This window comes from Papio anubis, chromosome 6, assembly GCF_008728515.1.
Source record: "Papio anubis isolate 15944 chromosome 6, Panubis1.0, whole genome shotgun sequence".
Taxonomy (NCBI): Eukaryota; Metazoa; Chordata; class Mammalia; order Primates; family Cercopithecidae; genus Papio; species Papio anubis.
In genome coordinates, this window is record NC_044981.1 from 119,735,326 (window position 1) to 119,807,414 (window position 72,089).

A 72,089-nucleotide genomic window follows, 5' to 3' on the forward strand; every position below is an offset into this window, starting at 1 on the left:
GCTCTTGAAAATCGATACTCTAAGCACTATTGGGATTTGAGTGTGTGAACTCACGTTAGCTCATTTTTTAGCTAATTTTTCTGGTTCAGGGATTATATAAAAGGATCTTCAAGAACTGAACAAAAAAGAATCGTACCAAACTGGATTAACTGGGGCTCCTCAAGTGAGGGCGAGCCCAGAACACCTGCCAACCATTAAAGACTGTGACCTACCATCATTGTAACAAATTGCATAAGACCAATTTGGCAGAATTCCAGGTAACACCTCACTTAGGACTGGGACCAGGAAATTGCTAATTACATTCCAAGAAAAAGTGGATCTGAGTTGCAAGGTATAGCTCCCTTCTTCCTGTGTCAGATCCTTATTTGTTTATTCCCACCAGTGTATGACATTTTGGATATAGAGGTTCACATTTTAATCTGTTTATTAGCATTCCTTCAGAACAAATGTGAAAATCTCTTGCCTCATAAAGTTTTAAACATATCATTTCCCAGGGTGGGGGTGGTGGGGGGTGGTGGGGTGGGAGAATGAGGAGAGCAGGCAGGGAGCAAAGTTGTAATGGGAAAATGAGTATGAAATCCCATTCTCACAGACTCTGCAGTTTTAAAACAATTGGCTTCAAGCTCTGCCTTGTTTCCTTTCCCTCAACTTCCTCTTCATATCAGTAAACCCCAATCAGGTTTCTCAAGTGATCAAAGGCCAACTTATCAGCATCTGCTCCATGTCAAAAGAATCCTTCTTTCGATTTGCTTGATGAGTGCATCATAAACCTTAATGTTTCAAAAACAAAGGAGATAAACAGCCCAGCAGACCCCCTGGGGATTTGGTGATGCGCAACTCATAGCATGAAACATCTGAAATAAATCATATTCGCTGTGTTTCCTATTTATGTAATGCAGGAAGTGCTGTTTGCAAAGGCCCCTGTGCTCTCAGAGATAAGGAAGGTTTTCTGCACTGTTCAGAGTTTTTAGATAGACCATTGGAATTTTGCACAGGGTACAGAGACTGCAGTCCTAGGCAGAACGGACAGGAAGCTGTTCTTAAGGTGTCATCACCCACTGGAATTGTTTAGCAGCACCCGGGAAACTTAGATAGTTGAGATTCCTTTGTGCACCTGATAGAGGCTGTTGTCTGTATGTATAGATAAACTTATATCTAAGTACATACCTAGCCATTGCTGTGAGATTTCACTCATGGAACAATATACATAGTAGATGAAGCAGATCAAACTGTGTTTGGTAGGTCTGCATAAGAAAGCAGGTTCAGATTTGACAGCCCAGTGTCTGGTTAGAGGATCAAATGCATCAGTAGATAAATTATTAATCATTTTTCTTTATGTGACTTGAAACGCATTCCCACCCTGAACCAAGGTAGGATGTAAGCAATAAGGTAAAGCATGATGATAAGAGTTGTAATGTCTGCATTCGGGATGCTTTTATTTCAGAGGACGGTTGTGTGGGGATGTGGGAAGGTGTGGGTGTCAGGGGGTTGCAGGTTGGGGAATGGTGTGGAGTGTAAATATCTACATTATGAAAAGATGACATGAATAGTCCCAAACAAGGGACAGGCAGAAACATTAAAATGCTTCTGCTATGATGTTCAATAGAAATAAAAGCAGAAAACAAAAGTTAAACACATCATAAAGCAGGCAACGATGACTTCAGTGGAGAAATTGTGTTTCTATTAACATGGCTGGCAAAACCCATAAATGAATGCAGCTATCTTTTTGGTGGACAGTCAGTCTTCTCCCCTCTTGTTATCACAGTTGTGGTGCACAACTCTTCTAACAGTGGACAGTGTAGTTCTTGCTTTCTTTGTAATTGCTTTGAAATGTACATCAGAGGTTTTCTGGTGTTAGGGAATTATTTAAACTGGAAGAACACCTGGAAAGCAGACTAGTTTTCTTATTTCCAGAGCTTGTTCCTATTGGGAACATCCACATATTTTCTTTGGCCACACAGCCTCCCCTTCATGATTTCTGTATCACAAACACTTGTGGTATTTTAATGTTTGACTTTAAAAATTATTTTCTTAATGATAGACTCTGGGTTTGTGAGGACTTCACTGGTCATGGCAAACACGTGTTTGCTCCCAGAGCCTGTGGGATCCTACTGAAGAAAGTCATGTGTCTGTTCTTTAAAAAAATGAGATCACCTGCACTGAAAATGCTGCCTATTCAATCATAACCATTGCTTGGATTAAATTTCTAAGTGTAATAGGTGGTTTCTCTCCTTCTCTCACATGTGTCCTGTCCTTACAGTATAATCTATACCTTAAAAACAGAAGTGTGACCATTGCTCATGACTTCCACCACTGTCAGCTTAGTGCCTAGTCCAAGTTTCCATCATGTCTTCCCTGAACAGCTGCAATGGTGCCTGATTGGACTCCCAGCTTTCAAGTTTGCACATCCTGGAGAACATTATCTACAGGGTAGCCAGAAAAATCTTTTAATATCCTGTTATTACTTTGTGGAAGGCAATAAAGATTCTTGAAATGATGGATTGGAGTTGGAGGTATTGATATAGATTCATGATTTCTAAAATGTGTGTGTGTTTGTGTACGTTTGTATCTCATGCATGTAAAATGTGGACACATGCACATTTCCTGGCTCTATCTGCTGAAAGAACCTAGAAGACATGCACAGTGACAATGTGACCACACCTAGCACCCAGATCTTGACTTCTGACACCATTCTCCACTAAAAAGAATTAGGGCTTCTCAAAAAAATGATTGTTTCCAGGTCTGAGATACAGAAAATACAACAAGATACAGAAAAATCTCTTTACCTGAAAAAGTAAATAAAGATCTCCCCATCAAAAATGATAGGGACTTGTCAGAGGGACACAGGGAACAGCTCGAAGGAGCCCTCACAAGAAAATTTGATAAATTAAATAACTATGGGCAGTAATTACTAATAAATCATTAAAACACAGGAATCCACAAGTCCATACCAACAATAAATAATAAAGTCAAAAATGATGAGGTTTAGCTGGACACGGTGGCTCACGCTTGTAATCTCAGCATTTAGGGAGGCCGAGGTGAGCAAATCACCTGAGGTCAGGAGGTCAAGGCCAGCCTGGCCACCATGGCAAAACCCCGTCTCTACTAAAAATACAAAAATTAGCCCAGCATGGTGGTGCGTGCCTGTAATCCCAGCTACTTGGGAGGCTGAGGCAGGAGAATCACTTGAACCGAGGAGGCGGAGGTTGCAGGGAGCCGAGATCACACCAGTACACTCCAGCCTGGGCAACAAAATGAGACTCTGTCTCTAATAATAATAATAACAATAATAAGGCTGGCTGGGCACGGTGGCTCACGCCTGTAATCCCACACTTTGGGAGGCCAAGGTGAGAGAATTGCTCGAGCCCAGGAGTCTAAGTAAGACAAGCCTGGGCAACATAACGAGTCCTCATCTCTACAAAAAAAAAGTTAAAAAAATTAGCCAGGCATGGTGGCACACGCCTGTGGTCCCAGCTACACAAGAGGATGAAATGGAAGGGTTGCTTGAGTTCAGGAGATGAGGGTTGCAGTGAGCTCTGATCATACCACTATACTCCAGCCTGGGCGACAGAGCAAAACTGTGTCTCAGAAAAAAAAAAAAAAAAAAAGATGACGAAAGGAAATCTCTTGCTATAAATGTGGCAGGTTTATGAATGAAAAATCATCATTTCACAAATGTAAAGATGAATTCAGGTAAGGATCAAGAAATGCTGAATCTAGGAAGTCAAGTGTACTAAGAATCAGAATATTTGTATGATTGCTTATTGGTTGCAAACAGAAAATAGAGACAGTACTGTGGACAAACTATACAACACCTTGAGTGGATGGTTTAAATCAATATCGCCAATGAGGGGAAGACGGATATTGTGTCCCTCCAGATAGGATACCCTGAGAAGGGCAAACATCAGTTCTATGTTATTTCTTGCAATAACGCATAACCTAAATCTAATTATGAGGAAACATTAGACAAAGCCAAAATGAGGATTATCATATTGGAAAGGGGTCAGGAAGTGAGTGGGGATAAGAGGGAGGATGCTACATGATTTGAGACTGTCAATAGTCATAAAAGCATTTTTTTTAAAAAGCTGAGACATTGTTCCAGATTAAAGGACATAAAAGAGACATGAAAACTAAATGCAATGTGTGATTATAGACTGGCTCCTGTATGGAAGAGAAAAAATGCTATAAAAGGAATTATTGACTCAATTGATAAAAGTGGAATATGGATGATAGTTTGGATATAAGTACTATATTAATGCTAAATTTTATTGAAGTTGGTAACTATTCTGTAGTTATGGTATATTAGTCAGGGTTCTCCAGAAAAATAGGACCAATAGAATGTTTGTACCCATACAAAGAGATTGATTGTAAGGAATTGGCTCATGTGATGATGGAGACTGGCAAGACCCAGGATCTTCAGGGTAAGTCAGCAAGCTGGAGACCCAGGAGTGCCAATGGGTTAGTTCTAATCCAACTTGGAAGGCTTGAGAACCAGGAGAACTGACAGTGTCATTCCAGTCTGAAAACCAGCAGGTGCAAGACGCAGAAAGAACTGATGTTTCGATTTGAGTCTGAATTTAAAAAAAAAAAAAAAAAAAAAAAGACTAGAATTTGGACTGGACTTTGCCAGTTCAAAGGCCTTTAGGCAGGAGGAATTCTCTCACATGGGAGAGTGCCAGGGCTTTTGTTCTGATTGGATGAGCCCTGCCCACTTTAGAGAAAGCAATTGCCTTACTCAGTCAACTGATTTAAATGTTAGTATCATACAAAAGTATCCTCACAGAAACAGGAATAATGTTTGAAGAAATATCTGGGCACCCTATAACCCAGTCAAGTTGATACAAAATTAACCTTCATATGAGGAAATAGCCTTTTTATTAGGAAACACATATTGAAATGTTTAGAGATTAAGAGCCACACTGTAAGCAACTTGCTCTCAAATGGTGGAGACAAAAATATTTTAGAGATAAAGATAGTAAATGGTGATGGAAATTGGGCAAAATGTTCACATAAGTGAATTTGAGTAAAGGGCATAGAGCTATTCTTTGTACTCTTCACCTAAGTTTTCCGTAAATTTTAAATTATTTCCAAATAAAAGTTTCTTAAAAAACCTTTCATTTTCCTGCTAAAAGTACTCCAACTGCTTCCCATTCACTCAGAATACACCTGACTTTCTTTATTCACCTGCAGCGCTATTGGGGACACAGACTCTGCTCACTCCTCATCTCAGCTGATTCTACTCACCTCCCCACATAGAACCTTACTCACCCTGCACACTCTCCGCTCCCAAGAAGTACCAAGTTCATTCTCACCACAGAAGCTTTACACTTGCACTCTCTGCCTCTATGCCTTTCCCCCAAGTCTCTACATGGCTGCTCCTTCCCATTGCTCAGATGTGCTGTCAAACGTCACGTATTAGTCTGTTCTCTCACTGCTATAAAGAAATACCTGAAAATGGGCTGTACAGGAAGCATGGCTGGGGAGGCCTCAGGAAACTTTCCTTTATGGCAGAAGGGGAAGCAGGCATATCTTACAGAGAAAGAAAGAGAAGTGGGAGGGGCCACATACACTTAAATAACCAGATCTCATGAGAACTCACTCACTATCACGAGAACACCAAGGGGGGAGTCTGCCCTTTTGATCTAATCACCTCCCATCAGGCCCCTCCTCCAACATTAGGGATTACAATTCGACATGAGGTTTAGGCAAATCCAAACCATATCACGTCATTTTCTCATAGAGGGCTCCTGACTACAGAAGCTCATCTTCAATCATGTTTCTCTGTTTCACTTTCCTCTCTGGTTACCAAGCTGACTCACTCCTTTGCTTGTTTATTATAGTCACTGAGATATAAATTTCAGAAAGGCAGACATCTCATTCATCCTGTTTACTGCTGTATCTCTAGTCTTTAAAACATTGGTTGGCATAGGGTTAAGTCCTAAAGAAATATTTTTAATAAATGGATAAATGTTTAAGTGCCTAGACCCCTCAACCTTTTGAAACTAAAATATTCAATCCATTAGCTTTTTGCCCTTCTTTACATATAAACTTTCCCGGTTTGCAGCAAGAATTTTAATGATAAATATTATGATGTTTCAGGTGAGCATCAAATATAGACTATTATAAAAAGGAGTTTAAAAAGTACTGGTTGAGGCTGGGTGCGGTGGCTCACACTTGTAATTTCAGCACTTTAGGAGGCCAAGGCGGGTGAATCACCTGAGGTCAGGAGTTCGAGACCAGCCTGGCCAACATGGCGAAATCCCATCTCTACTAAAACCACGAAACAAAAACAAAACAAAAATTAGCTGAGTGTGGTGGGATGTGCCTGTAATCCCAGCTACTTGGGAATCTGAGGCAGGAGAATCAATTGAACCTGGAGGCAGAGGTTGCAGTGAGCTGAGATCCTGCCATTGCACTCCATCCTGGGCAACAAGAGTGAAACTCCATCTCAGAAAAAAAACAAAAAAAAAGTACTGGTTGATAAAAATAAACTTTTTTTTCCCCAAGTAATTCTGACAGTCTGAAAATTAAACTAGGTTGACCTAGTAGATGTGAAAAAGACAATAGACTTAGTAATGAGAAAATTCCTTGGAAACAGGTTCTTGTGTTAAAAATATCTAGTACACTATCTGGAAAATAGTAAAGCATTCATAAATGTTTAACAAATGTAAGAAATAACCTATCAATAGCTAATAGCTCATAAGCAAGTAACTCCAGAGAAAGTAAAATAAAGCAAGATGGCTAGTTTTGCACTTTCAAATATTAAAACACATGCATTTTTTTAATTAGAAGAAGAGCTCATGAGAGTTAGAGGTAAAAATTCCCCAATGAAACAGGAACAACGTTGGGAATAACAACAGAATCTGCCTCAGGATAGTTGCCACCTTCTTTACAATTTTTTTCGTTTGTTTGTTTTTGGGCGGGGCGGGGGTGGGGGGTTGCACCTCTGGTTCAGTTGATGACTCATACTTCCCAACAAGCCATATGTTGCTATAGAAGGCATTCAGTCTCTGCATTCACTAGGGATAAGAGCCAAGTAAATATAATAAATCACTTTTTACCCATCAAAAATAAGAATGAAATGCCATTTGCAGCAAGATTTAATCAGCAGGTGCTTAAGTAATTTTGGTGTTGAAAGCTTGCACTCTCCTGTGATGTGATAGACTCATTCACACCCCCATACTCCATCATGACATTGCAGCAGTTACACCATGGAAAGGTGCTCTTGCCATTTTTTTACAACCAAAAAAAAAAAAAAAAATCTATAATTTCTCAAGTTCAGTGCATTCAGGTAAAACTGCAGCCTCTGGAAGGTTTTTCTTGGATACCACTTCTTGCATGCTTGCCTTCCCTGTATCCAACCCTCTGGAATGCAATACTCTACCTCTACAGCAAGAACAGTGATTGCTTAACTGAGCTATTTTGCAATTAGTTCTAAAACTTAAGGCTATCATTGGATCATAGCCTTATAAATAAATACATAAATGTATCACTTTTGACCTCTTCGTTAATCCAAAACCAATTTCACCAACATTTCATAAGCTTAAGGGAAAAGAAATTATAAACCCAATCTTTTTCTTTGTTTTTTGTTTTTGTTTGTTTTTCCACTCCACCCAGGGTGGAGTGCAGTGGTGCAATCATGGCTCACTGCAACCTCGACCTCACAGACTCAGGTGATTCTCCCACTTCAGCTGTCCTGGTAGCTGGGACGGCAAGCACATGCCATTACGCCTAGCCAATTTTTTGTTTTTCATTTGGTAGAGATGTGGTTTCACCATGTTACCCCAGGTTGGTCTCAAACTTCTGGGCTCAAGTGATCCATCCACCTTGGCATCACAAAGTGCTAGGATTACAGGCATGAGCCACCATGCCCAGACCTTGTTTTTCTTTAATTGCAGTACAATTTGTATAGAGTAAAATTCATCTTTTAAATATACAACTCTATGAGTTTTGACAAATGCATGCAGTGGTATAACCAGCACCATTATCAAAATGTAGAACAAATTCATCATCCCTCAAAAATTCCCTTACGACCTTTTGTAGTTAAATTCTTCCTCTATTCCCAGCTTGTAACAACCTTTAATCAATCAAATCTTTGTATATGAATATGTTCATTATATTGCGCTCTTTTGTCCTAATAAGTAAAACTTTGTTAGAAAGAATTCAGGGATCAAAATAAAATTTCATCTGCAGAAAGGGAAAAAAGGCAAGTTAAGAATGATACTCTTACATTTGTTTTTGTTATGTTTTATTTTTAATTATTTCTCTGTATTATGTTACTGTATTAGTCCATTTTCACACTGCTGATAAAGACATACCCGAGACTGGGCAATTTATAAAAGAAAGAGGCTTTATTGGACTCACAGTTCCACGTGTCCAGGGAGGCCTCACAATCATGGTGGAAGGCAAGGAGGAGCAAGTCACATCTTACATGGATGGCAGCAGGCAAAGAGAGCTTGTGCAGGGAAACTCCTGTTTTTAAAGCCATCAAATCTTGTGAGACCCATTCACTATCATGAGAACAGCCTGGGAAATATCTGCCCCCATAATTCAATCATCTCCCACTGGCTCCCTCCCACAACACATGGGAATTATGGGAACTACAAGATGATATTTGACTGGGGACACAGAGCCAAACCGTATCAGTTACCAGTATGTAGAACTCTTATTTAATAAAAAATTTTAAACGGATGATGGTATATGTCATAATAGGTAAGGAAAAAAGTCAGTTCAATTCCTCCCTGGTGAGGAAATGTCGTTTCTATAACAGTATCTTAAATACTAATTAGCTTATATTAATCTTCTGAAGTGATTAATAATAGTTAATCATTCTTCTAATCAGAGATGTGAAAATGTTCTCAATTTGAATCCTAGGTAATTGCTAGTAACTGCTTAGAGTCCTAGGTTACAAAGAATTCTGAGGCTTAACAGGAAATATTAATAATATCAAACACTGAAGTCTTAGAAATGATTACATACTAAGTACACATTATTTTATTCTATCCTAACAAAAAGCCCAAGTAATGTTCCTAATGTTATCCCCATGCTATGAAAGGGGAAACTGACTTTTAGAGGGATTAAATAACTAATACAAGTTCAAACAGGTGAGAAATGATGAAGCTGGGATTTGAATGTACAAAGCCAGGCCCAGCTGGATATTTATCAACTTTAACACATTAAACTAAAGCAATTAGTCACAAAATATGGGGAGGGAGTGATGCAAGTTTTGTATCTGAGCTGAAATCTGAAGCATATGTTAAATACCAGAGGCACAGAGGCTACAAAGCAAAGAGGAGCTTTTCAGGCGAAAGGCAGAGCAGGTGCAAAGGCCCAAATGATAGAAGAACAAGGCACATTAGAGGAACCAAGGTGCCCCCAGAGGCCAAGGAAAAGCAGAACAAGCAGACACAGGAGAGAGGCCTTTGATCTTTTCCTTAAGGGATTCAGAAAGCTCCTGCATAGCTTGAAGCTGGCTAGTGACACAATCAGATATAGGTTTCCCAAAGGCCAGCTGCCTGTTGGGAGGAAGGCTTATTCACAAGGGTAAGTGAGTTGGAGGAAGAGCACTTAGGAAGTCATTGCAAGCAATCCAGCTGAGACATAGTGGCTGTATTAGCCATGTCTTGGTCTATATACCACCATTATATTTTGACATTTGGGGCCTAGCTGACCATAGGACTGCCTATCTCAGAGTTAGTTAATTCCTAGAGATAGCAAATCAAGAACTGCAAACATGCCTTTCTTATGCAAACCAACCAATTCAGAGTCCAGGCCACCAACTGCCTCCTTTATCAAGTTCCTACACTTCAGGCCACTGTCCTCCTGCATTAATCACCCCAGGACCAGACAGCTAGAGACAGCACCTCTGCCCCAGAGTCTGCTAAAACTATTCAAACTAGTCAATCCTAAACCTGCTTACCCTGTCTTAACCACTCCTTCCCAAAGAAACCACAATCAAGAATCTTGCCCATACTTTCCATCACTCCCTCTGCCTCCCTACCTACCCGGGTGCTTCTCTGCGTGGCCCCCTGTAATGCGGTATGCCCCCTCCTCTCAGGATTGTCACTATAACAAACAGTTTTCAATGGCAGTCATCTCCTGATGGGTTGGCCTCACCGTACCTGAATAATAATGAAATATACATTTTAAACAGTGGCATACTGGAAGTGAGGGCATTTCTGAGGGATGTTCAGGGGATACAACTGATAGTATGTGGTGACTGGTTGAATATAGGGGAGTGAAGGGGAGTAGGTATCAAGAAAGGTATCTACGTCTAGCCTGTAAGTACAGAGAAATAATAGTAAACAGAGCACTCACAAATGTTCTAGGTTCTGTTCTAAGCACTTTATGTACATAACTCATTCAATCCTCTTTGAAATCCTACTTATTATTCCCATTTCACATAGGTTGAAACAGACACAGAGAAGTTAAGTAGTCTGCCAGAAGAGAGACCAGCTAACTGTTCATCCATCCATCTTTTTTGCTTCCCGGGAAGGTAGCTGGGCTAATGTCCCAGCTGCCTTGAGGTTGGGTGTGGCCAAGAAACTGAGTTCTGGCTAGCAGAATTTGGAAAAAAATGATGAGTGCCCCTTGAGTCTGGCTCATAAAATCCTCCCATATGCCATCCTATGTACTCTGGATTACCATAACTCTGGAAGCCTCTGGTTGGAGATAGTGGAGACTCTAGATGGATGAAGTGTGGGTCCCCAAATTAAGGAAGAGCAGACTATTTCTGTAAAAGAGTATCAGATAGTATATATTGTAGGCTCTGAGGACCAAGAGGCAGAATTGAGGATGTTACATAGATTCTTTTTTTATTTTTTATTTTTTTGAGACTGAGTCTCACTCTATTGCCCAGGCTGGAGGGCATTTGAAAAGCATAGGAACATTTTAAGCTCATTGGTCCTACAAAAAAACATGTAGCACGTCAAATCCAGCTCACAGGCCTTCATTGACACAGCACCGTCCTATCATCACTTAAAGGAAAGTCACCTGCTAACCGGAAAACGTTCCATGAGTGGGTCACAGACTGCTGTGTATCAAGCCTCTGAAGTGTTGGGGCTGTTTGCTCCAGCAGTGAGCATCTGTAACTGCCCCAAGACCACACAGCAAGGAAGTAACAAAGCTCAGATCTGAATCCATGTAGTCTGGTTCCTGAGTCTCTGCTTGCTGACAATGCGTGATGCTACCTCTTGAGAAAAAAAAAGACCAACTGTGATTATTGATCTCTAACAAGGGTTGGGAAGGGGCTGAAGAGGATCACATGCTTCACGTTGCCATCCCCATTCTCATCTTGAATTAAAAGAAAGTGCACAGAGACAAGTGCAAAAGTTCTAGTTAAAATAAATGTCCCTTGAAAACTCACTAGATATCCAATTTTAGTGAAAAGGGACCTCATTCAATAATGTCAAGGATGACGGCCTGGTACTCTTCTTTCAAGGAGTACAGACAATTAGAGGACTAATGTTTTTCATCTTATAAATAACCTCAGTGCCATTTCTTCCAACTCCAACTCTACCTGCCACCTTATCAGGTGTATCCCCAAATGTAGAGACCAGTTGATATGCTTTGGCTGTGCCCCCGCCAAATCTCATCTTGAATTATAGTGCCCATACTTCCCATGTGTCGTGGGAGAGACCTAGTGATTGAATTGAATCATGGGGCCAAGTCATTCTTGTGATAGTGAATGTGTTTGATGAGATCTGATGGTTTTATAAAGGGGAGTTCCCCTACACACACTCTTTTGCCTGCTGCCATGTAAGATGTGACTTTGCTCCTTATTCGCCATCCACCATGATTGTGAGGCCTTCCTAGCCATGAGGAACTGTAAGTCAATTAACCTCTTTTCTTTATAAATTACTCAGTCTCAGGTATGTCTTTTATTAGCAACATGAGAACAGACTAATACACCCGTAAATCTGGAAGCATGCAGCATTTGGAAGAAAGGAGGTAGAATGAAGAGATGTGTAAGGCCTGGCTCTGAGGTCATCTCATACTTTCCAAGATCTCCATTCTTTAAATATTGATGACACCTTATTCAGAGTAACTAAGGAAACAGCAAAGAATTTGTTCTTGGAATTTTACAGGAACTGAAAGGGGGAGCTAGTATGGATTTTCCAGAGCACGTCCAAGTTCAAAATGTTGGATGGCATATAGTGTACCTAAAAAATGGACAGGTCTTTCTCTCATAAATTTGGAATGAAAGAAACTGGCATTCCAAAATGCCATTCCTGCTCATTCTTGCCATCCTCCCCAACCCAGCAGCTTTTGTTTTTATTGGTGTTTATAGTTACTGGTTGGCCTCAAAATAGATATTTAATTCAGAGCTCTCACTCATGGTTAAAGAATGTAAAAAGAAGGTTTCTATGGTAATGTTTTCACTTTTAGATTAAGGTGCAGATGATTAATCTCTCCTATCCATCTTATGAAATCGAGGATGATTGATTAATGTGGAAACAGATGGTTAGGAGAGAAAACAGTAAGTATTCATTTTGGAATTTTCCTTAAATATTTTGTCTTTTGTCTTTATTATTTTTGTTCAGGAAGTTAGGACAGAGAGGTTATTTTTATTTACCACATTCATTTATCCTGGACTCAAAGTTATAAAGAGAAACAAATTATATGTATCTTTGTAATTTATCCTATATGTGAATATACCATTATTAGCTGTTGTGGTTTGGAGATACCATCCTAAATTCTAGAAAAGTGACGCATAGGAAAAGTAGTCTTATACAATGCAATCAGACTAATGGCAGATTAATTTCAAAAAGTCGATGGATCATATAGGTTGATACATAATACATTAAATATTTTAACTTACAAAATTCTGAAATGTACACGCATCTTTTTCATCCTTTGGTGGAGAGTGGTGTACCATCTTCCCTTTCAGCATTGGGCTGTGACTGGAGATTCAGTCAGGTAAAATAAATACGATCTAACTATAATGCATTGCCAACATGGTAATTTCACCTTATTCAAAGTGGAATGAGTATTGAAAGACATTCAAGAACCAATTGGAGGCAGAGTCATTTTTAATTTTTAATTTTCCTAATTGCCCACACATAATTCAATTGCCACTTTCTTAATGACTTGTCCTTATTCTTTCCAAAGCATTTAACTTAACAGCCATAGATAAAAGCACCCTTTTTTATACTCATATTTTATAGATTCATGTGGAATTTAAATCACGTAATTATAATAATCCACAAAACTTGCATATATTGGCATGGGATTAAATTCAACTGCACATAATTCAACTGGCAACAGGAAAAGTGCACAGTTGTATAGGAAGCAGTCTGGAGTGTTCAGCTCGGTTTATGAAGGGAATGAAGAAATGCAGTTACTCCTATGAATCTATTTGGTATAGGTCAATTTGAAAACCTTTCAATGTGTATGTCAAGTAATTTTTGCATGTTTGTGCATTTTTCAGATCCTCTATGTCACTACAATTAAATAAATGTGGTCATGGTGAGACTACATGGGCCACAGTGGAGTAGTAGAAATAGGAGTGTTGCTGGTGTCTGAGTGACTTTGATTTGAATGCAATCATCTTAGTATTAGTAACAACTCAGTAGTAACAAAAGCAGTTTTGTCATCATTATTTTTAAATTGACTTAAATAGTAATAGTCTTAACACATTATAGTTATATTTATGTGTCAGCAACTGTATTCAAAATGTGCTTATAGAAACTGTCAAATGCTTTGAAGTAGTTTCTTAGACACAATACTCAAAATGTTTGATTCTATGATATTGAGGACAAGTTTTCTAGGATTAATAAATAATTCTGTCTGATGAATTTCTATTCATCCTTATTAACTTCTAGTTTCAAATAGACCAGTGGTTCTCAAACAGGACAGTATCACTCACATGCACACATACCCCGGGGCATTTTAGAAATTCATGGAGGCTTTTGATTGGTGCTATGATGACAGGGCGCTGCCAGCATTTAGTGATTAAGATTCTCCAATGCTGGAGTTCCACCAATGAGCAGAACCATTTTATAAACTTGAATGTTCCTCCAAATGGAACACGAAAGTGAAACACTCATTTGGATTTATGTGAGCCTAGAACTAAGCTCTGTTTCATTATAAAGCAAATTTGGGGTGGGGGTGTATAGATTTTTAAGTCATCTCTGCTACCAGAAGACAAGCATGCTCCTAAAAATCATTGTGCTATGCAAAATTATGCAATAACAAACCACAGGGTTTATGGGGAAAACAGGGTTAGGGACACAATACTCTAAAACTTCATCAGTGATATGTTAAAAAAAAAAAAACATAGGGTGCCAATAAAAATGGCAGCATAGTTTTACATGCATTAAATGGTTAAGAAATACACAGGTATTCCAATAAATATGGTGCTTAACTTAAAAAAGATGTAATGTTTGCTACTAGAAGTAGGTGACAGAAGAGCTGCAGTTTGTGACTTACTGTGAAGTAATGGAAGGAAGGTCATCTGAAATTGAACAGAAAGTCCAATTTCATTATGCGGTACACTATGTATATGGGTGGCGCTCATAACACTCTTGGTGAAGTGAGGCAGCTGGTAGATATCAGAAGTGTGTTAGTGTTTATGTTTGTATATTCCTACATGGCTCCTTCAGCTAAGTGCTGTCTTCTGTATTCACCTAGTACTTCTCAATTGAAAAGTCAAGCATAAGCAAATGTGTTATGTTCAAACTGTTCCCTAATATGTCAATTGTGTTGAAAAAATTTTAAAACAAACATTACAGCAGAATGGACTGTAGACTGATTTTTTTCTGGGAGGGAAACCACATGTCAATTGAGAAAATTTGTATTTTGTTATTTTTGGAACTTTCCAAGATTTTCTTTCTCATTTCAGAAAATCGTGTTCTAATGAGAATGCCGCTTGTGGCACCTGAGTTCCCAGTACAACACACTGGCAGGGGAATATGTAGCTGTCATAATCATGGCGATCTGCATGGAGGTGCAAGCTCCTAACTTCTTCATTATACTTTCTACTATAATCTTTAACTATAACACAGAACATTTACCCATTTAATAAATAAATATAATTTTATTATAAATTACTTTTCTGTCATTTTTCCTTTATATATAGTTAGGGCATTATATTGAAATTTCAAAATTATATGGATAATTTCCATATACTAGGCTGAGTAAACTGTAGAAAAGAGACACTATAAAATATGATAGTTGATAAAATTGTGAACCACTGATATAGAGCAATAAAAAAGGAAGGGAATGTAGCCATATTCTTATCAACAAATACATGGAAGGATTAAATGAGATTATATCTGTCTGGCATATGATTCATTTTAAATAAATTACAGATAAATTTATTATTATTAAGATAGCACCAGAAGAACCACAGATCCAATTGCTCCCTGGACCTCTCCTTTTAGATGTCCATAGGACCCCCAAGCTCAGGAAGTAAGGAAGTAAGAGTTACCAAATCGATCACGGCTCTCCCAAACCTCCCTGCCCCCTGCCCTTTAAGCATGTTGTGAAAAGACATCACCTTTAATCTGTTTCTGGCTAGCTAGAAATGGGATGTTAACCATGACTCCCCTGTCTTCTGAGAGCCCTCTATCTAATAAACCACCATCTCATATGGTGCATCACTTCCTGCAGTTCAAGTCTGTCTGCTTTCTTTCATCTTCACCACTGCCACATTATTGCAGGCCACCATCATGGAAATAGCCAACTAGCTGAGCTCAGTGTCCCCTCCCACCCTCTCATCTATTCTCTCTTTCACCAGCACCATCCAATAGAAACGCAATATGAGCCACATACGCAATTGTGAAATTTCTAGTACCAACCTAAAAAGAGAAGCATAGAAAATTAATTTTAACATCATTTTAATTAACCTAATATTTGTAGTATAATATAATTTCAACATATTATCACTAGGAACAATTATGAATGACATATTTGATACCGTCCTTGGGCTATGTCTTCAAAATTGGCATATATTTTACATTTGCAGTGCATGTCAATTTGGACTAACGAAGTTTTGAGTGCTTTGTAGTCCCAGGTTGCTATGGCTCTTGGACAGTGTACCTTAAAGCCCTTTTAGCTGAGTAAACCACAAACCCTGTCCCATCACTTTCCTACCTAGCATGCTCTAATTCCCAAATAGCTGTTGCCCTAACGTCTAAACCTCTAAAAATGATTTCCAAGACCCTGCAATACCTCATCATTGTTTATCCCGTCGGCTCTACCTCTTGCTATACCTTTCCTGGCCCCGCACCTCAGAATCTTTACTCACTCTGTAGAATTTGTTTTGTTCTCTCCAACATGTCCTGCTCTCTCTTGCTGTGGGATTTTTCCAGAGGACCTCCCCTACCTGTGACACTTTTAATGTTCTGCACTAACTTGATAATCACTTTATGTTCCCAAACACCCATACTTTTTGTTCAGATTAGGGTTCCATCCTTATAGTTCAGACTCACTTGTTTCAAATCTGGGTTTGCTTTGCAGCAATCCCTCCCTCAAATCCCTTGCCATGCTGTCACTGAAATCTCTTGCTCACATGCCGTCTTGCCTACTCAACAGTGTAGCAGGAGCGGTCAATCAACGTATTTGAATGAAATGATGAATTTCCTTTGAAAGCTTGCAGCTATGGCTGAATGACAATCAGTGAAATAATGGAATGGATGATTCTGGAGTCAGACCTGAGTTTGAAACTCAGTTATGTAATCTTGGGCAACTTATAAAATTTATGTTTCTTTCCTTATAAATATTTGGTGATTTGCAAAATGGAATTTATAATGCCCACCTTACAGGAGCTAAAAGGAGTAAATGAAATAATGTATATATTCATAAATGGCACATATTTATTTATCTAAACAGAATACAGTAAATCTGGTCATATCTCTTTTGACATAGGAATGTCTAGTTATACATACCCTAGGATTTAGATTTACATAGAAAGAAGGTGGCTTTACTTCTGAATGGAGATCAAGATACATTCTTGAATGAAGCATTAACCTGAAGCATTTGCTGCATGTGATTGGCAGAGGGAGTAGGGATGATGAATAGGTAATATAACATTTTTTCCTATCTGGCTATGTTCCTTGTGTGGACCCCTCTCCCTGAAAGAAATCCCATATTGCTAGGTATACCAAGGTCCTGGCTGAAATGCCTAACACATTTGAATTGTAACCTTCCCTGGGAGCCTCAGTTATGTTATTCTTGGGGTAAGGAATTAAAGGAAGCAAAACTGGGGACTTAAATTTATTTAGTCTTTAATATAAAAAGGTGTTATCTTTTTGCAATTTAAGTTTATTCCGGAAAATATTAATGAGGCAGTGTTCACATTTGGGACATTTTAATATTGCTGGCATGATACAATTTGGGGGATTTGATGCTGTCTTGTGGTACTCAATGTATTATTTCTGTTAAACTAGATTTGACAATGTGACTAGGCTTGATACGAGTTGGGAAATATACCACAGTCCATCCCTTGTCAAACAGGCTTCCTTATGAATATTAAGTCCTAATGCCCTAAGACATCCATTGTGTATAACGAATTAACTTTTTTCCTATGCATGAGGATGGTGCTAGTTATATAATCTCCTTAGAAGATTTGAGAAAATAGTCACTCAAATCATTTTCTGATGGGCTTAATTCTCTCTGGGAAAGGCTGCTTGTTCTAATTTTTGAGCTAAGATGAGGTTGCTTTATTTAATCTCTTTGTCTAGTTTGTTTCAGTTGAATGTCACAAGAATTATGATCTCACTGGTTCCAAGGGGATAACACAGAGTCATAGACTATGTTTTGGGGAAAACAGTAGGTCCTTGGTGACAGTGGATTTTCTCCAAAGAGGGCAACATTTGCAGTGTGGTTTTCCATGAGTGTGGCTACTTAGATGGATACGTGGCAGCGAGGAGCAGCCTTTTCCTCAGACCCCTTGCTTCACAGTCAGGAAGGCCACTTGGCTAGAGAAAGGAAACCCCTCTGTTTCTTTCCTTCCTCCACTCTTCACTGTGGAGGGAGAAGAAATGGCAGACTCCTTCCTTCTGTCTTCCATTTACTTAATAACATGTGATCAGTAGAAAAGCAAGGCAAGGCTTCCAGGAGCCAGGGCGCTCTCTTCACAGATTCTACATCCTATGCAGAAGCAGTAGGGGAGTCAGGGCCCTCGGGGAGCCCAGCTACATCTCTCTTCCCTTAGGCCCACAAGGGGTCATATGCATTTATACCAAGGCAGAACTGAGAGACCCCACATGAATCCTGAGAAAGGGATATATTCTCCACCCTTGCTTTTAACAGATTTCTGGCAGGAGGAGGAAGAGTGGCCTATGAGATGCCTGTTTACTTCTTCGTAAAAGCACACTTTGGCTGTTATTGCTTGAGTGAGTTCCAAGTTCCAAAACTCAGTGGAAACAGAAGCAGTCAATAGGATTGGATCACCAGAATCCTTAACTAGATATTTAGTGATAAGTACTGAACCCAAGTTTTTTAATAGCAGATTTTTGGGTTTGTTGTGGTTTGGTTGTTGTTGTTCATTGGTATAGCTCCAGCACCAAGAACAGAGCCACCATGTGATAGAACCTCAATAGCTGTCAAATGGTGAGTGCTTATAGAGGTGGGTGGTGCAGCCTGTGCACAGGGGAGGGGTGCAGTCTGCAGAGGTGGCTGGCCGATTCAGGAAGCACTAGACACTTGTGAAGTTTAATTTAAATATAATTAAATAAAATTAAAAGTCCAGTATCTCACTTGCACTCTCTGCATTCCCAGTGTTCCAGTCATGTGTAGCTATAGGCTCTTGTATTGAAAGGTGCAGATGCGGAACATATTTTTCCCATTGCAGAAAGTTTTACTGCACTGCACCACTTTAGAGCCTAACTGCCTCTTCTATTTACTAGCTGAGAAAACTTAAGGAAATTATTTGACTCAGTTTTGTGACTATTAAATAAGGGAATAAATGAAAGCACTTAAAAGAGGGCTAGTAGAGAATACTTATCATTATTAGCTATAAGTGATTTTGTATGGGGATGCTGTCCCTATAAAAGGGCCTGGATCCCTGGACCATGTACAATGTGTGTGTATGTAATTTTTCCTACATGCTACAACAATAACACGTAGGAAACGATAGCCACCGTGCCCAGTGGCATTTTTGATAGAAAGCTTTTCATTTTAAAATATTTTATTACTATGATTTTTAATAAATTAAGGAAATGTATGATCATTAATCATTTTATTTTAATTTTGCCAAAACAAAATTTTATTCACATCAAACTATGTGGATTAAACTTGTATTTCAACAATGTAACAAAACTTGGAATCTACTTTTTTAAAACATACCAGGGGCTGGGCACGGTGCTCACACCTGTAATCCCAGCACTTTGGGAGGCTGAGGTGGGAGGATCACTTTAGCCCAGGAGTTCCAGACTAGCCTGGCCAACATGGTGAGATCCCGGTCTCTACAAAAGAAATACAGAAAATTAGCCGGTCGTGGTGGCGGGCACCTGTGGTCCCAGCTATTATGGAGGCTGAGGTCGGGAGGTCTCTTGAGTCAGGGAGGCGGAGGTTGCAGTGAGCCTAGATGGCGCCACTGCACTCCAGCCCAGGAGACAGAGTAAGATCCTGTCTCAAAAAAATAAAAAACCATGGCAGGGATCTAGTGCAGAATCTGAAATACATTTATAGGCACTTGGTGAATGGAGAGAAAATCTGTTGATATGATTCATTTTGATAACCAATGTGTATTTCCAGTCTTGAAACCCTGGCCTCAAGCAATCCTCCTGGATGAGCCTCCCAAAGAGCTGGAATTATGGGCACGAGTCAACACATCCAGTCAAATGTATATTTCTGAAGGTGGCCTTAGTTGTTGATAAGCAACGGATATGTATGCATAAAATGATCTATCTAGAGAGTTCTAGAAAATAGAGTTTGTGTCTTCTTCTTGTTAATCTTTAGGTACTGTTTCGTGCCAAGTAGAATAATTTCCCCCACTTTCCCTGTTCTTCAGTACTACTGCATAGCCAAGCTGGTTTATTGTTGCATATAAAGTCTGGATAAGCATATGTTTCTCTACATTCGGAAATTAATGGGAACTGATGCTCTATATAATGTCAAACAGCCCCTGGGAAAAAAACTGTACTGTGGCCAAGTAGATGCCACCACATTTAGTAATATATTTTAAACTAATAAAAACCATTTCCAGAAATGGGCTTTGTTGTTTTTGTAAAATTCTGAGTTCATTCAACCCAACAACTCTCACTGTAAATTATTGTAATTGTAACCTTAATCTAAGTGAGAAGAGCATAAATAATCAGAAACTGTTCTTTAAGCAAACCTGGCAAAGAGTTGGGAGCTCAGTTTTAGCCTTGATTCTGCAATAAACCACCTATTTCTCCTTGAAAACTTCACCTAACTTCTCTAACTATAGGTTTTGGAAAAGATATTTGTAAATGACAGGTTAATTTAATAACCTCTTATTTATTATTTAATAATAAAGCTACTATTATGCTTCTAAGGAAATATTAACTAATAGTAAATCCACAAATACTATTGATTTTTTTCTCAGAAAATGGTGTTCTGAAAGTTGTGTTTTCTAGAAATTATCTTGGGGAACATATAGAAAATCAAGTTCTCAAAAATATTAAACAATTTTGTATCACTAAGGCTCAGCAGATGAGATGTGGTGTCCTGTGAAGTATACCTTTGCTCACCCCTATGTTCCTTGTCTATTTTTGAAAACCCTTAAACTTCCTCTTCTACCCCTTTATATACCCTGAGGAATTTCATCCAATTCAGCGGTCTCAGCTATGATAAAAGACAAGAACTGACAAACCAGTCTCCAGCTCTGGCCTCTCCTGTTTGAGGTTGAACTCCTCTGGAACGGCTAAGCAGAGCTCATTTCTTTATCAGCATTCTGTACAAATCCACTCTCTTTTGTGGCTGAATAATGCCACCCTCATTCCATTGCCCAGGTTAAAAACTCATCATCTTTAACTTCTCCATCTCTTTCCTCCCAGCACCAAATCAGTCTAGCTATCAGCCATTCCTCTTCATTAAGCAAAACTGTACCTTCTTTCTCCAGGTCCCCATCATTTGTTTGGATTGTTGCTGCTTTTATTTCCCTTATCTTCGCTGCTGCCACAGTGTTTTATTTTTCCCAAAATAATGATAACGACAACAATAGCAATGCCACTTTATTGCTTAAATCCTTCCTTGGTTCTCCATTGCTTACAGAGCCAGACCTGTAGGCTGGATTAGGAAACTGGACTTTGATATGTGTTTCCAGCTTAACCATGTACTACCTTGCCATATACCCAGGGTGCCAGCTACATGTTGCTTTTTACACATTAATTGGTTTACACATCTCAAATCATCTAACATGTGTTTTCCCACTAATTTTTTTTATAATGCTCTTTCCTCTAGAATATAAACTCCATTAAGGCAGGGACTTTTCCTGTTTTGTGCCATATTGGACACCTAGTACACAAAAGAGTACTCCAGTGTAGGTGATGAAAAGCTATGTTGAATGAATTAGTCAGTTTACGGTTTCAAGGATCTGTTCTAAGGCTACCTCTGTGATGAAGCCTTTCTCCATTCTCAGCAGGATGATTGCTCTCTCCCTTCGTGGTTATAAAACACACCAAATGTGCAACTATTTTAGCTCAAACATCACATTATCTGCATTTTCTCACAGATATGTCTTTCCTATTTACTTCAGCTCCTTGGTGGCATGAATACTCTTTATTAATTCTAAATGCCCACCACCAGGCTGGGAGCATTGGGTCACACGTGTAATCCCAGCTCTTTGGGAGACCGAGGCAGGGGATCACTTGAGGCCAGGTGTTTGAGACGAGCCTGGCCAACATGGTGAAAACCTGTCTCTACTAAAAATACAAAAATTAGCCATAGTGGCGTGCAGCTGTAGACCCAGCTACTCAGGAGGCTGAGATGGGAGAATCACTTGAACCTGGGAGGTGGAGGTTGCAGTGAGCCGAGATAGCACCACTGCACTCTAACCTGGGCTACAGTGAGACTCGGTCTCAAAAAAATAAATAAAAATAAAAATAAATGCCCACCATAGTACCCAGTTCAGAGTTGGCACTCAAAAACTTTTATGAATGAATGAGTGAATAAATGAGTGATGAATTAGGTAGAGGAGGAAACAGAGTAATTTGATTTGGCCTGGGATCACCAACACACACACACACACACACACACACACACACACACGTCAATGAGGAATATGACACACAAATCACCCTACATAATCAAAAGGTTCTTCTCGGTAAGAGACAGATATTAGAGTGTCTGTGTTGACCTTTAATTCACCTTTGTAAAACATGGTTTAAAAAGACAGTCTGGCTCACAAAAGCAAGTAGGTACATTGTAAATCCACCAATTTGAGATTTTTATAGTGGAAATACTAACAGGTTTTGACTTTTAATGAGCTTCTGCTTTCATTATTAAAAAGGTTCTACTCATTCTAATAAAAGAACTGTGATTTGTGGGTATCTTCTGATATATTTTAGTTGATTCTTAGCTTCAGCCACCTTAGCAAAAAGAAAGAAGAGGTTTCCCCAGTTGAATTTCAGATAAGTATACATACTGCAAGAGAGGCAGAAGGGAAAATGATAATTTGCTTTATTCATGAATCTGTTCAGATGCAATGTATGCTGCCCAGGCCCATGAAGTTTGGATAAGTCTATTTCTAGGCCCACACCTTGGTGACTACTATCTGTTCTAATCAGATAATCTATGGAAGCCAATGACTGTCTTCTCACTTGTTAAAAGCATTCATACTCAGGATGGGCAGAGCCTGGCAATTAAAAGCACAGATGGTATGTTGCTAGTATCAAAATTTCTTTAGAAACAAAACTGGGAAATTAAAATGTAAAGCAACACATAAGAACTAGACACCTCAAGCATGTAATTGTATATTTATTTCTCTTTTTAAAGAACACTCCTTAATGTAATTCAATATACAAACTTGGTTTCACAGAATTATAATCCACTATATAGCACAAAGATAACCCAGATTATGTGTGTGCGTGCACACATGTGCGTGCCTGTGCACATGTTGCTGTACCCCTCCCTCTCTTCCACTCTTCTGGACCTACAAAGGCTCTTCCCACCTTCAACACTAACCAAAAGCCATTGTGAGTATTACATACAACAGACATCCTCTCACGAGTTCTTTGCCCTTGAAAGATTCTTTTCTCCATTCCCCCTGAGATAGCCAGGAGTCTGACACTCTTACCCTATGCAAAAGGGTAAGGTGACCTCCCCTAACACAGATGTTAACCCTGTTCCCATGTAAACTGACTGACAGGAAGAGCTGGGGAGCAGGTTTCCATCCCCTTTTCCCCCTTCCACACCCAACCCTCAGAGTCCAAGTGCGACCCTCTGTGCAGCCTTAGTTCCAGTCACCATCCTGTGTAGCAAGAACTAAGGAGACTCTAAGCCCAGGTCTTCTCCATGAGCAGCGCACAGCACTGCCTGCCAAGCCACCGGGCCGGCCGATAACCAAGCTCTACACAGTCCCATGTGCTTTGTCACCTTAATTTTTTAAAGACACCTAGCATAGGTCTGTGGCAACCTAGTGTCCAACTGAGTTACATAAAATTGTACCAGTGATGCACTTGTACATATTTACATGGGGTGGAATGTTTTCCCATATTTTTAGATGAGTATATAGATCAACATGTTCACATAAGACCAAATACTTTTAATATTATTTATAACTGATTTATAAAGCTTTGAAAAAACTCACAATAGCACATTGTTTACTTTAATGCTTTACGGTACTATCATTTTAAAATCACAATCAGCACTTAAGTTATAGTCAATCCAGCAAACAAGAGACAAAAAAATATACAAGAGTTAAGAACTGACTGATACATCCTTTATCTTTTTTTTTAACTAATGCATAAGTGCAGAATAAGATACTCTAGTTTAAATATCTTGTTTACAATGTACATTTTTGTTCTAGTTACGCAACAGTAAATCCCATGCTTCACATAGAAAAGCAATCCACAACATTAAGAAAAAATGTACAATTTATGAAACAAAGTAAATAAATATTAGTATTACAGAATCAGAGCTGTACATAAAAGCTGTTCAGTTTTAATCATATAAAAATATGTTTTAGTGCAACCTCACATATATATTGATGCTGTTTTGCTTTACATCATTTAGATCCAAGTGTCCAAAAAAGGAAAGAAATTACATTTATTACAAAGCAGATACACAAATTCTAAAATATGTACAAATTACTGCTAAAAAATGCTTATAAGAATATAAGCAAAGTAAAGAAAAGGCACAAACATCTGTACAATTTTAAAAGTACCAGACCCAATAGGTTAATTTCAAATTTTGTTTTGGTCAGGCTCATGATGACTTGTTAATTTACCTAATTCTTTTGATATAACAAAAGTATATATAATAGCAAACTACTGTAACTTAGGACAGGCATGCTATAAACTTGATTACCTCCATTTCTAGAAAAACAAAAACAAAAAAAAATGGGAAAATGTGGAAATGAAAGTCTCCATGCATCGTAGATCAATGTAGCTGACTCTTTTCTGACGAAGGATCTTTGCCTTCCTCTGTGCTTGAAGATAATTCCTTGCTGCTGTGAAAGTCCAACTGCTTGTCATCTATACAACTCTTGCTGTAAAACGTGGAGTGAGCTAATGGAGTCTGTGATGTACCAAAATTGTCCTTTTCACCATCATGCAAGTCAGGGTGGGTGGCTGAGGTACAGGGCTGACCTGGCTCAGGTCTACTAAAGTGTCTAATGCTAACATGTGCACTTCCCAGGGGGTTCTGGTGGGGCTCCTGCACCTGTGCTGGCTGATCTGCCCCAAGCAGAGCTGCCTCTTCTGTGGCAATCCGGAGAGAGGCAATGGCTTTTGTACAAGTCTGTATATTTTCCTCCTGTTCCCGCTCTGTTGCATTTAGGCTGTCTTCCGAAGTGCTCTGTTTCATCAATAGCCGAGGAGAGGAGGGAGTGCTAGGTGGACCAGATGACTGCAAAGCGTGAGGACCTCGCTTCTCATGCTGCTTAGAAAGCACATAGGGGTCCTTGGAGAAGGACTCCCCAGGCGCGCCTTTCTTCTCCTCAAAGCCCTCCATTGGCAGGGGCAACGTGGGTGGAGGATGTAAACTGGAAAGGGCTGGCGGCATGGAGTGAACCATCTGGATCCCACCAACGGGCACCATGGGGATAGGAGCTCGCACTTGTTGCTGAGAGTGGAGTGGAAGATGACTGAAGACATAGTCATCAGGACCCTCCGGGAAAAGGCTGGAGCCTGGATGTTCATAAGCACCTTCTTGGTCTCCATAGAGACTGAAGTAAGGAACCTGAGGTAATCCTCTTCTTAAGTTCTGCACAGAGAACAAAGAGAGCACAAAATTCAGATCCTGCTATGCTTCGTTCTTAGGTCAAGCTATTGGATTCATTCACTCACCCACTCACACATTCACTACCTAGAGAGGCTTCAATACCTAATCCTTTGATCAAGTTTTCCTACTTCAAGACAAAGGAGATTTCTCTGTTGTCTTTTATAATCCTTGAATAAAGGTGTCTGCCTGTGAAAAGTTGCTTTTGTTTCTAAACAGCAAGGTGATAAAGCAGTCAGGATGTTTTCCACTGGGTACAGAGACACATTTCAGCTCTGCTTTTTTTTGCAAGAGATAATGAAAAGAAATTAATGGATAATTGGCAAAAAAAGTTTACCGAGCAAAAAACACTAATAAATATTAATAATATTTTTTTTAATTCAAAAGGAAATAAAAAGATTACCATCTGTTGCTATAATGGACAGATTTGTAATATTTTTCTTAAGTGTTGATGGGTATATAATTGGAATGACAAGTCTGAAAATTGGCTTTTTAAAAAAGTTTTCCACAGAACAGATGACAAAATGGAACCACAAACTGGTTCCTCCAATGTGTAAGACATTGGTCTAAAGGAATGCATTCCTGCTAAGAGATGCTCAATGCAGAAGACCAACTTCTTCATCCAATAACAAACCAAGGCCATTTAAGTCTTACATCAATAATAATTTTTTAAAGGAAACTATCCATCATAGAAGTAGTTAACATTATCTCAGTTACCAACTTATATTATATATACCAATAAATATTATTATTTCCACCTCAATATCTTGTTGGCAATCAATAAATTAAGGATGCTTAAAATGTTCAGCCAGAATTTCAGATTCCACAGTCCTAGTCCTGAAAATGGAGAATTTATTTTCTATACTGTTTCTGTAGTGAAATACAACTTAGATTGTCAGATTTAATATTATCAGATTTTAATTACTGTGATTCATTCTTTAGTGGATTGTCATCTAAAAAGGACTTCATTTTTTCTATTTTTTGAGAACCAAAGATAGATAGATAGATATAAACCCATACAGTACACTAGTAGTCCAGGATAGAGCCAAAGAAACTGTTCTTTTTCATTTCAAGAGTTTCAGTTCTAAAACTCAAGGTATGCTCTATACCATTAAAGATTCATCCAGTTCTATCTAGACTGTGATTTCTGCTACTCTCTGAGATGCTTAGCCCTTACCCTCCTCTGTGATATGTCATACACAAGCTGGAAACATGGGTTCTCCTGAAAGTGTGAGTGAAATGGTGATAGTGATGATTGCATCAACACTATCATTATCAGGACCTCATAAGCCGGGAAAGGTGGGGATTTTACAGTATGAGAATCATTTAAATTCTGCACATAGACGAAATCCCCCTTGTATTTAATCAGGTTTGGAAAAGGCATGTCTCCTTCATCAAACACCAGTTTGGGAGGAAGACCTGTAATGCCTACAGTAACAATCTTTGAAGATAATCAAGTATGTTTTCTTTTAATCACAGCAATCACAGATTGAAAGTTTAAAATAAAATCGAGCTTGTTTATTTTTCCATTTTACTTCTGGCTGCTATTCCATGACCTCCATTGCATACAGCCCATCAGAATGGATCTGTGGGGGAACCGAGGAAGTGGGACAGAAGTCAGAGAGAGAGATGTCCTGTTACATAAACTGACTTGAGATCCCCAACTCCAGGCTGACAAATGGAGTCATGAATTGTCCTCTAAAACCACAATAATACTCAACATGTTCTAAATCCAGTAAAATCTTATTGGTGCTACTAATGAAAGCTTCAAATTTAGCCCTTCACTGATTGTAACCACAGAGCTACGTGTACAAGTAGAATTTCTACCATGTGGCCACTTCCACTGCTCCAAGCCCCACCAGGAATTTCTACACATCCTCTCTCCTCTCATTCACCCCTTCTTCATCCTCCAAAGAAACTCCCAGTAAGTTTTCTCTACTTTGGTTTTTACTCCATTTGCAATCCTATTGTTTTGTAATTCGGGCCTTATAAATGTGGTGGACAAACTTTCATCTTACTTAAATCTCAGTAAGAAAAATTTTGTCATGGAAAAACAAATAGTGAATTCAAATGTAGATTATGTTAAGTGTAAGTGCATATATATATAGACACATATACACATATGTACAAATGTACATACACAGACATCTATATATACATCTATTCGCATGTACCAGATCTATTACCCTACTCATCTCCTCAACAGTATGGCAGTAGGGACCTCTAGACGCAAATGATGAGAGGGAGATAGAAGAGCAAGAGCCTCCTTGGGGGCAGCAGGGAGCAGGGGAGAAGTGACCCATCTGTGCTCAGTCACTGGCTGGGGCTGCTTGGAAAGCATGGACTTGGCTTGAAAACAGTCCTGTCCTGAAGGTGCTGACATACCAGTAGGAGGCTGTTTGCCCACTACATTCCTTACAGCTGAATGACACGTTCTTTCAGGGACAGAAATTTGTATGGGCCACCTCCCTGGCTGCCAGAAACAAATTAAGAAACTGTGGTCAAGAGGTTAAGTGACTTGCCCAAGATCACACAGATAACAAGGGATACGAATGAATGTTGACTGTTTCCCTAGACACAATCTTCATCTACACTACATACTCACGGCCTGGACACACCTTTGTTTCTCTTCTTGCTATCTATCTGCAAAATTTTTAAAATGGAAAAGGAAATTTATTTATCAAAAAAAAAGATAAGGCCACAAGCCACAATATTATTTCATCCTCAACCTTGAACCATGTGTAGTAGACCCTCAAAAATTCAGTAAATACTGAATAAATGGATAAAACATACTTACCTTCTCTATCTATCTATCTATCTATCTATCTATCTATCTATCTATCTATCTATCTATCTATCTATCTATCCATCCATCTATCTATCTTAAAATTAAAACTAACAGGGGCACTGGGGCAAAAACGACAGGGTGGCAGGATGCCTCTTGCTCTTCTACCTCCTTCTCATCATTTTCATCTAGAGGTCCTTACTGCCCTACTGTTGAAGAGGTAAGTGGGGTAATAGATCTGGTATATAGATGTATATATAGATGTCTGTGTATGTACATTTGTACCCATGTGTATATGTGTGTATACATATATATGCACATACACATAACATAATCTGCATGTGAATTCATTGATTTCCTCCAAACCTGTGTTTGCTATGATCACCATCACTCCAAAAGCAGCCAGAATATGAATATGTCACACTGGGTTATAAGGTACCTTCACACCACAGTCAGTGTCCTGTGGTGTGAGAAAGCATAAAGTGGACAGTGATTGGGACCTGTTGTCCCTACATCAGGGAGGCATGTGAACAATGCAGCAGGCTATACATCCTCTAAAGAGAATTAAACTGGGGAGACCAAAAGCATCATAAATGATAAAGTTTAACAACACTATGAAATGTGCCGATGATCAGCCGGGCATGGGGGCTCACACCTGTAATCCCAGCACTTTGGGAGGCCGAGGCAGGTGGATCATGAGGTCAGGAAATCGAGACCATCTTGGCCAACATGGTGAAACCACGTTTCTACTAAAAATACAAAAGTTAGCTGGGCGTGGTGGCAGGCACCTATAGTCCCAGCTGCTTGGGAGGCTGAGGCAGGAGAATTGCTTGAACCCAGGAGGTGGAGGCTGCAGTGAGCCAAGGTCGTGCCACTGCACTCCAGCCTGGTGACAGAGCGAGACTCCATCTCAAAATAATAATAATAATAATAATAGTAATACCCATGATCTGATATTTAAAAACAAAAATGAAACAACAAAAACACATAAAAAAACTGGTACAAATTCAGCGACTACTAAAACTCACCTCTCTCCAACTTTCTGGGCACATATCTAAAACTCAGATGAACTTACTTAGTCCACTCTTTCAATTCCTTTGCCCAACTTGACTGTGGGTTCCTGTAATTTTTTACAACCACAGCATGTTTGCACTAAAGGTTTACTTTTTCTGACTGAAAAACTGCATGTTTGCAGTTAACTGAATATGCACCACTGTTTCACAAATGCCACACTCTCAATCCACCTGGCCAGTGCCAGAACACAGGCTGCACGGATGGCAGGGAGAGGCTTGTCTAACACACTCTGCCAGCATCACTGCGTGTATACCACAGAAAGCATGTGTCATCCCAGACTTGGTGTCACACGATCCAGGGGATTTACAGTTCTCTATTCGTGTTGTAATGGCATAAACTGCAGAAGATCCCTTTTTCCTATTTTCGCTAAGGCACCAAAACCTGTGGAAATGTATCTCTTTTTCTTATTAGCTTGCTAATTTGTTAGCTTGGTAAACAGCATCCCAATTACCATACACGTTTCTACAGGATTTGCTTCATCATGAAGTTGGTACCAGATTTGTGAAAAGACAGTGCTGGGGATGGGGACATGAATGCAGCAGGTTTCCTAAAGTGAAAAAATGACAGGCTGAGCTCAGGATTCAGGGTGGTGGAAGGTGATGAGAGGGAGAAAATTGGCCGCCAGGGCAGTGATAAAACAGAACTGGGAGCTGGCAGTGTCTTCTCTGGCTGTGAAGGATGGTGCTGATGCACATGACACAGAGATCCGGAGCAAGGGAGTGCAACAAAGAGCAGAGACGAGGAAATCAAAACACATTTAAGGCAGACAGATTCCAAAGGTATCATGCCTCTGTCTATGCTAAGTGCATGCTTTACTCATTTTTGAAAATCCCACACAAACTGAAAGAGACATCACAATCTACTGAGCGGTGGAATTAGGTAGGACAGGTGCTTTTTAAATGAATTTGCATTAAACCTACTGCTTAAATGTAATCCATGATGGCTACTGTTATTTTCATCTATAATGAAGGCACATCACAGAAATCTCTGCACATTCTCGCTTAGCTCTCCTGATTTCCCTTTCTCCTTGGGCCCACGCTTCCACTGAGCCAGTGCATTTGATGATAGTAATGGCAAGAAAAGCAGACAGGCTCATGTCTTCGATTTATAAACGTGCCGAGTGTGTCATTCTCTCCTCTCCCTGTCCCTAACCAGTTTCACATGTCCACTCATGATGGGCAAGGTAATGAATGTATTAAAAAACAAAAGTTTTTGAGGCCAGGTGCAGTGGCTCATGCCTGTAATCCTAGCACTTGGGAGGCCAAGGCAGGTGGATCACTTGAGGTCAGGAGTTCGAGACCAGCCTGGCCAACATGGTGAAACCCTGTCTCTACCAATAAATACAAAAATCAGCCAAGTGTGGTGATACACGCCTGTAGTCCCAGCTTCTCCAGAGGCTGAGATGGGAGAATCACTTGAACCTGGGAGGCAGAGGTTGCAGTGAGCCAAAATCGTGCCACTGCACTCCAGCCTAGGTGAAAGAGTGAGATCCTGTTTCAAAAAACTAAATAAATAAAAATCTAAAAAATAAAAGTTTTTGAAAGTCAAGGTTAACAACTGAATTAGAATCCTTACCTGGCGATGAATGATGTCTAAATGTCCCTGTGAGTGTACGTCCATGCAGTCATGGCATTCTAAAGGTTCATCTTTTTTACTTACAAAAAGGCTTCAGCTTATGTCTATCATTAATTAAGTTTAGAAAGCATTCAGAAAGGTCTCACTTATTCCCACTGGGAATGCACTGCTGCTCTGATGCAATACTACACTTCGGGTAATGCCACAGCCATGTTACCAACAATAGCATATGACAAAAATGTCTCCCCACTATTTTCAGTAGCCAGATTCACTCCACCCATGACAGATACCCATATTCTACTAAATTTCACACCAGTGCATTATCAGGAGGCACCAATGTGCTTCCACTTATATATTAGAAAGAAAAGTGAATTATACTTACAGGAGGCCCCAATACAATTGGCTCTGCTTGCAAATACTGCCCCACGGACAATGGCGGGTTATGGTATAAAGCCCTTCTGGGAGATGGCGCTCTTATGGTGGTCATGTATCTTCTCTCTCTTCTAGGAGAGAGGTCTCTTCTCGCTGTGATATCCTTCCCAGGAGACACTGGCCTCCTTGGAGACAAATGCCTTCTTGGTGAAACATCTCTTTGGGACATCTCTCTTCTCAATGCAGCTTCCTTTCTTGGTGAAAGATGTCTCATGGGTGACAGATCTCTCCTAGGTGATAAATGTCTTCTGGGAGATAAATCTCCTTTGGGTATCAGATACCTCTTTGGTGAATTATCTCGGCAGGGTGAAGAATCGTATCCTGGAGAGGAATGGCGACTTGAGGGTGAGAAGTCCCTGGGAGAGGAGCTTGGCTCTGAAGGTAGCATGCACTCCTCATCCATACAACTAGGTATGTCCAATCTGTCTTTGTCTGGTTCTGAGTCTGTACTTTTGCTCTGGAATAGCCTCTGGTATTCTGTCATCTGGGTATCTTCACATGAGTCACTGGGTGTCATAAGCTGAGTAACTCGAATACTTGGCAAAGTAACCAAATAGCTGATCAATGAAGAATGTCCCAGGGAACTATCTGAAGGAACCCCATGGGGTACGGCGCCAACATTCACAGGCAAAGAGGAGAATCTAGGAGGCTGAGGACTCGTGCTTCTTGATCTTGTTTTTGGTGTTAAATCTCCCTGGTCATCAAAGTCATCCTCATCTTCATCATCATCATCATTATCATCTCCATCCTCACCATCTGATTCCTCGGCATCTGAGAACTGATGATCAGTTGAAATGCTGGACATGCTATGCTTCTCTGCTGCTTTGTGCAAATCTTCCATATTTTCTGAAACAATTGAACAAAGATAATGGAGATCAAGATCCAAATGTCAAGGTTAGGATCTTATTTAAGCCCCATTTCTTTCTAAAAGTTTTTCCCAGTCCCTAGTGCCCATAGACAGTTATGTCTGAGAACTCCTATAAAATGAGGCCACTGTGTGACCCTGCATTCATTCTATCTTCTTGTTTATCTATTTGTTTTCATCAACAACTTACAAGAAAGATTCCACAGTAGGACTTTATATCTCAGACATCATTCCACTCACAGAAAACCCTCAACAAATGAGCATGGATAATGTTAATGATGATGCTAGAGGAAAAAGAAAGGCAACAACCTGTCTCTGCAAGCTCAGGTACAAACGTATGTCTAAGTGATGTATCTCAGGAGGTCTGGCCAACCTCAGTGATGTTTGTTTGTTTGTTTTCCTACAGGGATTCTTCTTAACTTAAATAATAATACATTAAAATACTTCTCAAATTTCCCAAAAAGCCTCATAAAATCTAATTTGCTATCACAAAGCAAGTGCAATTCTATTCCCTTCATGGCTCTAAATAGAAGTATTCTCATAGTAAGGCCTTTTTTGTCCTCAGAGTCAAAACAGAAATGCATTTCTTCTCAGTAGATTTCAAGCAATTCAATGTGTCAGATTTATTTTCTATATTTAGTATTTAATAAAATGAAAAGTGATCACTTTTTAAAAATATCTAAACTTATTTTACCACCTCAGCCACAGAGCTCCACTGTGCATAATGAAGATGTCTGTCAACTCATTTATGACATACCTGCTTCCTCAGTTTCTGTATCATCCACCGATGTCATTGAGACTCCCAATTCTAGGCATTTTTTCATGTGTGCTTTAGATTTCATATGCTTCGTTAGGTTTCCTTGAAAATGTAGCCAAAAAGAAGAGATAAATTAATTGGTTATCAAATTAACAACTGCTGATGGCTGCTCCAAATTCAATGCGAAATGAACTAATTTTATTAAATTCATCATGTAACACAGATTTGTTTCTACCCACTATCCCTTGTTTCAACCTTAAGAAGAACAATCTGGTTTTTGAATATAACAATCCCTGAGAGCTTTGGCCCAATCTCAGATATTCTTTATTCTAGAAGATATGTGGAAGTCCAGGCTCACATCTTTTCAAGAGTAGGCTCCAAGCAAAACTGGAAATCCCAGGCTCTTCTGCCTGAGAAGGGATCTCATATCTATCCAAATGCACCAGCCTCCTGGGACTCCATGTAAACAGGGAAACACAATCTGGCCACATACCTCAGAGACACTTCAGAATGAAATATTCTCAACACACCCACTGGGCCCCTGACCTTCTGGTATTGATCAGGTATAGGGCAACCTCCAAGGATCTTCAAAGTTCAGAAGAAAAATACATACAAACTAATGTGAGGGCAAACCTTGTCAGTGCACTGAAAGATCCATACAAATAATTAGCTAACTCTCATAGGGAGCATTATTCCCAGTATTTAGCATCTATCTGTCTGGCATATGTTAGCAAACGTTATGACAGCAATTCTTCAAATTCTGGAGCTGCAACATTCTCTTTTTATTTATCTTCAGGCTCCTATCATGCTAAGAAAAAAAGAAAGGTTTCATGCTTTTGTAATGATAATGTTGTAATGATAATGGCATATACAACTATATGTGTATATGAATGTGTGTATATAAATTATATATATAATTTGTATAACTGCTTTATGAAATGTGAGAAATTTTGAAAACATTGATCCAATCCTCCTTGACCCAGGATCTATAGAAGAATGCACACACACACACACACATATATATATTTATATATATAAATTGTATGCCATATAACTTATCAAAAGAGATTCAGGAACAAATTCAGTTGTAAGGAACCTTTACATCACTTCAGTGAAAACAGCCATAATGTTATCTGTGCCTCTGACAACGCTTTAGCAATGTACCAACAAATACTTTAAGAGAAGGCTCTGTGAAATCTCCGTGGAAACTCAGCCTGCTAGCATAGTTTATTCCTCTTGTAAGAGTGTTAAGCTTGCTGTTCATGTAATGTATGAGCCACAGTTAAAACTGGGACACCGTTATTATTTTACTCATATTGCTTTATTATTTACTTATTGCTTATATACTTATCAATTTTACATGCTGTTTTGATAATTCCAAACATAGAAATATTTCCAGGCCCCCATTGCTCTTATTTATCAAAACTTTTATCTGCCATTTTTTAAAGAGCTCAAAAATGTTATAGACATATCAAGAATCCTTAAATCTAGAAAATTAATGAAACGTATCTATAAATTAATAAAAATAACCACTTCTGCCAGAGTGCAAGTATGCTATGATGTGTATAGGTATGGATGCTAAGTGTATCAGGAGAGTTTATTTAGATTTTAGTATGTGTTTCTTTCTCCTACATTTTTCTCTGCATTCCAAGGATAGTCAGGCTTTAGACTCGCATCTTCAGAATAGGTCTGTAGCTAGAAATCTGGATCTGAAACAATTCCACCATGGCTTTAGTTTGTTAAAGTCATGAGCTGTGGAAGTTATGTATAAGGACAAGGAGAGGGAAGGAGAGTGGCGGGGGAGGCCCTTGAAGAAGTGGCACAGATGAGGAGAAGGGATTGGTCGTGCAAGGGCGTTCCATCTGTGCTCAGACGAAAATGTGGGTTTGGACAACAGGCATTTCAGCCGGAGGTGAAAACTGGCAGGGTTTTCCAGGATGTTTTGCTCATTTTAAGATTCTGAGACGTTTGCACATTCCCAAAGGGTGACAAGGAAACTCCAATAATGACCAAGAATAAATTATTTCCTTCAGGAGATGATGATTCAGAGGCAGACTTAATTTGATTTTTAAAAATATCTAGAGATGTCTCATTTCTTCATCCAGTTTTTCACACAACTACACCTGCAGCAAACTCATATGCCCAGTGAAGATATGTATCATTCGTAATGACTCCTGAATTTGCAGTATTCCCTAAAATCAAAGTTTTTATTTTCTTATCTCCTAGGGAATCTCTTAGTAAAGTTCTGTATAAAGGGCTTGATTGTGCAAAGGTGAGTGGTATTTAAAAGGCCATATGTTTATTTTTTGAGATGCAAATGAACACATACTTTATTTCAGCTTCAAATGAGGCACTCCTGTCATACAGATCTTTTTAATAAAAAAGAAACAGATATGTTGAGAGGCTACCCATTTACACTTCTACAACCAATACAGCAATTTAGGATTTTCAGCTATAAAAGAATATAGCTATACATTTCTCTATCAAAGATAATTTTACTGGATATTTATTTTTCTTGAAGGGTATCAGAGCAGATTAATCAATATGAAAATTTAAAGTGGTGAGGGAATGCCTATAGTATCCACTGAACCTAAGGTAAAACACACTTCTGCAAAAATCAAACAACCTCTAAAAATATAACTGAAGCAACTTCCTTCAGTAAAATATTTTCACATAAATCTATCTGTTAAAAACGGATTTTTTAAAAAAACTTCAAGGCAAGTCCCAGTTTTATAAGACTAACAGTTATGTACTGAGAATCAGAAATTGTCTCTGTGCTGATAAAAACAGGGAACACAAGCTATCAAATTTCTATGCATAATTCATGCAACTGTGGATGGAGGTGCCCACCTGGGAATGTGTGGGTCTCTACATTATTTATAATCTTGAAACTGACCAAGAGCACATGTTTTCTTCCCAGCTGCTGCCTTGCTTCTCTAATACCACTGCATGTGCAGGATTTCAATGCTGGTATAAATATTATCTAGATCACATAACATTTCCAACATGAAGAAATAGCTATCCAGACAATTCGTAGCCACTTCCTTTGGAGACAACTGGCCCGGACCTAGCTCTATTGCTCTTAATTAAGTCATAAAAGGAGCCTCACAGTCTCACATACATCCTTTGATCACTTACTTGAGGGAGAAAATACATTTTGTGGAATCATATTTTCACAAACAAACCATCTTTATTGTTGATGAAGGCTATTTATAAAATAGCACTCAGAAATCTAAGTAGCCATAGAGAAGTATTTTTCCTCTCAAAAAAATCAGACTTGTACCTTTCGTTTTGAAGGCAAAGTTACATAACTTGCATACATAAGGCCGAACATCAGTATGGGTACGGATGTGTTTTTTGAGCATGCTTGGCTTCTTACAGCGAATACCACATTCTTCACAAATGTACTTTCCACGGCCACGTCCTCTGACATATACATAATCTTCATTTGATTTGTACCTGTGTTAAAAAGGGGGAATCCAGTGGTTTTCAAACATTCTTAGCATGCTATATCTTAAAGCAAAAGCTAATTATTTGCATGGCAAAGTTTTATGCGGGTCTTTTGCAGACAATTATTCAACTTTACGTCTATGAAGCTTGTGAAATTTATGCAGTAAATGCCTGAAAGAACTAGATAATAGATTTGGCACTGTAAACAAAATGTAATGCTACATGGAATTCAAAATGGAATTGGCTCCACTATTACATGTGAAATTATAGATTTGGGAAACAGATGTTCAAATTGACTTATGTAAACCTCAAAGAGTTGCAGACCTTTGGATTGGATTCTAGTATGGCCTCCAATCAAGGGACATACAAAAAGCATACCAACATATTCATCATGTAGCTTTTGTTAACATTACATCATCTAAGATGTGCATGTACGAACATACAACCCTCTAAATTTGCTAAATTAAGTATAACTGATAATAGAATTCTTCATTGCAAATTCCTACTCTATTTTTACAATCCTGGCACGAGAGTGCCTCAGAAATTTCTAGTTTACATAGGGTGAGCTCAGCTCACCAACTGTTGTCTACAGATTTGATCTGCTCTTCCTGAAGACCATGAATCTGTAATAATGTGGAGTCTAAATTTCAACTAGCTTCTTCAAGGTAGTTACATAATGAAAACTAGAGATTCTATTTTTAATCAAATTTGCATTTGTTTCCAGAAGGGTTTCATAGAGATGTTTGAAAGGATATCTGAGGTCATCTTGCTTAATCAAATCAGCTAGAAAAATGGTCTTAGGTATTTTCTTTGATAATCGAGGGAAGAAATCTACCCAATGCTCAACCATGCCATTTAAGAATACAATAAAACATGATTTGTCACAGGATACAGTAGTATTATATGGACTAATTCAATGACTGCCATTATCTCTTAAGTCAAAGCTAAGGTTAGAATTTTGGGTCTAATGTTATTTTTGGAAAGACATTCCATTTGGGGAGTTCTTTTCATAACTTCCAAAGGTAAACTGACATGCAAAATGCCATAATCCACTGTGGATTTAGTTAAAGGCATTAAATTTACAGTTTTTTTACATTCTAAGAGCATTGCAAACTTCCTCATTTTATCCTAGCTAATCCACAAACAGGAATAAAAGCAAGTTTAACTTCAGTCAACCAAACTATTGAAATAATTTTAAGAAAGGAAATCCATCCACATATTTAAACAGCAACTCTGTTATGGATTCAGTTCTAATCTTAACGTTATCTACTTTTTGGTCAGTACCAATACAGATGAGAATTAAGCAGAAACTGTTCAAAACTATGAATAATCCATTTTGCATGTCTTTGGTTCCTTTAAATTTTCCCCCTTTCACCAGGAATTTTGACTTCTACTTGTTCTTCAAAATTATTTTGAATTTTATCTTTGTCTTTTGTAATAAAGTAGAAAAAAACCCTAAAGATGCAAATATCTTTCAGCCTTAAATTTCACTATTCTCTGCCCCTAACTAGATGAAATTGCTTAAGAGATATAGACCAAAACAAATACTTTTGTACAAAGCTAATTTTCTTCAGGGAAGGATACTTCAAGCTTACTATAGCCCACCATCATAGTGATGGGAAATGCATTTTATCATCAAGCCGTATAATTTTATTTTCAATGTCTTAGTTGATTAACTTGCTTCCAGAATGAAAATACAGTAAAATTCTGTATAAAATATAATGATGTATTAGAAAAACCTGTGTAAGTAAAATATCGTACAACAATTCTACAGGCCCATGAATCTACTTGATAATTGATAGATTTTGAAAAAAAATTCAAAGTTATGTTTAACTAAATTATTAAATGTATTATTAAACCTATCAATTAGATAATATACACTTAAGATTTTGGTCAGTAATACTTTTTTTGCTTTTTTTTTTAGCTATCACTTTGCAATCGCCAAAATAAGAGGAGGTAACATCAGGTTTGGAAAAAACACTTAGTCAACACTGGGCAGAAATTGGGCCACAGATAAAAAAGTAATGGGACACAGCCCCTAATGGGGCAATTAAAGGAGGAGGAAATGAAATATGGGCACAATCCTTTTGGATCACCAAAACACAGCAATAAAATGTTCACATAAGCTTTTTCACTTGTGTCCTTCGTTAGTGGAGATGGGGTCCCCAAAGCATAGAGTAATTGTGGAGGTCTCGCTAATCTATTGGTGCAAGTGCACTGCTATGAAGGCTGCTGAATGTGAGAGGGTTGATTCAGTCACAGGGACCACTCAGTCTCTGAGGAAAGATAAAACCTATATTTCTCTCGTTTGTGTTAAAAGATGGGGGATGTCAAAAAAATATCGAGACAAGCTTCATGACTACGTACAATTGTGGTTTTAGTGGTGAAAATGCTAGACATCCAAAGAGGGCAAAACCTAAGGGGAGAACCAAATAGAATAATCCATCTCCAAACATCTCACTGAACATTCCACACTTTTTATTTATTTATTTATTTATTTATTTATTCATTCATTTATTTATTTGAGATGGAGTCTCGCTTTGTCGCCCAGGCTGGAGTGCAGTGGCACAATCTCCGTTCACTGCAAGCTCTGCCTCCTGGGTTCACGCCATTCTCCTGCCTCAGCCTCCCAAGTAGCTGGGACTACAGGTGCCCACCACCGTGCCCGGCTAATTTTCTTGTATTTTTAGTAGAGACGGGGTTTCACTGTGTTAGCCAGGATGGTCTCAATCTCCTGACCTCGTGATCCGCCCGCCTCGGCCTCCCAAAGTGCTGGGATTACAGGCGTGAGCCACCACGCCCAACCACATTCCACATTTTGTAGTCAAACAAATAACATTATTGTCCTCCAAATATAATTGGAATAAAGTCATGCCCATGAAAATACGTAAATAATAGATTTGTTGTAGAGATAAGGCTAATTACATCATAATCTCCAAAATGTGGTTAGCATGCTTCAAAATTTTTAAATTTTAAAAGCCTAAGTGTAGGGTTTTCCTTCTATGTGACTGGATGAAAGATATATATCAAAATCTAAAACAAGATATTACACATGTGTAATTTTTCTTAACTTTACAAATAACAAAGTCTTTGAACCTTATTACTTGAGTTTCTATGACTCAGGACTCAAGATTTGAAAAGAAATTCCTAAATACAGAGAAAGCGTCATAGACCAGAGAAGACTGGGAAGGCAAGACAAGTGAGGGCAATGTGGTACCCTGACTTGGACCCTGCGGCAGAAAAGGATATTGATGGAACTGGTGAAATCCCATTAAAGCCTCCATTTTATATAATAAGAAAAATAAATGAAAAAATTAACTAGTTCTGAAGATTATACACAATTGTGCATGATCTGACTTTTGTAAGCATAGAATAAAAATATGTCCATCATTAAAACAAATATCTATAAAATGATCAAAGAATGAATAAACTTAGATGACATCAAGTGTCCCCAATTTAGTAGATTTCATAATAAATTAGAGGGGTGGAAATTTAAGGAAGAGGCTTGAATGATATCCATTAGGGACATTTTTATGAAAAGCAAGTCCCAAAAGCAAGGGCATGAACTTACGATCTGTTACCAGCCAGAGTTCAGAAATGTGAATAGAAAAGGAATTTACTTTCAGCTCCCAATCAGATTAGACAGTACTTTTTCCATGCAGACATTCTGGACCATTTACTCTGACCTATAACCGAACATTTTACATTTGCACTTATGTTTCCTTACCCTCCTTCAAATATTTTAATTCGGATTGGCTCAGTTTGTTTGGATCCAATATCTTTATCTCCATGAATATCTCCTTTCCCTCTTTCCTTTAAGATATTTCCCACTAGTTTCCTTTCTAGTTTGCTGCCAAATAAAAAGGACGCATCAGGTTTCATCTGTAAGACAAGAAGAGAGAATCATTTCACATGCTTTCTCCAAGACACAGGAGCTCCTATGTCCCACGCTTCCATAATCTCTGAAAATGAGCCTAAATTCTGTACTGAAAGGCCAGGAACTAGTTATATAAACTAAGGGCCACTAAGGATAAAATCAGATAAGAATGACAGTTTCCACTGAATAGATTCAACATTCTGTTAGATATAATTATATAAATATATATTTTATATATAAAATATATATACACATATGCACTCAGCACTCTGTGCAATGCTAATACTTAAAAGACATTCTATGTTTCGAAGTAGCAATGAAAACAATCTATATTAATTAAGGAAGTAGTCTCAAAAATTATTGAATGGTAACCGATATAAGTGAAAACATATTTTTAAATCCTGTATTTGCCTCCTTATTAATTTAGCAGAAATTTCAAAATGTCCCTTAATATTTTTATAATTTTGCATGGAAGGCATTGATGGTTCTTGTAAGAACAAACCAGCCAGCAACTTGGAAAAATAAGTTTTGAAGGATATAGATGTCTCGTCAATGAGAGTAAGCTCTGCAGCATTTGCAAAGCTCAGTCCTCCATCCTTGTCTTTCCTTTCAGCCTCCACTCCCTGCTCTATGGCCCACTTCACAATTCCCTGAATTCCTCACACCCAAAGAAAATTAGACCTGCTAGGTCACTCACAAAGGTCAGAAGGAAAATAACCCATGGGAATTAATCCCAGTGGTAGGATTTCATGGCACCCAAATTTTTACATTTTAAAAGCATAAATGTAGGCTTTTCCTTCTGAAAATACAGAGAGTGACACTTTCAGTATTTGGACCATGTCTGAGACCTCAGAACCCAGTGCAGTCAGTGGCTTCTTCCACTCCTGAGTAAGGCCAGACTTTCTGAGAACGCCCCCACACTGACCTTCATTTTCCTTGTATATTTTTTTTGGCCTTATATCCTTCACTATGTAGTCTGCTCAGCAATCAAATCCACAATACAGAGTTCTTCCTAAAACAATATTTGTTACCTGAGTAAACTGCTTCCAAGCACTTGATGATGTAAGCTTGCCGGTTCCAGGCCTATGCATAGCAGCCAGAGTATAAATTTCTGCAGTGATTTTTTGCTTGGACCTCAGCAGAGCCAGTGTGGTCTTGGTGTTCAATCCTGATGGGTTTGGGTTACAGGAACTAATGCACCATGAAGCATAAACTGAGGATTTGAAGGTGGCCTGTTGCACATAACTGGGTTTTGTATAATTCAAGAAGCACCAACTCACAGTAGTTGTTGTCCGCAGACTGGGAAACTGAAGAATCTGCTGGAAATCTGCCATGTCCGTGAGAAGAAGAGTTGAATCTGCCACGTTCCCACTGGGGGCAGAGGCCATGCGGACCAGCATGCCAACAGGCCGCTTGTGGCCCTTCCTTTCCTCTTCCGGCTGACCATCTCCCGCTGGTAATGAAGAACTCTGTGGGCTCATGCTCATGTCTGATGCCGTCTCATCGATATCTAATTCATCTGAAGATTCTTTGCTTTCAGAAGGCCCACTGGACTTCTGCCCCAGAAGTGGTGCCTGGGAACCAGAAAGCATCTCCTTGCTGGGCGGGAATGGCTCCCTGGAAGACGGGCTAACAGAAGGATAGTCTTGAGATGAGGAGGGTGACAGAGAGGAGAAGGAAGATGACCCTGACTGCAAGCCATCTTTTGGCTCAGAAGCACACCCTTGTCGAACCAGCTGGGGTTTCTGGGGGCGGGAGAGGTCCTTTTTGATGTCTGAGTTGTTGAGCTCCACAGCACTAAGCTCCTCCACAATCTGTCCATACATCTTTTCTTCTTTGACCCTTTTCTGCTGCTTGGTTTCCATGAAGAGCTCCAAGCTACTGGCTGGAGAAAGCATTCGCTTGCTACCTCCCAGGGTGGCCACGCTGTCAGAGGTGGAAGGTAAACACAAGGGGATTGAGGATTCTAAGCCGAGGGGTAAAGTCTGAGGTGCTTTCCAAATGGGGTACTTCTCCAAGCCAGCATGCTGCCCCAGCACCTGGGCAATGTTGAATCCTATCCCTTGCATGGCTGCGTTGGTGACCAGAGTCCTTTGGGTCATATTCTCATCGACTTTGCATATGACAATGGCAGGGCTATTCTGCCCAAGTATCTGAGAAATGCTTGTGTACATGACACTTCCGTAAGATGGTACGTGTGTTTGGATCCGAACAGGAACCACTGTTCCCGGGAGGGACTGCAAAGGCCCAGCATTTGCCGAGGCAAAATCTTCTTGAAGAACCTGCTCGGAGGGCGTTTCGGTTGACTTACTGCTCTGGTCTGATGGAAACTTTGGAAGAAGGTTCTTTGGGTGTAGCCCTGATGCTCCTGAATAACATGGGTAGGTCTGCTCTTTCATGTGTGCATACTCAGCAGGTTTCTTTCCAGTGTTCCCTGCCACATGCTCTAAGGGATAGCTCGAATGGATTTCTGTCTGAAAAGAGGGCTTGCCATAGCTCTTCTGAGGGGGCTGAGCAAAGGGATGTGGGAAATGCGCCTGCCACCAGGGAGGCTGCTGAGCTGGTAAATGAACCATACAAACTGTAGGATATTGAAACTGAAACAAGGCATTCTGGATTGGAGAAAATGGAATTGTCTCTTGATGTGGAAATAAGTGTGGCTGTTCAGGTAAATGTTTGCTTGTCATATAGGATGTTGGTTGGATCAAGGGATTTCTCAAAGATTCCTGACTGTCCATGTGCATGATCTGTGGTTGGGCCAGGTGCAGTGGCCCTGAGCTCAGCGGGGGACAAGGACCCACCACCTGCTTCCCTGGGTCCTCTTGCTGAAGAGGAGGCAGCACAGCAGGCGGGCCATGGTGCCACCCGGACCGGAGGCCAGCATGCAGGTGCTCCAGCTGCTCCTGCTTCACACTCTGATCCATGCCGGCCTCACCCTGGGTGATTTCTGGGGAGCCACTGAAGGAAGCTTGCCGCACCAGAAAGCATTTCTTCCTCTCCCTGGATGGTGATACCGTGGAGGCTGCCACTCCCGACACAGGAGCATGGGACAGATTCCCATAATCAAATGATTTGCTGCGAACTTCTGGGACTTCTGCTGGGTGAGGACAAGGCATCTGCTCTGATGAGCAGCGTCGCATCTCTTTCTGGTGGTGATGGCCTGGGACAGACAATGAGTATGAACCAGCAGGGACAGTCAGAAACTCTGAATGCTTCCCAAACTCATCCTGCTTAGGAAGTGCAGAAAGCTTACTGATTTCTTCTCTTTCAAAAGACATGGAGAAACTGGAGCTGTGAGACAAGTTGCTTTCTTGGCTGGGGCTGCGGGAGAGGCCTGTGCCTGTGGATTCAAAGCTGGACTCCCCTGAGGAGTGCTCCATATCGGCAAGTCGCAGACGCTTCTTTTTGGGTGGCAATTTCTCCGCGGGGAGCTGGGAAAGAGTCTCACTTCTCTGGGGCCACTGAAATTCTTCCACAGGCTTCTCTGGCTCTTTGCTCTGGGCTTCTTTCTCCTTCTCGGGTTTATCAGGCTCCTCGGTCACTCGAATTTCAGGAACCTGGATGTTGTGTTGCCGAACTAGCCTGGGCTGTGTGTGATAGGACGGCTGCTGCACCTGCTGAGATGGAGAGGGTTTCCCCCCACTTTCTGCACCATCCCCGGGTGGAGCCCACTCAGGACTCACTGGGGCTTCTGAAATCTCACTGTCACAAGTCTCTGAAGGGGAAGGGGCTTTATCCTGCGTGCAAGCCACAAGTTCGGCTGACTCAGATCTTTCAAATGAATTGGGTCGGCTCAGCGAGTTGGTGTGCTGAATCACAGAAATCACATTTCCAGGAGGTTTCCTGCCCCCTAGGTCTGACATCTTGTCTGAATCAATGGCTGAAGGTGACTCCTCTGACACAAGAGATGGACTTCCAGGCTGCAGTTGGGGCCGACATGGGTCAAAGCGTTCCGTGTGACCATGAGAAAGGTTTTCATGTCCAGCCATGGCAAATCCACTCCTGACTCCTTCCTGCATCTGCAGTTTGGGGTCATAATCGGAAGCCATGATGCCCATGGGAGTGCTTACGATGCTGCTGCAGATCATGGGGGTGTCCTCTTCATCCCCTACGCTCTTCTCTTTCCGGCGTTTCCTGTTTTCACAGGTAGTTCCAAACATGCTTGGTACTCCCTGCAATGGCACCGCAGGATCCATGAAATATTCTCCACCATGTTTTAAAGAACTCAAGCAGGAAATGTCCCTGTAGCCTTGCTTTGGTGTTTCAGAGTCCTCCCACTTCTTATAGGGTTTCCGACAGACGTCATAGTCATACACAACCCTGTCCCCAGGAGACAATTTCTTTTCCTTCAGGGATGAACTGCTGACACCCTTCAACATCCTGCCATGGTGCTCGACCTCCACATGGCCCTCCTGTACTGAAGGCAGTTCAAATGCTGCTTGTCTTCTTAGCATGCGCTGAGGGGGTATGCCCACGGTCCCTGGATAGAATACATCGTCGGAACCAGTCATCCTTTCGTCAAATGAGTGACTTCCTCTCAAAGAAGGAGGAATAGTTAGATTAGTTGCTGAAGAAGTTGGCATTGAGTTGCTTCTAATAAGGGGTGAAGAGTCTATAGGAGCTTCTAAGAGAACCGGGTTACTGCCTTGGAAGTTTGCTGGATAAAGTTTTCCTTCATTCCTGATAGATGATGGAATAATCTGGGGTTGTCTAGACTCACTGTTGAACTTAGTGGATTTCAGCATGCTCGTTTGACTGGGGTCCACGTCTCCCTTGCTTGGGATCAGCTGTGAAACAGGATCTTCAAACATCTTGACATCTAACCTGGTGTTTACGTGAGGTAATGGTTCCATTATGCCCTTCCTACCCATTGCGGCACGCTCCTGACTTGTGGTTGTAACACTGAGTGCATTTCTCGGACTAAGCCGACAGTATTTTCCAAAGATGATTTCTTCATAAGACTTTGCATTTGTGTTGGGAGGGCTTATTTGCTGCTCAGCACTTTCTGAGCGAGAAAAGTAACCAGAATCAGTGCTTCCTTTACTGTGCGGGCTCAGAAGGTTGAGCGATGGCTCAGAATCTTGTCCTTTTTTCTCTGACAGTCTTAGTGCAAGTTTCTGTTTGACTGTGTGCGAATCATCAGCCTTAGTATTTAAAGATGGATTTGGTAGCATATCAGGGCCCATATACTGAGAGCTTTCATTAGGGAGAGGAATCCCACTTTTAGGAATAATCAAAATCGGCACCTTCATTGGACCTCCCAATGATTCTTCCAATGACCCATGATAGCCACCTCTGCTGGCAATGTCCAGTGGGATGGGTGGGCCAGGACTCATTTTGTCAGAAGCCTCGGCAAATAAAGAACTCTCCTCATCTGTGTCTGTACTCTGTTCACCATCTGAATGTATTTCTGCTTCTACATCAATAAAACCAGCCTCTAGGTCCAATTTAGATACCGCTGACTCTGTGAAAGGTACTAATCCTGCCTTAATTGCATGGGCATGTGACTTCCTGTGCTTGTACAAATTGCTCTTTGTCTTGAAAGAGAAACCACAAGGTATACATGGATATGGCCGCTCCCCAGTATGGGACCTGATGTGTTTTTTTAGTACGCTAGGTTTGGCACACGCTCTGCTGCAGTAAGGGCAAATGTACTTGCCAGGCTTTTTGGGTTTGTGCTCTTTCTTGTGAGCCTCTTCTGCCTGTTCGATACTTTTCTGGGAGTATTGGCTATAAGCAGGGTTCAGACTTGAAATCTTTTTTCTAGGATAACCACCACTGTGGCCATGTATAGGAAAAGGAAATAAGTCCTCAGAGGCAACGGATGGCAAAGGGCCAGGGAAAAGCCACGGAGGACCTTCGAGGCTCTGATGTGGCTTGGTGCTGTGCATGACCCCCTGTGGCAATGAGTGCTGAGGGAAAGAGAGTGAGTGTTGGCATGAGTAAGGACTCGGACGATGCGGTGGATATTGCTTCTCTGTGACTTGCTGCACCACTTCACTAGGGGAGGCCAGTTTCCCAGAACCAAACAGTTGTGCTGATGCTGTGTTTCCGATTTGCTCAGGCTCTATTTGTGGTTGCCGCTGTCCTTCTTGACTGCCAAAAGTGCTCATCTTAATAACAGCCGATTGTTCCTGTCTCCATCTACCTGATGCTTTATCAGTTTCTCCAGACCTTGAGGTAGCCTTTTGTCCTAGAGCTGTGTCCCCAGTGTCCATTTTGTTACACAAGGTCTTAAGTGCTAGTTCCCCTGAAAGCGGTGCAGACTCATGGAGTATCTCCAAAGCTGTGCTTCTTAAAGCTTGGTTGCTTCCATGTTCCAAGGGGTCTGCAAACTTGCTGATTGCTCCTTCTCTTTGGAACCTTCCACACGCACACCACAGTCGATGGGCATTAGATAGTAATGTCCTTGGACCAGGGCTATAACACAGTTCTCTCCATTGTAGAAATGTCCATCCAAAAGCTAAGTGCAAATCTATAAAGATTTCTTACGGCATTTGAAAATTTTCAACTAGGATGAAATTGGGATGATGAATAGTCTAGAAGAAATTTTGCCCATCAACTAGAGCAAAGCTCAATTGCCAGTTTCACTAAGATAAAATGACCTGAAGAAAAAGAAAATACAAAGAGATTGTCATAACAGTTCCAAATAAGAAACCAAAAAAAAAGAAAACCTAACTAACCAACCAGAAATCAGATAAATTTGAAATGCTTCTTACTCCAAGGAATTATTTTTATTGAGATTACATTAATTCCACAATTAAAATATATTAATTTCAAACTCAGCGTTAAGTCATAAACGTAAGTCTCTTCCATGTTTGAATTTTGGTCACTCTTTTAAATATCTTTAACTTTAGAAAAATATCCTTGATGGATATTATCTACAAAAGTATAAGATTTTAGAAAGCCCCATTAAAAAAATTAGAGCTATTCCTAACCAAGTTTTATGATTTGTATGCCAAAGTGTATTACATATCTCTATATAGGGATATGTTTTATAGCTTAATACAAAAAATATGTGGCCAGGCATGGTGGCTCACTCCTGTAATTCCAGTAGTTTGGGAGGCTGAGGCAGGTGGATCATGAGGTCAAGAGACCGAGACCATCCTGGCCAACATGGTGAAACCCTGTCTCTCCTAAAAATACAAAAATTAGCTAGGTGTGGTGGCATGCACCTGTAGTCCCAGTTACTCGGGAAGCTAAGGGAGGGGAATCACTTGAACCCGGGAGGCGGAGGTTGCAGTGAGCCGACATCATGTCACTGCACTGCAGCCTGGCAACAGAGCGAGACTCCATCTCAAAAAAAAAAAAAAAAAAAAGCCATATATATGTTATACATTAATATAAAATATAAATATAACAGTATATATACAAGCATACATATATAAAATACATGTTTTATAAAATTCATAAAGTATTATATATTACTATAAAGTATAGCTTTATTTTACAGCTTAAAATCAGTGATTAGTAACATGACATCAAGGCTGTAAGAATCAGATGTCACAGAAATTTGGAAAAGATAAAAGGGTACATCTAAACAAAACAATTATAAAGTCTTCTTAATATGGAAAACAAAGCATATTTATAGGACAGTTTAAAAATGAAATGATTACCTGAACAGTTTAGAGCTCTCATGGGCATGATTGTCCTGACGCTTCCTGGATACAAAATAAATGCAGTTAGGAAAAATTGTTCCATTAAACCATACCATTGATACATACAAATACAAATTCCAATTTCCAGTTCATTATATAAAGGGTTTACAAAGCTATGTACCCTAAAACAAAAGCTAGAAACTGCTTCAGAAAGCAGTTTACACCAGAAGAGTAAACCTTATATTGACACTGTGACTCAAAAATAACTCAGAGAAAATATTATAAAAACATCATGGTAATATTTTCTAAGATATACGATTATTATATATCAAACGTCTTAGTTATTTAAATGTAATCAGCCTAGTTCTAATTCCCTAGATACTAAAAGTTGAGAATAGTGGGAATTTTTTGTTTTGTTTTTTGAGACAGAGTCTCACTCTGGTGCCCAGGCTTGAGTACAGTGGTGGAATCACTGTTCACTGCAGCCTTGACCTCCCTGAGCTCAGGCGATCCTCCCACCTTAGGCTCCCCAGTAACTGGGATTAAAGGTGTACACCACTACACCCATCTAACTTTTGTATTTTTTGTAGAGATGAGGTCTTGCCATATTGCCCAGGCTGGTCTCAAACTCCTGGGCTCAAGCAATCTTGGTCTCCCAAAGTGTTAGGATTATAGGTGTGAGCCACCTCACCTGGCTGAAAATAGTGGGTTTTTTTTTTTTTTTTTTTTTTTTTTTTTTTTTTTTTTTTTTTCCTGATAGGTTTGAATGTTTATGTTTAAAAAGAATAAATTTCCTTTTTAGGAAATTTACATAATGGCAAAGTGAAGGAGTCCTCTAGATGAGGGCCTATGATTCAGGAAGACTTGACAACTAAGTAATCATTCAATTTTAAGTGAATACTCAACTTCCTTAAGGCAGTGTTCAATGAGGTACCCAGAGGATTCTGAGAACTTCAATGATAAACTGTATCAACTGTCATAAAACCTCAGATGTTTCCTTGATAGGCAATGTGTCAGTTCATCAAAATAAAAAAGATCATACACATTGACCTAGAAATTCCACTGCTGGAAATATATCCTTACAGGTGTCCTTGTACAAGCGCACACTAATATATGTACAAGAACTGCTTAAATAAATTATGGCTCAATTATAAAACTGAGGCATTTGAAAAAGTACAGCTATAAGTGCCAATATAGAAACTTGTTCAAGGAATAGTAACATTAAATGCAAGAAAAGCTTATTGCACCCTAGTATGAAGACACATTGTTAATCCTATGGGTGAAAAAGAGGAACAATTGATCAACAGAAAATTCCTGTGAGGATGCCAGACAGCATGGACACCAGCCTGATCAACATAGAGAAACTCCGTCTCTACTAAAAATACAAAAAATTAGCTGGGCGTGGTGGTGCATGCCTGTAATCCCAGCTACTTGGGAGGCTGAGGCAGGAGAATTGTTTGGACCCGGGAGGCAGAGGTTTCAGTGAGCCAAGATGGAGCCATTGCATTCCAGCCTGGGGAACAAGAGCAAAACTCCATCTCAAAAAAAAAAAAAAAAAAAGTGGAACCTGGGATTCAGAGGAAAAGCAAAGAAAGGATTTTTACTTTTCACCTCATGACTTTCAGTAAGTTTAATTTTTGTTTATTTTTCTTAACATGAGCATGTTTATCTTTTTAAATAAAACACTGGTTAATAATTTTTAAAAATGCTACCATGCAGACGTACTGCAGATTCCTAAAGCAAAACTCAAATAGTAGTCTTACTTCCATGGGCAATTTTCTCCCTAACATAGAATTTGACTGTGATGATGATGATGAGAGAAGTTGGACTTTGAAAGGGGAAAAGCACCTGGAAATTCCCACAGGAACAGTAAGTCTTTGGGTGAGAAATCAGTAGCCCCTAGATATTTGTAGTAAGACATCTGTACTCAAAGATTCCTTCTCTTAATGGCCATGAAGCCTAAGAGATTTGTAAAGCAGCAGTCAAAAGACTAAACAAAGATACTAATTTCAGTTTGCTAAAAAGTTTTGCTGTTGGATTTAATTTTTTGCTGCGCAATAATTTTCTGTAGCATCCCTCTATAGAAAATGAGGCAAAAACTGAAGCAGAAGTGATGGCCTCATAATATTCCAATGCAAATTTACTTCTGTCAATTCCAGGAACCATGCTAACAAGAAGACGACACAATGTTGATTCTGAATTGGCTGACTGTGTTTAATTAACTAAATATTTAAGGTTCATGTAGACACAGCCTCTGTCAGATCTGCAGAGGTAAATAATATCCTCTAAAATGGAAGTATGCTACATCTCCAATTCAAGACAAGCATGTGTGAATCCTCAATTAGGACTCAGAGTTTGAAGTGAATAATTTCTAAGTTACTTTTCAGATTTAATATTGTATCATGGTATTGATCTATGCATCCAGTTCCACTGTTAATTATAACAATGATAATGGCTGTCATTTACTATATATTTACTATGGGCTGACACATACTGTTAAAGAGTTTCATGTACATTGTCTTATTTTATCTTCATTATACCCCTATGCTAAGGGTATTATTACACCTATTTTACAGTTGAGAATGATTCTTAGAGAGGTTGGATTTGAGAACCAAAATGCAGATCTAAATTTGATGACTTCTAAGTCTAGGAGGACTCACCACCATTCTCCATTAAGTTTTATTCCAACTTAAAATAATACATCTTCAATAATATCTTCACCTAAATATTTTCACTTAACTTTAATATGTGAAATGTCTCAACTTTTAATGGTTCTGAGAGAATATAAATGAGCTCTGCATGTTTGTAGTACCAAAAAATGGCCCCAAAATGCCATTTCCTAGAAATAAAAAGTCCATAATTTAATAATGTTCAAAATATGTATATTAAGTATTAATGAGAACAGCTTCTTGTAAGACTGTAATAAAGTCTCATGACAGACTGTTTTCTTTTGTTCTTTGAAAATCATTACTGTTTTTTTTTTAGAGGAGGGGTCTCACTTTCTTGTCCAGGCTGGACTCAAACTCATGGGCTCAAGGGATCCTCTGGCCCCTGCTTCCCAAGTAGCTCCCAAGCCACTGTGCCCAGCTTGGAAATCATTAGTTTTAAGGAAAATAAGAACCTTACAAGTGAAAATCAGGTATGTATCATTTTCCATCTTTTGGTTGACACAGAATATATAATTTTGCTCAAAACATAAACTTCAGGGACTGGGCATGGTGGCTCACGCCTACAATCCTAGCACTTTGGGAGGTGGAGGCAGGTGGATCGCTTGAGCTTAGAAGTTCGAGACCAGCCTGGGCAAAACTCCATCTCTACAAAAAAATACAAAAATTAGCTGGGTGTGGTGGCATGTACCTGTAGTCTCAACTACTCAGGAGGCTGAGGTGGGAGAATCACTTGAGCCCAGCAGGTCGAGGCTGCAGTGAGCTATGATTGCAGCACTGCACTCCAGCCTGGGGAACAGAGTGAGACTCTATCTCAAAACAAACAAAAAAACAAAACAAAAACAGCATAAACTTCAAGTAATAAGTACATACAATTTTATAAAAAACAGGGCTGGAATAATTTATTTCATAAGTTATTCCATAAAATATAATGTTTTCACTTAGCAATGAGGTAATACCTTTATAAATCAGACATTTAATTTTTATGGTTTAAAATAATAAAACCATTCTTATACACTAAGGGCATATCATCTAGTAGATGCATCAAATAAAATTCAGAAATAATATTCTGCTACTAGAGAATACACCAGAAGGTGAAAAACAGTGACTTACATAAAATTCAAAATCAGATATCCCATGGTCAGAACAAAACATGTCTAGACCATTAAGTTAGCTGTTTAATTTTTAGGAGAAGGAGGCTAATCAGAAAAAAAGTCTTATCTATCATTTTATTTTAAAAAATCAATTTTGCTAAGTTTAACATAGGATCTTTCTATATTCCAGCAGCACTTATTATCCAGAAAGTTTTTAAGATTCAAAACATTAACTCAATTATGCAAATAGCTTCTGTCAAGAAAATCTCTTCCTTCTAAATTTCTAAGACAAGCCTACCCAAGATGCCCCACCATTTTACCACCATTTTATCATCTAGCTAGATGATATCCCACGCCATGCTTTCTCTCCTGGGTTGTGCCGGAAGAGCGTCCATCTTTGTGCCTAAGCTGGAGGTCCCAGCCCTACAGGGATCCCTCCTCTGATTCACAATGTCTAGTTTTTCACTTCAGTGGAAGACTTACTAGGGAACTAGAAATCATGCTTATTTCACATGAACCTTTCACATTTGATTTGAAACATGTTTGAGGATGTCTTTTTCTCTCCTACACTATCCTTGGGGAGCCTTTGACTAACTACTGTCCATAAAATCACGTCTCTTCTTGGAGTTTCTGAGACACACAGAGAAAGGTAGGTGGGAGAGAAAGTGAGTGATGGCTTCTTTTTGGAATTTATTGATCATATTTATGAACCATTAAAAATATGGACTATTTGTATTAGTCATTTTTCTACAGCTGCTTATCCTGGAAACTGAAAAGATTCTGCAATGGAAATTGTATGCATCATAATCTATTACTGAACATGGCATGACTTTCTCTTTAAAAACGAGCAGGATTTGGGAGGGTTTGAAAGTTTCTCTGCTACTCCACTCAAATTATACTGAGGAAAACAAATTCACTTTAAAAACAATTGGGTTTTCCAAGTTTAATTCAAGGTTAGATAATGGCATTTGTCTTGTTTTGTTAGGTGACACTTTTACTAAGCAACCTAACTCTTCCAAATGACATAAATTCGTGAGCTTGCATTTTATTACTAAAATGTATAAAAATGCTTATAGATAAGAAAACATTTTAATAAGTATGTTAGTGAAGGAAATCTATATTAAATGAATCATTAAGTCTAGGAAAATACTTTCTTTGGACTTCATAATAATATTATAAATCATTAAATGTACCATTGTATCTACCTGCAATTTTAGTTTAATTTCTTCAACAGAGATCTACTTAGAACTATAAAGATCTATAGTAATATGGTTAATTATAGCTACAGCATTTCTCTATGACTGTGTAGAGTCAATTCATTTTTCAGACTCTCTAATAGTCCATTAAAAATATATACCAGGTTTCCTAATCAATTGATACATCAAAAAATGCAGTAGGAGAGTAATTCTCATATGCAAACAGGGAGTTATCACTTTATTCACTGATATTTCCTTTTATGGTAACCAAACCCACACAAAGTCATTTTTGGCACCCACTGCCAACAAAGGAGCGGAATTCCAAATACAGTTTTGCATTCACAGTTAAAATTTTCTCTAGTGGGTTTTGAGTGCTATGAAAGGAGTAAGATAATTGACTGGATAATAAAACTCAGGGGATATGACTCTGGGTTTCCTGTGGATACTGCTACAGCCCACAGGAGTCCTCCAGTCAATAAAGACAGACATTGTCTGGCAGGCTCATCACACTTTTCAGAGGGGGATCATGTAAACAAAGAGATTACCTCTGCATGGCTATTTCGGTGGTAATGGAACTAAAGGAATTGAAGTGAAAGAAAATATTACAGGGAAGAGTTGACATTCTTCTAGAAGTGTGCCCTTTCCTTTGGCCACTCTTCAGAGTCCCACTCAAATAAGTTTGGTACCCAGTTAAATAATGTCCTCAGACAAGCTCCCAAAGGAAAGACACAGAAACAGCCTCCTGGATGGACCTCCTCAGAGGTCTCTTCAGGATAACGACTGGGTGGGATTGGCAGGAAGACAGGCTTGCTCTGCAGAAGAATAAAGACCTACAGTACCCAAGGTTGTCAATCTGGGATCTTTTGCTTAGAAAAACATTATCTCAGAAAAGACTTTACCTCAGGAAATTAGTCATTACTTGAGTGGTAGCAAAAGTCAAGTGAGCATTAAATAATGACATCCTAAATAATGATGGTATAAAATGACTGGCAGCAAACACAGCTTCTCCACTTCCAACATTAAAAAAATAAAACATTTTTTAAAATGTAAATGGTCACTTGCTCTTTTCTTGAGGATTTGGTGGTATGGCACTTATAAACATTTGGTCTTTTCTTGAGGATTTGGTAGTATGACACTTGTAAACAAAATACGTGTCTTATGGTAATAATTAGTGAATGACATTTTAGAAGGGACATCATTGTGTTTGTTATTAAAATGCCATAGATCAATTGTAAAATCTTTAAAAAATGCATGAACACCTCAGGGCATCGTAGTTGTAACACTGATCCCACGAGTCACTTAGACACTTATTGCCCAACCACCGCTCAGAGCACACATGCTCAGAGAGTATGGGATGAGGGAAAAAAGGAACTACCAAGAAAGAAGGCATGACGAGTGCCAGATTCCAGCTGAATAAAGACTTATTTCCACAGGAGGATTTTTTAAAAGGTGCCTTCCTGAGAGCCAAATTCATTATAAAGGCTTCTTTTAGTAAAAATTCCCATAACAACCTCAGTTCCCTCCAAAATGAGCAAGTTGCCACTATATGGAGAAAACTATATTATATATAATCCTGCCAATTTTTGGAGAAGAGTAAAAATATTGTGATGATCATCCTCTAATTTGATGTAATTAAAATCTAGTTTGATATTTAAAACCTAATGAGAAACAATCATATTTTTCAATGTGGGCTGCAATGCAGGCATCATTGTATGTATTTGTAGAGTTTGCCTATTTAGTCAAGATATTTATGATTTATTTTGACTACCGCATGCTCCTTTTAATATTTTGTCATACCTTTTAAAATAATTTTTTAAATTGTGATTTCACCTTTCTACTGAGATGTTTTCTCATTATATAGCAAAAGTTATTAGGATTTACTAAGTAGAGTCTCACATGAAAATAAACTTTGTCAGAAATAAATTCTGTGAAATAAAGCTATTTTAATTATAACAATGATAATTAATTATAATTAAGACTGGTGGGCCGGGAGCGGTGGCTCACGCCTGTAATCCCAGCACTTTGGGAGGCCGAGGTCAAGAGATCGAGACCATCCTGGCCAACATGGTGAAACCCTGTCTCTACTAAAAATACAAAAATGAGCCGGGCATGGTATCAGGTGCTTGTAGTCCCAGATACTTGGGAGGCTGAGGCAGGAGAATCACTTGAACCCAGAAGGCAGAGGTTGCAGTGAGCCGAGATTGTGCCTCTGCACTCCAGCCTAGCTAGCGACAGAGCAAGACTCCGTCTCAAAAAAAAAACCAAAAAACAAAAAAAAAAAAAAAAACTAGTCTACTATGAAAAACAAAATACAACAAAACAACATTTTTCTCTCTAGATGGAAAATATATTGTTTCCTCCCTGATTTGATGACAAAATCAGTTTATATATGAGCCCATGGTCGGCCAAAACAGCTTTTCAAGTTTAATGTAACACGAGAATAAGAATAAATAAATTTTAGTTATTAACCTGTTATCCAGATGCACGCATCACAACCGGGTTTTGATTTAAGATGATAACTCTCACAGGAGCTCATGCACAACTTCTAAATCAGTGACAAGAAGGATTTAGCATTGATGAGGACCCTGTCATGAGTTTAACAAGGCATGCCCGGCCTTTCTCACGAACCCACCTTTAGGTACCTGGAACTGGATCTCTCAATAAGCTATTTTCCCCCACAAGAAAGAATTTCCTTTCTTTTAACATAGTTTAAATCTGTTGAATAAATACTTGTATTTAAAGTGAGTTCCCCTGTGTCATGGAATGCTAGAGTTAAAACTTCAAGTATCAGAACTAGAAATTGTGTCATTGTAGTCCATGATACGGTTCTGCCATAAAGCTGAGATTTCCAAAGAATTTTTTCTTTTTTTAAATTATACTTAAGTTCTAGGGCAATATGTGCATAACGTGCAGGTTTGTTTTACATATGTATACTTGTGCCATGTTGGTGTGTTGTACCCATCAACTCGCCAGCACCCATCAACAACTCATCATTGGCATCAGGCACCCCCACGCAATCCCTTCCCCTCCCCCTGTCTCGCGATAGGCCCCTGTGTGTGATGTTCCCTTCCCGAAGTCCAAGGGATCTTGATTGCTCAGCCCGCCCAAGTGAGCAGGTCACGCGTGCTGGTTTTCACCCGCATAGCCTATTGAGAATGATACTGGGTATGTACCCAAACGATATAAATCATGCTGCTATAAAGACACATGCACACATATGTTTATGTACCATTCTAGCAAAGACTTAACTCCAAATGTCCATCATGACAGACTGATTTAGTGAAAATGTGGCACATATACACCAGCAGCCATGGCGCAGCCATAAAAAGGATGTATTTGTGTCCTTTGTAGACATGGATGCCTTGAAACCAAAGAACATCTTTAGGTGTATCAGCAACTAAACTTCGCAGGTGAAGTCTCAGATAACTTCGTTGTAAATTTGTTTCTATAGTTTATTTCCACAATGTTATAGTTTGTGCTAAAATTAAATTCTGAAATAGGAATCCAAACCCAACCAAAGCAAAATTCAGACTTTCCAAAGTCTAGTAAGTAATGAAGAAAGGAACTTTTCATATATAGAATTAATATTTATTCAAGTATGATCCAAAGAAATGCATGGAAGGTCAAACTACCTAATCCAAATAGATTAATCAATGATCTTAACAGAGTTTATCTCCCAGTGTAAGACCACTAAAAAGACATTATGCCACCCAAGGAAATTTACATTTGTTATTTTTGAAACGTTTATCTCGACAAGTATAAGAACTTTTGTAAGAATAACTGAAAAGCACAAGTTCAACAGTTTAAATGCTTTCCAGCAACAACTCTCATGAACATTCAAAGTGTTTAAAGGAAGTAGTTTGCTTTAGTTTCCCCAGTTCAGCACCTGCGGGTAACATTCTCAGAATCTCTGTGCACTTGAGACATGAATCATTATAAGGGTGAAATTCAAATTTAGTTCTCTCAAAGACAAAAGGTGCAAAATAGCTCTTGTAATTGAAGGAGAACCCACGTCGAAGAACCTGGTGATGACGTGGTGGTTCTACGATAAGATTCCGGAAAGGTAAAGGGCAAATTATTAGCGGCCATTAGATTTCATTTTTAAATCTTAATTTGCCTGGAAATTTAACGTTTGTTGAAAATCTAAAGTGAATAATCTTACTGCACACCACTTATTCTCAAAATTTGAAACCACCTGTTATTGATTCATTGACGATAGCTTAATAGAGGCGAGATCCTAAAAATTATTTTCAGAGAAGATAATGGAATCGTAGGCTCAACACCAAGATCACAACTTTTAAAAACCCAAACAGCTACCAAAACACCAAAACTATGACCAGTCCAAAGTAAAAGCATGGCACCTTTCAAAAAAAAAGAAAGAAAGAAAAGAAAGAAAAAGAAATCACCTATTGTCTTGAACAACAAAATACACCCCATAAATGAATAATGTTCTGCATACAGATATTTTATAGGGTTTTGCACCCTGTGGTAGTCAGTGACCACTTCTGACCTGGAATTCAGTCACCAAATTAAGAGGCAAGAAGGTGTGAAGAGCTAATTTCAGTAGCCAGCCACCTCCCTTCCCCACCAAAGACCCGCGAGGCAAAACAGGAACGCGGGAGGCCTCAACAAGCTGGGATGGAATAGTATTCTGGGGTTCTGAATTTGAAGCCCAGCCCTACTTTCAAGGAGATGGCTACTGGAAATGGTAAACATTCCTTTCATGATTATAAAGCATGTACTAAAATTATGACATGATGATTCCCGCTTCATCTGGTAAGAGGATCTGAACCCGTCTGCCGCACTCACCGCGAACTTTTCTTAAATGTCGGGCTCTCAGCGAAAGAATGGTAACTCCATGTTATACTTATCTTTACCTTACAGAAAGTTCCAGATAATTAGTGTGATTTTAAAGCAAAGATGCAAATGATATTAACATGAAAGATATGATATCAATTTTGGCATTTCTGCACAAATCATTTTGTTATAAATTGAAATCAGTAATGGCCTCTACAATGGGACTTGGTTATTGTTATTATTGAAATGGAGATATGGAGATGCCATCCCAGAAATTTATTTTTTGCATCAATTTTAAGTGAGTTTTTGTGTCTTTATTTCTCCATCAAAATAAAAGAAAAACCTTTCATCGAACAGCTCTTGAGAATGTATTATGATAACTCATGCTCCTATTCTCAAGAAATCAACAGTTTACATAGTATGTTATTAAAGAAATGGACTAAAGGAGGAAAGATGATTATTTCTTTAACTTTGCTTTTAGGTTGTTAGATTCATAAGAACTTACCAGGTAATGAAACCTTAATATTTAATAAAACAAACAAGTTTTCAGAAATAGTGCTAATGAATCTTGATAAATATCCCAAGGTCATTTAAAATTCCTTCCTAAATATGAGGTAAAAATTATATTTCACTGTACCACGTACAGGATGGTTTTTCTGTCAACCTGCAGGTTGAAAGAGACCCTTGAAAATATTTTCCAATCCTCCATCTCCTATTTGTAATAAACACTTGGAAGATTTGAGTATTACTGTTTCTATCCCAGTGGTTTCTCAGCCTTCCCATTCTTAGAAGAGAAAAAATCCTTGGCATTAGTTACTTGTTCTTGGATGCTTATGGGTTATTACTATTAAGCTAAGCAAGAGTCAAGCTACTGATTGATAGATGATAGATAGACATTTAAAAAATATCCATTGTTAGTGGGATTGTCTTTTTCCATTCTCTACTTTTCCAAATTGTTTCAAAACAAGTTATAGTTAATGCTTTAATATGACTCTTACATGAATCTAGCAAGAGGTGAAGGTTTCATTGGCAGAACTCGCAAGCACCTCCCATCACCCTTGTTTTTTCTGAGGTTAAATAAATATACACTATATCACAATTTTAGGAGAAGAGCTGATAAGGTAAACCAGTTACACTTTAGATGAGCATTATTATAATTAAAAACAGTCATTATTGGCTGGGTGTAGTGGCTCACACCTGTAATCCCAGCACTTTGGGAGGACTGCTTAAGACCAGGAGGTTGAGACCAGTCTGGGCAACATAGCAAGACTCTATCTCTGCAAAAAAAATTTAGGCAGGTGTGGTGGTGCACATCTGTAGTCCCTGTTACTTGGGAGGCTGAGGTGAGAAGATCATTTGAACCCAGGAGCTTGTGGCTACAGTGAGCTATAACTGCACCAGCCTGGGGGATAGAGTGAGACCCTGTCTCAAAAAAAAAAAAAAAAAATCAAAACAACAATGAAAATAATTCTTATAAAAATGGAAAAATGGCAAATAGGAACTGGAAACAAGATATGATAGCTTTATTTCTCAGTAAAAAGGAGTGTTTAAGTATTACATGTTTAAAAGAATGAATACTACTCTTCACTAAAGAGACACTTTACTCTTATAGTAGGGAATAGAAAAAATTCAAAAGTAGCGACTACAGATGGGAGAAGAGCACTGAAAGAGACATCAATGTTCAAGATATACTCCACCAATTTCACACGGTTTTTGTAGAAAAACCTCTCTACAAAAAAAAAAAAAAAGACTCTAAATGGGCCCATTGTTCCACTTTGGAGTGCCTAGAGTGGCAAAGAAAGAAGAGGCTGGGAAGGACTAGAGAAGGCAGGTACAGGATAGACAACACACATACACACACACACACACATTGACAGGATAACTATAAGCTAGATCTTTAGAAATATTTTTGATATAAAGGTAATGAATGAGGTTGGTGATGAAATGTAAAAAAGAAGACATATTAAAGGGACATGACTAGGGAAAGAGAAACGTGGTAGTTTTGGAACATGGGGCAATTCATTCCCGGAACAACTCTGTAGGTGGTTTTGAAAAGTCAAGAAGGTGCGTGGAAAGGATTCCCACAGAGTTTTCATAATAGGAGGCTGGGGCAAATTGAGTCCAAATTATCCAGAAACTGCCCATAAAAATGATACCAAAGCTACATATAGTCTATTGCTGATTCTCAGCAGGTAGTGCAGGAGCACAGAAAAGATAGGAAACAAAGCATTGCGTAAATTAAAACTAGTGAAAACAAACAAAAACAGGTAATGTGCATTAGAAATTGTAACTTAAGCCTCTTGAAATAGGATTTCTGATTATTCTATGATACTTTAAGACATTTACTGAATGCCTACGATGTGCCAGAAATGGGCTATATTTACACAATACAGAAAAAGAAAAGACAAGCACTGCATTTAAGAGCTCAGAGCTGGCTGGGTGTGGTGGCTCACACCTGTAATCCCAGCACTTTGGGAGGCCCAGGCAGGCAGATCACTTGAGGTCAGGACTTCAAGACCAGCCTGGCCAACATGGTGAAACCCCGTTTCTACTAAAAATACAAAAATTAGGCCGGGCGCGTGGTGGCTCATGCCTGTAATCCCAGCACTTTGGGAGGCCGAGGCTGGCGGATCACGAGGTCAGGAGATTGAGACCATCCTGGCAAACACGGTGAAACCCCATCTCTACTAAAAATACAGAAAAGTTAGCCGGGCGTAGTGACGGGCGCCTATAGTCCCAGCTTCTCGGGAGGCTGAGGCAGGAGAATGGCATGAACCCGGGAGGCAGCGGAGCTTGCAGTGAGCCGAGATCGCGCCACTGCACTCCAGCGTGGGCGACAGAGCAAGATTCCGTCTCAAAAACAAACAAACAAACAAACAAACAAACAAACAAAAAAACCCACAAAAATTAGCTGGGTGTGGTGGCTGGAACCTGCAATCCCAACTACTCGGGCGGCTGAGGCAGGAAAATCACTTGAACCCCAGGAGGCAGAGGTTGCAGTGAGCCGAGATCACACCACTGCACTCCAGCCTGGGCAACAGAGCAAGACTCCATCTCAAAAACAAAAACAAAAACAAAACAAACAAACAGAAAAGAGCTCAGAGCTTCAGGAGGTAGTGATATTTGTGAATTCGTTCAACAAATGACATAAATATAAACAGATTACAAGGGAGATTGCAAGAGGGAATGGTCACTCCTTTCTGGAAAGTTAGAAAAGGTTTTCTAGATGTAACGACACTGAACTTCATATTTAAAGAAAACTATATATGCTAATATATAGAAATGCACAGTTATCAATGTTAGATTTAGAAACAAATATATTTGTCAGATGAAATAAAAATACAAAACTCTACCATTCTGGTTTCTCTATGGTTGTATATACTTTATTCTAGTGTGGTGGAATGTTGGTTCATGAGGATGCTTGGGGAATAAGGTGTTCTGGCTAATACAACCTTATGGCTAGGTAAAGACCACAGATAAATCATTTTTTGTTAAACATCTGGTAGTAATTTATTTTCAAAAGTACGCTAGCTTTTGCCTTGAGTTAATTACAGTCTACTAACCATAGTTTAATCTTCCTTTGATGATTCAGGATCATATAGCGTTCTCTAGTCATTCTGCATCTTGGCTGTGCTTATCTGGTATTGACCATGCAAACTTCTCCCAACATGTGTCCTTAAAACACATGTCATGTTTTCTAAGATAAGAGCTATAATCTAGGTTTGTTTCCTTGACCCAATTTGACACCACGTAAGTCATATACCTGACTAACTTGATTTTAGGAGCAAATATATAACTACAAACTTCTATTACTATTTAAATGTTTAGCTTATTCTAAATAATATAGGCAGTGTTTAGGGCTATGGAATAATTTAGAAACCATTGAATTTAATCAATCAGGCAACTAACAAATGAACCAGAGAAGTCAAAAGACTTGCTTAGGGACCCACAGCTCATTATGATAGTTCTGGTCTAAAGCTTAGGTCTTTAAACTGTCAAGTCAATTATTTTCCATTATCCACACTACGTCCTCTTATTCAAAGTTTATTTATCTAACCCTATTGCAGAAATCGATTGAATGAGTAAAGAAGTTAAAAATGAAGAATTAATAATTTTGAAATTCAAATGAGCAAAGATATGTATAATCCACAAAGAAACAGAAAATAACAGTAGTTAAGGACCAATGCTCCATTGAACTGTTTATCAATTTTTATAGTAAATAAAAATCAATTCAACAAAAATTTTAATTTTTCCAAAATGAGTAAATGATAGAAAAATTAGAAGTAAAGATAATCAATTTCTACAAGCAGTGCATTATTTAGTATCCAAAGCAAAAATAATTACCTAATTTACAACCACTTTTCAGTATAAGCTATTTTCTAAGATTTTTATGTTCTTATAATGAAAATTTTAAAGTAAATATTTTAAGGAGAGTTATGAGATCATCTTCCTAAAAACAAAGATAGCTCTTTCATTGAGAGTCAATGGAGATAAGCCCCTTGTTCACAACACCAAAATTTCACCTAGGAGACCTGTGAAGACATGGTAACACCACCTCCACAGGCAATACTTCTGCTGCATTGGTTTTGCAAAAGGGCAGAGCCAAGTAGATGTTTTGTATAATTAAAAATATTTTTTTGTTTTCTCTTTTGTGATACATTTTCTCATTTTTATTTTTTTTCCTTCCCTTCAATTTCCTCTATCTTATTCCTTAATATGATGGTAGGTAAATAACTACTTCTAGCCAAGCCATCTTAAACATTTACTCTTTAACTAAATATTTGGAGAGACAGGGATAAAAGCAAATAAGGTTTATTTGACTACCATACTCTAGTGAGAAGTATGTATGACACAACAAAGTCATAACTCCAATGTATTGTTTTCTCAAGTTTTATCATTTACAATGCTTATGTTTACTGTTTGGTTGCTGCAGATATACATAAATAAGGTCATGATTCTCCAATTTTCTTTTTACTCCTAGGTATGCCAAGACTAGCATAAAGAAAGGCCGCTGTTAACTTTGGATTATGTACACAAAGAGAACAGAGAAATCAAATCATAAAATATGCATTATATTCATAAGTATTCATATAACAGGCTGACCTTGCCTGAAGAAAATCCATCTTAGAGGGAAGATCCTCCTGCATCAGTGGAAATAATACCCAAAGCAATGAAAGTACAGCTGAAAATTTGAATTGCATCCCACATTTCATGGTACAAATGATTCTCAGATGTGATGAAAAAGAAAATTGTCTTCAGTCTACCTATAGTAGGTCTACACACAATAAAAATCTCTCAAAAACAAATCAAGGCAAAGCCTATGACATATCACATAACCTAATCAGACAGACCCTATCTACTTCTAATAACTGAGCTGCTGAAAGAATCAATTCTATTTCCTCTCTTGACAATTTTCCTAGAGAGTGGGGAAATTGGGCTGTGTGCCTGTGTAGAGATATACAACCTCAGGAAACCAAAGAACAAATCTGGACTCACACTGTCCCAGGTTCTATAAGGTACATAGGGTAAGTGGATACTATCTCTCAAGACTTCAGAAATTGACATGAGGTTAGCACACAGCAAATAACCTGAACATCAGTTGTTGTCAGAGATTAGGAACCATATGATCAAAAACGGCTTGAACAACCAGGAAAGACTAGACAGAGGGAAGTGGCTCAAGTGGAAGCCATGATTTACACAAATGAATTAACTAGATAAAGCTTTATTATTACCTGTGCTACATGGTTATTCAGGTACCTCCTTGACATTTTGATAAACTGTGAATGGTATTCATATTTTTGGTCTCATCTCGGAATATATCATTGCTTACAAAGCTTAAGGCTAAAAAAATTCAAGTTTCAAGCAGGCATTTATAAGATCCTATTGGGCAAATTCTGTCAGGCAATTCCAGAATTCCATCTGCAGGCTCATTCACTCAGTCAAATTACATTTTTTCCAAAGCTCATATATACTAATGTGATGAAATAAAATATGGCTAAAATGCAACCTTCATATTTCTTTGTTTGAATCCAGATATTACTGTCTCGTTTACCAAAAAAATCCCCACATATGTATAAATTTAAATCAATTTCAATGACACCAAGTAAGAATAAAACATAGTGTGCATATGTAGGATCAAGATAAATGAGACAACACTCTGCTTTCAAAGAGCTTACTATCTAACGAGTAAGGAGAGCATATGAACAATAAGCTATGAAAGCAACAGAGGCATGAAATGGTGGTGTGAGTATACAAAGACAAGAGATTGCTTACAAATGCTGCATTTAAGGAACACTATCTTAGATTTTGAAAGAAGACTCAGATTTGCAGGCAGAGATGCATTTAATGTGAGGTTATTATTGTGACATAGACAAGAGAAGGGGTGTTGGAGAAACAGTCTGTGTGCCTAGAACATTAGGCAGACTGAGGTGATGGTGGTGGCAGAAGGCAAAGAACTTTAGTTGGCAGACACCGAGAGACATCAGTGGTTCTGAGAAGACAACTGCCACAGTCACAGAGACACTTTAGAAAGCTATTATATCCCATCTCTTTCCATCCCTTTCAGGCAAACTCTGCAAATATATAGCCTGAAAAAGAATCAAGATTAAGAAGTAGTTTGTTTTAAGGCAAGGAGACTTGGAGCAAAGGAGGAAAAGATACAAGTAATAAGATAATGGAATAAATGCTTTTAAAAATGGGATACTATGCAGCCATAAAAAAGAATGAGTTCATGTCCTTTGCAGGGACACGGATGAAGCTGGAAGCCATCATTTTCAGCAAACTAACACAGGAATAGAAAAACACTGCATGTTCTCACTCATAAGTGGGAGCTGAACAATGAGAACACACAGACACAGGGAGGGGAACATCACACACCAGGGCCTGTCAGTAGGTGGAGGACAAGGGGAGGGAGAGCATTAGGACAAATACCTAATGCATGCGGGGCTTAAAACCTAGATGACAGGTTGATAGGTGCAGCAGACCACCATGGCACATGTAACAAACCTGAACATTCTGCACATGTATTCCAGAATTTAAAGTAAAATAATAAATAAATAAATAAATAAATAAATAAATAAACATTTCATTAAATAATGAATGAAAAAAATTGGGAACCAAAAAGGAACTCAAAAGCATAGATGAGGAATCTGTGTCAGAAGAAAGCATGAAAATTTTTCTGTTTTAGAATGAAGGGAAGGAAGATATAATGAAGAAAGATAACTTTTCAGATAGAAAAGAAACTGAGGAGTTCCCTTAGATGTTCTTATTTTCTCAGAAAAGTAGAAGGTAAGGTCTGCTGATGGGAGTAGGGAACTAGCTCTGCTAGAGGGGCTTGATGAGTGGAGAACAATTTGCCTGGAGTATTAGTACTCATAGCAGTCTTAGGAAAAAAACACTACCTCTTATTAGGCCATTTAAAAAGAGTATTTTCCAAACTTTTTTCTGAGTCAATAACCATATCCAAATAATTTAATAATATATTCAAAAGTTTATCTTTTATTCTAAAATAAAAATCTTAAGATGATTAATTATAAGCTATTATATATGAACAGTAGATTTAAGACTATTATATTTTTTTAAAACTGTGTATCTATCTCATAATTCTATATAACTACCTAGAGTAGCAAATTGTGATACTCGTACTGTGCTTCATCATATAGGCATTTAGGGAATATTTACTGATGACTTGAATATTTACTTTTTAGCATCATTAGTGACTGAGGTGATTCTTCTCAGTGAATTAATCAATAATTTAACAAAGGAAATTGATGATGATTCTATGCCACATTTCTTTTCCGATACCATGATTACCAAAATATGTATTGCTTGATACTATGGGCAGAGTAAGCTGTCAATTCTAGTCTATTTAGCGATTAAAAAGGAACTCCATGTTTTATAATTTCTTAATTTCTTTCTTTCTCTTTCTTTCTACCCCTCCCCTCCCCTCCTTTCTCCCTCTCCCTCTCCTCTCCCCTCCCCTCCCCTTCCCTTCGCCTCTCTCTCTTTCTTTCTTTCCTTCATTCTTTCAGACAGGGTCTAGCTCTGTCACGCCCAGACTAAAGTGCCTCCCTCTGTCTCCAGCCTCAGTCTTTCAAGTAGCTGGGACTATAGGTGCCCACCACCACGTCTGGCAAATTTTTATATTTTTTGTAGCGACAGGGTTTCACCATGTTTGCCCAGGCTGGTCTCAAACTCCTGGGCTCAAGCGATCTGCCCGCCTTGGTCTCCTAAAGTGTTGGGATTACAGGTGTGAGCCACTGTGCTTAGCCCTCATGGTTTATCATTTCTAATCGTCTACTTAAAGTGAACTCATATGGCAGAAATTTATCTGGACTCAAAATAAGGAAGAATTTTATTTTTATTTAAAATTAGCTTTATAGACACTACATTTTAAGCCTATGTCCCTCTTTGGGCTGACTGATAGAAAGCTACGATCTAAATCTGTGGCCGTCCTATAGGAAGGATCTAGACCTTCTAGGCATGTGTCTTGGTCACTAACATCATTTCTAGCTTCAAGTACTATTTCTAGTTTTCTTTCCCATTATACTGACAATTAATATGTACACAAACAAACACACACATCTCAATAATGGGGACTATTAGAAAAGGCAATAAATGTAGCTAGAAACTGTTTCCAAAGTTGAATCTATTTGTATATTTCAATAGTTTGAGCAACACAACTGTGAAGACTAATTGGTTCCAGCTCTGTGAAAAATGACAGAAACTCTCTGAATATGTGCGTTTTCCTTAGCCTTCAACTGTATTGATTCCAAGAGAAGAAGAGCTTTCATAAATACAACAGAAAAGGTACATATAACCTAACTGAATAGGAACACTAATTATTTTTGCTTCTCTAAGGAACTGCTTAAGAATAATATGGAAATAATATGGTCAAATTATATTATCTTTGAGCCATGGTCAAATTTCCAGCTACTGTCAAAGCTCAGCAGCAGACAAGGCAAATTCATCTGACATATTCTTGGACATGGATAACTTACACTGGCAGATCCTACATACAAATCCTGTGCAGTGTACTGAAGCAGGTGGATGAAGGTTTTGTCTCTGTTGAACACCCATGGGGTTATAAAATCAGATTTAGAAACATGTACTTTAATAAGTTTTGAAGCCATTTGATCAGAAAGCATTACAAGTCTCAAATTGACCTCTACTTTTAAGGTAAAGCTTCAAGTATTCTAAGTGTTACTCCAATTTTAAACAATGAATTAAAGAGCCTGAAAATAATTTTCCATTTTCAGTGTCATTTTGATTAACCAATTATATGTGATCTAATTTGATCTTTCTCTTCAAATAAATGTAAACACTAAAGAGTGTGCATTTGGAATTCGTACTTTGGGTTTCAGTCAGCAGTTAGCAATATCTAATATAAGCATATTGGCTTAATTTCTATATTCTTCACACTCATATAAATAATTTGAAGAATGCAATTTAAACAATGCAACTAGAAGTTATTTGCCCTGAAAAAATTATAATAAATTAAAAAATGGTTTTTTAGTTTTGAAAGCAGTTTGACAAAATCTGCAGGCCTGTGAATGGTCTGAATTCATATAATTTTCAGTGATTTCTCTTTATCGATGTTATTTGGAATCTCACTTTCATTCTTTCTCAGATATCACTGAAGGGAAAAAAATTGCTTAAAAAAAAACCAACCCATCTAATCAAGAATTCTTCATTAGCACAGATTGTCATCAAAACAAACAAAAGTAGAGAAAAATAAGCAAAAACAAGTAATCAAATAAAAACAAAGGAAATTGCAACATAACGTATTTTAATCATTTTGTCCAATTTCTATCAGACTGGCTCTGGTTCCACTGAGGGCCTCAGATAAGGTGCCAGAACTAATTTTATTGCAGCTTCTGCTCTCTGATTTTAACAGGGATGTAAATGATTTGAATAAATATTTATGGATTATAGTGAGTCTTTCAATAGGTAACTAGCAATACAATATAGAGAAGAAAATGTTTTAGTAACATCTTGTCTATGTATATTATTTTTCAAAACTTATTTCAGTCTCACAATAGCCTTGTAATGGAAGAGGAGTATGAGAAAACTGATGCTCAGAAAGATTAAGCAATTGTCAAAGCAATTTCTCAAAGATTACACAGCAGCAGGTCACTCCTTAGCCTCCTGCTTCTCAGTGCAAGGCTGTTTCCATGGACGGCACATGAACATAGGTTTAAGATCCCATCTGCCGTGAACTAACCATGGGTGAATCCCTTTTGGAGCTTGAGTTTCTGCATACGTAAGATGGGTACAATAAAGGTGCTGGCCCATTTCTCCACCATTCTATGGGTGAGCCCACGTGGAGAGGACACATGAAAGTGACCTTTCAATTTTAAATTGCCAAGCAGTAGCATGATTGTTGCTGTCATTGATACTAATGAACAAAGCAGTTTTATTGCTGACTAAAGAAACCCAAGCTGAAGAAATGTTAAAGTCTAGGTCCTAACTAAAACTTCCTGCTTCACGGAGGGCCCTGAGTAAGTCCTATCCGCATAGTAAACAGTCAGAAAGCTTTTATACAGTGACTACAGTTGACTCTTGAATGCCGCATGGGTTAGGATGTTGATCTTACCACTACCCTGGACTGAGCAGTTGAAAATCCGCATATAATTTTTGACTCCCCCAAAACTTAACTAATAGACTACTGTTGAACAGAAGCCTTACCAATGACCTAAGCAGTGGATGAACACATATTTTGTATGTTGTCTGTATTATATACTGTACTCCTACAACAAGCTAGAAAAAATGTTATTAAGAAAATCATTATTAAAAAAATGTTATTAAGAAAAGGAAGTGAAAATAAATTTACTGTACTGTACTGTATTTACTGATCCCGTAAGTTTTCATCATCTGTTTACAGGATGAATTATCTGTCTGAAATGGTGGCAACTGCAGCTGTAGACCTCAAACTATGGTACACGTTAAGCAATTCAGCTTTTTCTTTTATTTTTTTTATTTATTTATTTTTTTTTGAGACGGAATCTTGCTCTTTCCCCCAGGCTGAAGTGCAGTGGCGCGATCTCGGCTCACTGCAAGCTCTGCCTCTCGGGTTCACGCCATTCTCCTGTCTCAGCCTCCCGAATAGCGGGGACTACAGGTGCCGCCACTACACCTGGCTAATTTTTGTATTTTTAGTAGAGATGGGGTTTCACTGTGTTAGCCAGGATGGTCTCGATCTCCTGACCTCGTGATCCACCTGCCTCGGGCTCCCAAAGTGCTGGAATTATAGGCGTGAGCCACAATGCCCGGCCCAGCTTTTTTTTTCTAATGTCATGACCTTCTCTGCTTCTGGGGAGCACTTCTAGCACTAGTAATGGCACTTCCTTTGGGTCCCATGGTGTTATTCAAGGTTTAAACTATCGCATTAAATATGATTTAAAAAAATGTGCAAGAACCATGAGAGATCACTTTTTATTGTGTCTGCAATTTGCTGGGAGACAAACCACTCACACGGAGATGATTGGCGTCACATGGCGTTTTAAGTGGATGCTTGCAACACTTGAGCTCACTGTAGTAGCAACAGGAGGGAACTACAAAATTATTACGGTAGTACAGCAGGTCCAACAGTTAATTTTATGCAGATTTAATATCGCATCTTTACCTGTGATTACATGTCTCTCACTGTGAATGGTGCCACATATGGTCTATGTATGTGCATACATTTTGGCAAATTTTAACTTTTTATAACAGATGTATGTATATTTCATGGTAGTAGATGATCAAATAGACTAGTATCAACATATATTTTATACACTCATAACACATAACTTTTTCTTTTTTTGATGTTTCCAGAGTTTTTGATATTTCTGATATTTTATTTATTAAATAGAAACCACCTTAACATCAACCCACAGCTTACAAGTTCTGGATGAAAAATTAAAAAAAAAAATTAGAATTCATTAAACTTCATCTATCCAAGTGACTCCAAACTGATGTGAAATATTTAGTTCTAAATGACTTCACAATACTTTCTTACATGGAACAAATAGTTGTAACTCATCAAAAGTAACAAGTCTGAAATACTTTAGTCAAGGAGACAGTAATTAGGATTTTAAGCTAATAAGGGCATAAATATTATAGATAGAGAATAGAGACAATATCACCCAAAAGTGTAAACAAAATGCCATTCTTCTTGAATAACAGTTTTCCATTGTGTACGTATGTGCTTGGGGTGCCCAAATAGTACGGACAAAATACTCCCTGATTCCCAATTTTGCTTTCAGTTTCAGTTACCCTCAGTCAACCATGGTCAGAAAATAGGTGAGAACAGTACAGTAACATATTTTGAGGGTGAGAGACGACACTCACACAACTTTTATTACAATATATTGTTATAATTGTTCTTTCTAATTATTATTGTTGTTAATCTCTTACTGTGTCTAAGTTATAAATGAAACTTTATCATAGGTATGTATGCATAGAAGAAATCACAGTATACGTAGGATTCAGTACCCTCTATAGTTTCAGGCATTCATTTGGAGGTCTTGGAATATATTCCCCATGGATAAGGGAGACTACTGTACACACAGTTCTGGAAAAATCCTCTTTTTTGCCACAAACATAGTGATTATATGTCAAGGAGCAATATTATAAATAATTCTGACTTGGGCTTCTAGGTAACAGTAGCTGGTGCCTGTTAAACATTAAAAAGGATTTTCATCCTGAGAAGCCATAAGGAATCTCTCTCTCTCTTTGATTTGGGTGGTGAGGAGAGGAAGTCAGGGATTTCTTTGGTCATTGCTACTACCGTGAGTGGAGACAGCCTGATGGCACATCTGATACACAGAGGAGATAGACACCCCAACAAAAGAAACTAGCTCCTCAAGGCTTCATAGATCTCTGGAACAAGCTTTGGCTGAAAGCACACCATCCCTGTATTGTTGCAATTCATGAATCAATAATGTGTCCATTTTTGCTTTAGAAAGTTCCTGTCAAGTTCCCTGTTCCTTGCTGTCAATAGTGTCATACAAATGCTATAATTAAAATGCCTTGGTTGAAATAGGTTTGGTTGGCTGGTGCTTCTCCCTTTCTAGGTCCACCTGCATGCCCATGAAGATGGCATGAAACCAAGGTTGTATAGTGTTTCGCCTGGGTTGCAATTTTCGGCCTAACCTACCCTCTCAAAATGAGAAGAGATTATGCTCCTAAGTGCTTAGGGACAAGGATGACCTCATGAAGATGGGGTTGATTGATGAGGTACATAGTCTTTCGAGTGAAGACAGAACTGAGTCTCAATTCTAATGCACAATTCACCAGCTATGAGATCTTGGTTATATAACTAATTCTCCTAACATGTTTCTTTATTATGAAATGGGATACTAATAGTTATTATGCCAGCTGGTTGTGAGTATTAAATGAGATAGCACATGCAAATAATTCAGGACAATACCTAGCACTTGTAAAATGTCATAAAATATTGGCATTCTTATTTATACATTAGCAGAGTTAAGTTTCCAGAAGCTATAAATACAGGCAAACATTACATTTACAAAAGTAGGTACTTGACTTTTATTATTTGAGCTATAGGGGTAACAAGTGTCCATAAGTTGAAAATGGTTATTTGATTTTGCATGCATGCAAACACATGTGAAATATGTGTTTATATCTGTAGATTTTGTCTTAGCACAGGTGAAATATTGAAAACATGAAATATTACTTAAAGCATGAAATGCTGAAAAGGCAAACTGTTCTTAATGTATTTCATAAACTAAAAATTACTACATATAATATAAATGTCAAAATTCCTGCTTTGGAGTTTGTTTTTGTATTATGTCATAATGACTAGCCATTAAATGTAACTCATTTTTTTTGGCTTGTCAGTGGGAAACATCATTCTCGTCCTAAGTGCAGTCCAGGAGGAGACAGCGATCTCTATGGTACCACCTAGGTATCCTTAAAAGACAGATAGGAATGTGAATCTTGTCCACTTCAGGGACAGCCATTTCTTGTTGAGGGGCTAAACCACTAAGAAAAGAGGAGAGAGAGCATCGGGCATTATCTCTTCTTGGAAGAACTGAATATTCATATTGTCACTAGCCACTATTTAAGTGACTAAAAATTAGTAAATGTCTGGTCATCAGTAGACAGCTGCAGCATCAACATATTATTTGAAAAACCAACACCTGCCAAAAGCATGTTTTCCACAAAACCTTATTGAAGTCCCAAATATCAGAGTTGTCAACTAACTTCTATAATGCAATCTGAAACTGTAATTAAAGTCCAAGATGGTAGAATAGCAAACTAGTGACACCAAACAGCAGGGGTGCCTCTGGGCTAAGATGCAGCTAGTCCACAAACATAGTCCCTTTGCAGTGTAGCAGGGAATGATACATCAGCACCAGGCTCATGACAGGAACCCAGCATCACTGATTAGTTTGAAATTTTCCTTGCTCACTTGTGCATGAAAAGCCACATATCATTTAATGTCAATGAGTAGAGTCTTCTCAAACCAGGGTCAAATTGCTAAAGGCTATTTTTTTTCCTAGTATACTGAAAAACCTTATTTTTTCCCAATAACTTTCCCAGAAATTAGACTAAGCAGCAAATATTTT

The 72,089-nt window shown here is 38.7% G+C and overlaps 1 protein-coding gene across 1 annotated transcript; it reads right to left on the bottom strand.

Annotated features, from left to right (window-relative positions):
- Window positions 1–22,869: 22,869 nt before the first annotated feature.
- HIVEP2 (HIVEP zinc finger 2) lies at window positions 22,870–48,225 on the bottom strand. The gene is made up of 7 exons (XM_031667384.1): window positions 47,782–48,225; window positions 41,197–46,770; window positions 40,016–40,170; window positions 36,122–36,297; window positions 32,839–32,940; window positions 31,167–32,062; window positions 22,870–25,335 (listed from the first exon to the last, which is right to left on the bottom strand). Exons 2-7 carry the CDS (start codon window positions 46,381–46,383, stop codon window positions 24,511–24,513), a joined length of 7,341 nt encoding a protein of 2,446 aa, XP_031523244.1. The 5' UTR covers window positions 46,384–46,770; window positions 47,782–48,225; the 3' UTR covers window positions 22,870–24,510.
- Between the last annotated feature and the right edge of the window lie 23,864 nt (window positions 48,226–72,089).

Bases quoted from the DNA above. Each gene is read 5' to 3' on its own strand.
- HIVEP2 (XM_031667384.1), bottom strand. From the start codon at position 46,383: ATGGACACTGGGGACACAGCTCTAGGACAAAAGGCTACCTCAAGGTCT. The intron at 32,063-32,838 runs GTATGTCATAAA...CAATTGTTTCAG, and splicing joins TACAGAAACTGAGGAAGCAG to AAAATATGGAAGATTTGCAC. The intron at 25,336-31,166 runs GTAAGTATAATT...TTCTCTGTGCAG, and splicing joins CAATTGTATTGGGGCCTCCT to AACTTAAGAAGAGGATTACC.